Below are 72,089 nucleotides of genomic sequence, written 5' to 3'. Positions count from 1 at the left end.
GGATCTGACACCGTTTACGACCTTGCCGTTGGCCCTTAACGTTAGGATGTACAATTTCAAGTTAAAATGTTTTGAAGGATGTTAGTTTCGGCTAGGAGAACCTTTGTATTAGAAATATGTTAAGGTTAGCCAAACATCGTAATGTGGAAAAGAAATTGTACATAATATGAAACTGTTATTTTAATGTTTTCATTTTGTTTCATATTTTAATAAATACGGCCGGGAGGGTCACTCCCTCCCGCCTTCCAAAAGTTCAGAACTGTTTCCGGTTTCCCATCCTTGGGGATTGTGTCGAGAGGGGGTGGCGGGTATCTCAGCCATATGGAAAGGGGCGACCACTCGGTCCCCCCAAACGTATGGTGGAGTACCCCGATCCCCCCGGGAGGCCATCTTGGGCGGGAGGCGAGTCTCGGCTGGTATGCCCGAAGCGGCGTAGCCGGGGCGCGCTTTTTTCCCGCCCTGGAGTGGGTTGTCCTAGACACTGAAGCCGCCAGCCACGCCCCCGGAGGCGGGCGGAGGCGGGTTTACGCCCGCCCGAAGACGGATAAAAGGAGCAACAAGCCAAGGAAGCATCCTCTTGTTCCTGTGCTCTGAAGCTGCACCTCCCCGCTGCACGTGAGCTCGAGACGGAACGAAGAGCCAATTTTGACCCACCCACCAGCCCCTGAAGACAGCAAGTGGTTTTGAAATAAAGTTTTGATGTGGTAACTCTATTTCTTACAGGTTGTGATGATTAAAGTGTTATTTGAGTATGCAATAAAGCGAAGGATTCTTTACAGTATGTTTTTAATTTTGAATAAAGTATTATTGCACGAGTGTTGATCAGTAATCATACGTGAAGCAGTTATGGTTGTTTTTAATTTAGTGATCTCAGTTAATTGTCGTATTTATTTTGGTCGGGCGGTAAGGTCATGATCGGTGAGCAGTAATTGGAAGATCCCTATGGGGGGGGGCGTCACCCATTACGGATGGGAGCGCCCGGGGGAGGTGGCCATTGGCCCCTCAACGGGGAGGCGGTCCCTTCTAAGGATGGGCCGCCGGAAGGAAAGGGAAGGCGGTCAAGGCCCCTTCCTGGATAGGAGGGGCTACGGGCCCCTCCTGGGAATTTCCCGGGGCCAGGACACCTGCGACGGCAGATGTGGTAAGTTGTGTGGGGTGGGGAGGGGGGTTTACGCTACCTTCTAGACACCTCACACGAGTCCTCGGACGACCATTAAATGGCGTCGAGTTCATTGGGGCCCCCGTCAAGTCAAGGGAAATTGGTAGATGCACATGAGGTACAGCCTCTGTGCGGTCGCCCCTCGCAAGTGGGGGGGGTAATTCTGGTTTAGGGATCTGACACCGGTTACGACCTTGCCGTTGGCCCTTAACGTTAGGATGTACAATTTCAAGTTAAAATGTTTTGAAGGATGTTAGTTTCGGCTAGGAGAACCTTTGTATTAGAAATATGTTAAGGTTAGCCAAACATCGTAATGTGGAAAAGAAATTGTACATAATATGAAACTGTTATTTTAATGTTTTCATTTTGTTTCATATTTTAATAAATACGGCCGGGAGGGTCACTCCCTCCCGCCTTCCAAAAGTTCAGAACTGTTTCCGGTTTCCCATCCTTGGGGATTGTGTCGAGAGGGGGTGGCGGGTATCTCAGCCATAGAGGACTTTGTCAAGGTTTTTGTTTTTTGTATTTTTTCGCAGCAGTATCAAATTGAAGTCAAAGCGAAAAGGTGAATCAGTTCTCCCAGAAGCTTTTTGGGCACTCGTATTGCTCATATAGTATCGTAGGGAAATATCATAAGGCCAAAAATAAAAGATTGCTGCTTAATATCCACACCTGATTGGGTTCTGTGAGCCCAGACTGAACAATAAGACACAGCAAGTACCTTCTTCCAGGGTGACTTGACTTGTGTGTTTCACGTAAAGGTTTTCTTAACCAAGAGGCCTTGCAAATCTCAAAGGTTTTCTAAAAACATCAATTTTCCTCACATTTCTGTAAGAGTAAGCTCTGAAATATAATTGAAGCTATAGGGATTGATGAAATTCATACCACACAGAGTTCTAACGTATCTTACGATTGTAATGGTACTCCACTTGTGTTACTGTGCCTAGCATCGGCAACACAAAAAACTCCAAAACACGACGTGGAGACATCGAAAAATCTGAGACAAGAGTGACTCGACATAGAGGTGTGGTAAAATGGAGATTTTGGGCCCTAGCTCACTTTACACCCAGGGGAATTCAAGTTGGGGGACGTATGCGGATCTCACAACATTTTTCCTACCAAGAAGCCCTTGGAAATCTTAAACTTTGGCCGACCACATCAATTTTTTTCACATTTCAGTGAGGTCAAGTTCCAAAATCTGAGTGGATCCATCAAATTCCTACCATTGATTGTTTATGCACTTGTCCTGATAAAAGCAGTACCTCACTTTTCTTGGAAGTCCTTGTGCCCGTGATGGGAAAGGCCCCAAAACACAGCATGGACAGATCAAATTTGTAAGAGAAAAGCAAACAATTTTTTGCAATGTTGGTAGCTTGGGATTTTAGGCCTGGGCTCACCTGCAATTCAGGGACACCTACCAAACCGACATTTCTGAAACCTAGACACCCAGGGGAGTCCAGGAGAGTCTGGCTTGTGTGTATCACACTAACCTTTCTTACCCACAATCCCCTTCAAATCTCAAACTTTGACTTAGCAATACTTTTTCCCATATTTCTTTAAGGGAAGTTCCAGAATATTTGTAGATCCACAAACAGTCAGCCACACAGTCTTCACACACTACTCCTGATACCAGCAGCACCACACTTGTGTTGGTGAACACCCACAACACATTAAGCCCTAAAATGCAACGTGGAGAAATCAATATTACCTATCAGAAAAATTACCTGGTTTGTAATAGAAGTAGCTGCAGTATTTGGGCCTGAGCTCGGCTGCTACCCAAGGACACCAACCAAACACAGACAGCATTGAAAACTAAGGGGCTTATTTATGAGCCCTTGTGTCACTTTTGCACCGCTGGTGCGTCAATTTCTGTGATGCACCAGTGGCGTGAAAAATGTGCCATGTTGCGTCATATTTACACATCTGCGTACCCTTGTGTCACATTATACCTGTGCCAGGTATAATGTGTGCAGGGTGGGCGTTCTGACGCAAGAAAGCCTCATAGAAGTGATGCAGTGAAATCTATGAGATTTCACTGCGCCACTTCTAGGACCCAAATGCATCAATATCTTACTCCTCCCTCACAGCAGGAGTAAGACTGGCGGAGGCATATTTGAAATGGGACTTGCCCATTTGAAATAACCTGTTGCTGGAGTTGTGTCACTTTTGTGACACACTCCAGCAATGCGTCATTTTTGCACTTACTGATGCATCAGAAATACTGACGTTTTTGTAACTTCTTGCGACATGATCCGTCATACTGTAAATATGACGCATCCAGCATGTCACAAGGAGGGCGCAATGAAAAGTGACGTATCGCATTCACGTAGCAATGCATCACTTTTCATAAATGAGGCCTTCAGTCTATAGAGTTGTGCCTTGAGCGCATCCAACTGTGTTTTCCTACCCACAATGACCTGAAAACCTTAAAAAATGCTGACAATCATGCCCTTTTCTCACATTTCTGCATGAGAATGTTCAGGAATTTGTGCAGATCCATGAAATACCAACTACCAAGTATCCTCACATGTCTCCCAATAGAAAAGTTACCCTGCTTGTTTGACTGGGCCTAGCATCCACAATAGGAACAGAAGAAACCAGGGACTTTGTGAAGATCATAGAACTGCAGCGCTTAATCTTTTGATTTCTGTTGACGCCCACTTAATCACAACTGGAAGCTGGGTACCCCTGCCTAAACAATTTCCATGATGTGTACCTCACAATAATACGCCAAAATACATAAACAAGAATACATCAATCAAATTCACAAATAATATAATATTTTAGGTTCAATTCAATTCAATTCAAAATGACCTTTATTCAAATTTCATAAAATTCATAAAAGTACAGCAATAAAAACATTTACATATCATGACGAATTTAGTCACAGTAATCATGATCATTAAAATCTTTTACAGCTCTCATTAGTTAGATTCAAGGGTTTTCCTTAGTCTTACGTACACGCGTTATTAATCTCAAAAAAGTGCTAGTATGAAAGGTCAGTTCATCTGTATCCAGGGAGAGCAACATAGAATAAGACTCCCCAATGAGAGGGGTCTTCGTTTTCTAAAATACGGAGTTAAAAACCAGTTAATATACTTTAGATAAAATTTACAGAAGTGTAGATCGTTCTGTGTGCTTGAGTTATTGCACGGACATGGGTTATATTGTGTACTGTGATGATAGCCCAGGGGAAAGCCCAATAAAATTTTTACAGAGCCCGCTCTAAGGCGGAGTAACAATGATCTTTCCCAATTAGTCATGGGGAGAGTGAGGTCGGATGGAAGTGGTTGCCTACACAATTCGTTCCCCATATATATCACAACAGTAGATGTAAGTGTTTCCCTTTCCATTCTTTCTGAGTTATAAAGTGGATATAGTGCTTGTTTGACCTCAATATTATCTTTTGGCTCAATCATGGATGGGTTGGTGAAAAGATCTCCCCTGCCCACGGCGCAGTGTCTTTGAAACTCTTGCGAGCCAGGGAATTTCCCAGCCATGCTCCCATTTTAGACAATCTTTTATAATGTCTTGTGTTGAAGTGGCTGAGTTATTCCTCCAAATCCTAATCCACAATAGAGCTGGTCTAGTTCTAATAAAATCACATACATAGGGGAGGTTCAGTTCTTTGTGGCAGATGAACTCAGAGGATGAGATTGGGGCGCACAGTATTTTTCTACAAAAGCGGCTTTCTTCTCGCTGAATACTGGGATTTTTCCCCAAACCCCAAACCTCTGCCCCATATGTTGCTACTGGTATGCACTGTAATCTAAAAAAAATTAAAATGGCTCTAGTGGCACCTATTTTCTTTGGGCGGGACAAGCTCAAAATAGAGTTAGTGGTGTTCGAGAACTTGCCCATGGTGTGGGCCGAATGCCCACTCCGTGAGCCGTTTGCAGCAAACACCAACCCTAAATATGGAAATGTAGTCACAGATTCTAATTTATCTGTCCCTACATGTATAGTATTGAGCTTTCGTTTGCTAGGCCCACATGGCATAATAAAAGATTTTTTAAAATTTACACGCAGATCTAAACCCTCCATATGTTGGACAAAAGTTTTAACAAGTAAACGGAGGGTGTTAGGTGTGCGGCCCATAAGAACCGCATCGCCTGCGTATAATAGAACTGGTAGTGCTTGCCCCTGGATTATAGGCACGTCTCTGGTCACTTGTTTTAGGGCTTTGGCTAACCCATTAATATAAATGATAAACAGCAGGGGTGCTAAAATGCACCCCTCTCTTACCGCCCTACCAATTTTAATAGCTCCGGATACTTCACCACCCATCCCAATCCTGACTTGTGCCCTTAAATCAGTATGAAGATAAGCCAGAAAATTAACAAGGGCCTCATCTAGTCCATAATCCAAAAGAATGGACCAAAGTTTGGATCTGTCAACTAAATCAAAAGCGGATGAGAGATCCATGAACGCAAGGTAGATGGGGGACGATCTAGCAATGTTATACTTGTCAATTATCAGCGTTAAATTCAAACATTGCTCCACCGTACCCACCTTGCTCCTGAATCCCATCTGACACGGGTCCAATAGGTTTGTGTCTTCTGTCCATCTATGTGGAGTCCATCAGGACCAGAAGCCTTGTTGCCAAGGCTCTGTCAGATTGCTACTTCTACCTCATAGAGGTCAATCTGTAAACCACACAATTGTCCAGGAACAAAACTTGTTATTTCCTCAGGTGGTGCTGCATATATTTTAGAGAAATGGGCCTCCCAGGCACTGCTGGTAATATTACAGCTCATTGGGGTTAGTTGTTTGCCCATGTCTCGCCTTTTCCTCATGGCCGTCCAGAAGGGGCCGCGGCTCCTCAGATTTGCACTTCCAACCAGCGACTCCCACTGTTCCGTCAGTAATGCAGCCTTCCTTTCAGCTATTTTAAGTTTATAAGATCTTCTAGCCGCCTGTACCTCTGCTATGCACCTGGGCTTAGTAATTGATGCCCTACGCAATGCCCTATTTGCTAATGAACAGGCGGGGTCGAACCACCTAGGGTTTTTCCCTATCTTTGGCAATGGGACTGATAAGCAAGTTTTTATGGCAAGACACAGTTTGCCAAAGTCCACAATTATCCTGTGGCAATTCCCATCCAGGGATAGGCAGGAGTTGATTATATGGGGATGTTCCTTTTTCACGGTTTCTATTATTGCCCCACTGTCAACTCCCCTCCATTTTAGTCGCAGACCATCTCCCGAGGGTGTAATATCTCTCACACCATTTTAATTAGCATATACTGGGCTAGGCCCTAGGTGCAAAGTAACTATAAGAAGGTTATGATCTCCAAATATTGTTTCCATCACTGTGGATTTCATTACGCGATCTATTAAGTGGGGGGACATTAAGATAAAATCAATGGCCGAGAGGCAATCTCTGCCTCTAAACGTGTGAGCACAATGCGTGCTAGGGGTATGACCTACATCCATGACATTACTGAGAATGTGCTCAGTTAATATATTGTCTAATTCAATACCCCTGCATTCTGCTTGGTCTAAGTGGTTGTTATCTTTAGACTGTCGATTCTTTATGATTTTCACATTAAGATCACAAACAAAAAATATGCAAAATCCTAATTTTATTCTTAATAGGGAAGTTGGAGTTTTGCAAAATGTATTTAATTTTGAAAGATGAGGCAATATGCTAGACACTCACATATACATCTGTGTTTTTGCTGCTAATGCATAGTCTCTCTTTGTTGGCATATATAAGTACTTTGATTGAGGCCACAAATCACCCATTCTCGATTACTCTTGCAGTAACTGAGTTGCTACCACTAATTGACATAAGGTTACAAAATTCATTTTTAGCATCTACTTTCAAATTCCTTCTCCCATAAAGTGTTTTAAAAAAGTACATTTTATTTTTATGAATATATACTTTATTATTCTACACAGATTATGTAATTTCCTAAACAGTCATTGACCCTTTGAGTAGGATGTAATAGGTTAAGAACCACTGCCATATACACTCAGCATGGACGTTGTTTTGATTTGACCCTGTTGCAGGCACAAGGCCCAACTACAAATGTTTGGTACTTTGCTCAGAAGAATCAAAGTTTTCTCTTGTCTGCCATCAGGATAAGGGATGGCTTAGACCACAAGGGAGCAGAAGGACTGTTGAGGCTTTATGTGTGGGGTTGAGGCCTAATGTCATGATTGTCTAAACCCTCAACCCATTATTTCATTAACCACATCCGTGCAGGTAAGATTTACCGCCGTGCTGAGCCCTAACGAAAACGGGCGTGGTCATGACGGAACGGTTCCGTCATGAGCACAGCTCAACCGATGCTCATAACGGAACCGTTCCGTCATGAGCATCGAAGGGGTTAAAAACCATTTCTGGCATCCTATGTGCTTTCTGCACCCCACTCCCCCACGAGGCAAATTGGTGCAAACCTCCTTTCAGCTCCCCAGGAAGGCAGGAAGGCTAGATTGTTCCTTTAGGAGGTGAGGACATGACCGAATGGCAGGGTGTGATGGCCCCACCTCTTTTTTCCCCGCGGCTACATTTTCTTTCCCAAATATAAAATCCCTGGTGTCTGTTGGGACTTTCTACCCCCTTGAGGCAGAATATGGGTAAACACCCAACTAAGGTAAACCTTCTGTTTGCCCTCGAAGAACTCTTTTGCCCCTTTTGGGGTGAGGTATGGTTTCTAGTGACGTTTCAATCCCCAGAGGGCAAATTGAGGACAAACAACCCAATATACCTCTCATGGGTGTAAGAAAGGCTTTAATGCCCCTTCAGGGATGGTGGGCGTGGTCTGATGCTCGTGCCCCCCACCCTTTTTAAAAATGTGAATTCCCTTGTGTCTAGTGAGCTTTCTGCCTCCACAGTGGTGGAGATTTGAGGTAAACATCTTCACCTCATCCAGGGAGGGGGAGAAAGTTGCATCGTGGGGTGGGGCAAAGGTCCATGGACTGAAGAGGTACTCATCCCTTAAAAAATAACCCCTAGTGTCTAGTGGAAGCACCAGGTGATCACATCTCACTGCAATTGTCTTGCCCATTGCAGGCCAGGAGAGGCAATTCTGGAACGCTGAGTTTCTCAGCTTTTCAACAATACCTCCCTTTTGGTAGAGTCTCCTATAAGCACCACGGATGGAGCTATTTTTAGCCCCCTTCGCCCTGTTAGGGAAACCATTTCTTGGGTGCCGGTCCTGCAACTGATGTTGTTGTGTCAGTGACATGAGCACACCAGTTGCAGGACCATCACACTCTCCTCACCGGGAGCAGGAGAGTCTCCCACTCCAATGCAGAGGGTCAGAAAGAGGGGGCACATGAGCACATAACAGCTTTTACACTGGGGCCAGACGCCTTGACATAATCTCCCCATCAACAATGCCCAGCTGTGAGCGCTCTTGATGGGGAGGTCACAATAAAAGTGTCCGAGATATCAATCAATGCAAGAGCTTTTTGCCCTAGGTGTCAACCCTTTTTCAGGAATATTTCAAGCGCAATTCAGGATAGTAAAATTGACTCTCTAATTCAATTGGTTAAGATCTTTCACCTAAACTTGTTCTGAATTCTTGATTTGCTTATTTCTTTTGATTTATGTGTATCTCACTTAGAGTAAATATCTCTTTGGCTGAAAAACCTTTCATTTGAGCAGAATGTTTGACTTTTATCAAACAATCCCTCGCGCCAATTTTTAAAATGTATTTACTGATATTTTCCTCATCACACTACCTTTAACCGCAGACAAAACATTTATAGCATCAAACATCATTATGCTGCAACTTCAGAGCATGCTCCTATACATAAGTAATCATTAGAAGTTTTATAAGATATACAGAAAGAGCAGTTTACCAAAAGATACCATGGTTTGACCAGTGTTTTATTGTCTTTGTAGGTGCCTACATAGCAATGAGGGTAAATTATTGTGAGAGGAAAAGGGAGACTATATGGAATATTTCAAGCAATTAAATTCCAACTTGGATACTGTAGTTATGTCAATTTCACCTCAGTATCATCGATTAACTAGCATTCAAATGTTTGATTGAACAACTCCCTTTTGAACGGTTTGCAGGGGAGCAGAAAGTTTGAATGAGCTGGAAAGCCTAAGGCCCTGCACACCAATGGATCTGCTCCACTGCTCTCTTAGCCTGAAATGTAATGAAAGCATTTGCTGCATTTTGGAAAACTACAGTTGTTTATTAGTTAATAGGGGGTCAAATCCGGAAGTTTCCAATACCTTTCCTTTAAATTTTATTTGTTTAGGGTAATTTATTGAGTGCACGTTCACCGAAAGGTCTCTTGGCGCTGAGTTGGAAGCCGTCCTGAGATGCTATCTAACAATAGGCTTGGGTGAACAGCCAAGTTTTCAGTTTTTTCCTGAAACACATGTAATCCAGCATTTGTTTGATATCAATTGAAAGATAGTTCCAGAATTTGGGGCCTAACATAGAAAAGCGTGAACCACCCATTCTCTTGCGATTAAATCTTGGAATCGTTAGCAGATTCATTGTAGCTGATCTAAGGTTCCGTTTGGGGAGGTACGGTGAAATCTTTGTAGAAATAAATTTAGGGCATCTATCTAGGATTGCATTGAAAAGCATGCTGTCTGTCTTAAACATAGACCGCTGAACCACATGAAGCCAGTGAAGCTGCTTCATCAATGGCTTAGTATGCAGAGTCTTAGCTGCTGGAAGAATACTCTGGCCGCTTGGTTCTGTATCAGCTGAAGCCTGTGAGTTTGTTTAGCTGGGAGACCTAAGTAGATGGCATTGTCATAATCCAACCTGGCCATAATCATGGCCAACATGATCACCACACTTGCTTCCCAAGTAAAGAGTCTCCTGGTCATTTTGAAATTATGTTGTTGATATATGCACGATGACGTGACCAACCTAATCTGTGCGTGATAGGTGGCATGCCTAATGTAACCAGCCAGTTTCCTGGCGTCCAATGTTGTAGTCTGTTGTTTGATATGACTATCTCTGTTTTATCAGAGTTCAATTTGAGGTGGTTATGACTCTGGTGACCCTAGGGAAGATCAGACCTCCAAATAGTCTCCGCTGTTTTAACTTTACTTCCCACATTCATGCTCCAACTCATGTCCATGGCCATATTCTCGACCAAATATGGTCGGCTGGTTGAACGATATCCCTCACTGTCATTCTCCCCTGTCCTTGGTCGGATCACTCCATTATCTCCTTCTCCATAGATCTCTCAGTCGTTAATAGGCCCCCTCTGCCCAAGAACATCTTAGCACGAAATTGGAACAGAGTGGACTTTAACACCCTCCACTCCTCCCTTGCAATTTCTCTTCCCGAGCTATCCGACCTTCCCCTCGATTCTCAATTTGATGCGCTTAATTCCTGGCTGTCCTCTTCCTGTGACCTGGTCGCTCCCCTTAGGGTGGTCAAGGCTTGTCACCTCCACGAAGCCAATAAATGGTTTTCTAGTGACCTTAAAGCACTCAAACTGGCCCTTCGCCAGTCAGAGCGCCAGTGGAGGCACAATTATTGCCCCCTCCTGAGGGACCGATACAGGTCCCTTCTCAAAAACTATAAGAGAGCTATTCTCTCAGCCAAACTGGAATACTTCTCGGGTAAAATTCTGTCGACACCTGACAAATCTAAGGAGATTTTCTCCATTGTCCACAATCTGGCCGCATCCAACAGAATTAATCCCAATCCCATCCCAATCTCTCTGCCTTTCCCTGAACGATTTCTTTCTCGAGAAGATTACTAATATTAAACAGAACATCCACCCGCCATCTTCTCTTCTTCCCGCTGCCCCCCTTCCTCCCCTGCTTTCCTCCCTTGACCATTTCCCTCTCATTTCGCAGGAATCCTTCCTTGCCCTTCTTGGGAAGGTCAAGTCAGGCTCCCCTGCTGACTGTGGTCCGGCTTGTATCTTACAACAGTTATTTTCTGGCTGCCCTGACCCCCCCTTTATCCCTCCTCAACACATCTATTTCCCAAGGTAAAGTTCCCTCACAGTTTAAATCAGCTGCAGTCATTCCCATTCTGAAAAAAACAGGTTCTAACCCCACCCTTCCCGCTAACTTAAGACCCATTTCCTTGCTTCCCTACCTAAGCAAGATTCTGGAGAGCCACATCACTTCGTGCCTGTCGACCTACATAGAGGAAAATCATCGCTTAGCCTCCCACCAAGCTGACTTTCGCCCAGCCCATTCGAACGAATCTGTGGTCATTTTCATCCTTGATGAGTTGAAGAACAAGGCGGATTCCAATTCTCCCCAGGCACTGGTGCTACTCGATCTCTCCGCTGCCTTTGACACGGTCGACCATTCTATCCTTCTCGACCGTGTCAGGGCAGCGGGCATCCAGGGTACTGCCCTCTCCTGGCTCTCCTCATTCCTCCGGGGCAGAACGCAGGCCGTCCGTCTTTCCGGTTTCTCTGCTCCCTCCCGTCGGTGCCTTGCGGGGTCCCCCAAGGCTCGTCCCTGTCCCCTCTTCTTTTTAATGTTTATATCTATCCCCTTATTATTTCTCTACTCAACATGGAGGTCTCTGTGTATAATTACGCTGATGACCTCCAGCTTGTTTTTGACCTCGCCCCAGCCCCTGATTCTCTTCTTAAATTCCAATCTGTGCTTATTTTTATTTCTGATTGGATGAATAAAAACTCCCTTAAGCTCAACCCGGACAAAACGGAGAAGGTCCTGACTGGTGGCGCCAACAGTCCCTGGACGTCTGCTTTTTGGCCTTCCACCTTCGGCCCCTCACCAGCTCCTTCAGGGACAGTTAAAACTCTGGGCATTAAAATCAGTCAGCACCTCTCCATGCGTCCCCAGGTTAGCTCTGTCATTTCATCCTGCTTTCTTTCCCTTAGGATCATTCGCAAGATCTCCCGTTTCTTCTCCACTTATGCCCTTAAAATAATTGTCATGGCCATGATTCTCTCACGGTTGGACTATGGGAATTGCCTTTACGTGGGCATCCCTGCCTACGAGGTCCGGCGCCTTCAAACCATTCAGAACCAGGCCGCTCGCCTTATCCATCGGCTTCCCAAGTCCCACCATACCACCCCTCTCCTCAAATCCTTTCACTGGCTTCCCATCCTACAGAGAGCTCTCTTCAAGATGGGATGCCTAGTCTTCAAGGCCCGGGACCGCACTGCCCCTGCTTTCATCAACTACTTGATCACTCACTATCATCCTCGCCGTAACCTTCGCTCTTCCAGTCAGGCCCTCCTCTGCATTCCCTGCTTCCGCAAATGCAGAATCGGTGGCACCAGATTTTCCACTCTTGCCCCCTGCTTCTGGAACAGTCTTCCCCCCACCATTAGGTCCATTACTGACTATCTGCAATTCCATAAGCCGCTCAAAACTCATCTGTACGCCCAAGCCTTTACTAACCTCTAATTTCCTGGCCGCCTCCACCATCAGACACTATCATCCCTCCAGCGCCAGGAAACCGCTTGGTCACAGAGCGCTTTACAAATATTTTCAGCTTCAGCTTCATCCAGTCTTTAATAAATAGCATGGTGTTTGGGAAAATGCCTTAGAGTCCTCTGTCTTGTCTATTTGGAAAATAAACTGCATATTGTCTGCATAGTTGTAGACCTTAACCCTCCTACATTGGAGGGAATAGATCAAGGGGCAGATATAATGGTTGAACATGTGGGGGGACAGGGACGCGCCTTGTGGTACACCACAGGTGGTATTGCCCAGGGCAGAATTATAGGACGCCAGCCTAACAGTCTAGGTGGGATCCCTCAAAAAGGAATTCATCCAGTTTAAGGACGTTCGTCTCAGACCTGCCGCTGACATTCTATCCGCTAATATTGTGTGATCCACGGTATTGAATGCAGCCAACAGGTCGAGCAGGACAAGTGCCTGCGTACACCCCTTGTCTGCTCCCTCCTTCAGGAAACCCCCTACACTTAAGATGACTGATTCGGTTGAGTGCGATGGCTGAAAACCTGCTTGATGAGAGTCCAAATATGTGGTCTCTCCAATGAAGGCGCATAGGAGTTTTGCTACATGTGCCTCAAGTATTTTTGCAGGATGTGGGAGAAGCAAGATAGGTCTGTAGTTGCACAATTGTCTGGGATCTATTCCGACTCTCTTTTGAAGCGGGATTAACACTGCCTCTTTGAAAGCCTGTGGAACCACACCTTGCTCCAGAGATAGATTGAGCAAAGAGAGGAAGGTATCTGGAAAGCGGGCGGGAATGTCTTTTTGTATAGCAGAAGGACAAGGGTCTTTGGGTGAGTCAGATTTTACATTGTTACTTAATTCTGTAAGTCGATCTAGGGTCATGTTCTGAAAGGGAGAGAGTGTTACCGGATTTGTGAATTGCTAATGTGATTTCCAGTACTGTGAACTAGGAGAAATGGAATCTTGTATTGTCTTAATTTTGTTCACATAGAAGTCCTTCAAATCGTCACCTAAGGCCTGCGAGGGAATGATGGTAGGTGTTACACGGTCTGGGTTGGATAGTTCTTTAACTATATTAAAGATGTCTTTTGATTTATTTACAGAGCTCAGACCTCTGCTCATAAAGAAGGCTTTTTTGCCTCCAAAATGGCTGCTTCATAGTCTGTAAAAGCGTTTACATATGTTTTCCTTGTTGCAGGAGAATAGCTTTGCCGCCATTTGAGTTCAGCCTGGTGGGTTTTTAGCTTTGCTAATTTCAGCTCTATGGTGAACCACTTAGAGGCCTCATACCTCTTATGGCAACTCTATTTCCTCTTTAATGGTGCATGAATTTCATTCGCTTTTTATTGCCAGTTAGTAATTTCGGTCTCTAACTCAATAACATTGTCTATTCCAGAACGTAGTGTAGATTCCAGGGTATTATGGAACTCTGGCAAACTGATACAATTCCAGTACCTAGTTAGTAGTTTATACAAAACCTTGACATTTTAGAGTGTATTTACTGGAGTGAACAAAGGGTTTTTAAGGTGGGTTTCATTTGTTCTTGGGTAAGGTCAATACTGCTCAAGGGGGTTCCACCCATTGCACCTTTTTATTGAGTTTGTGGGAAGGCCAGAATTGTCTGTCTTTCAATATTCTAGTGATGCCCCCTTGGTACTTCGTACTTGGTCTGAGGTTTAAGGATCTGTGGTACGTGTGCCCCAGGACACAAAAGGCAAATGGCCCAATTGGCAAAATTAGATTGGTACCCACCAAATTGGATTTGTGACACACCACTAACTAAATAGAAGCAGGGCATTGAATAATGACTGGACTCAATAGGAGAAACTTGGGAATCCCTCTCAGATTACATCATAATAACAGGCAAACTCCTCAATGATCCCCTCTCACATCATTGCCTTTCAAAACCCACATTCTGTAATGTATGATGCCATTAAAGTTTCATTGCCTCTTCTTAAAATCCCACATGTGCAAAAACTTCGGAAACTTAATTTTATTTCCAACAGCAGAAGGTCCAGTGGATGGCAGCGAGGTGGGATCACATTGAAGCATAACATATGTCTTCTGACTTAGACATCTTAGGCCCTTGACAAACCTAACTGTAAGCACTGAAACTGCTAATTAGACAAAGACACATGCATCAGTCTGACCACCATTTTTAATGAGAGCGCATGTACAGCTTCCATTCGGAACAGAAACATGCGAAAATGACTTTGGTAAATTTTCTTGAGCTACAGTGTAGCTATAGACAGGTCCTTAATCATCGTAAAAGAGATGCATAGCCATCTCTTCATATTTACTCAACGCACTCCAAAATTAAGAGAATAAAAATAATGTTTTAATTGTCATTCTAAAAAAAAACCTGTAATAAAATAGAGAAAAACCTTACTAATAAATATTTTTTATGCTCAGCCCCACTAGATCTGTTTCAAAAGTCACTCTTTATCTCTTTATTTATTTATTTATTTTGAAAGTTTTAAAGAGCACAAACTATATCCTCGCAGATATCAGAGCGCTTTACACACATAGAGGTTATAAAGACAACAGAAATCATTTAACATAACATTTTGTGCAAAGGTGAGCAAAACGGTGTAAGACAATGCATACCCATAGAGTCAAGGCAAAGGCAACAGAAGTGCCTAGGTGGTTTTGCTGACCATTGTCATAAAAGGAATATTAGTGATTCTCGAGATTTCCTTAGCCTATATTCATGTGAATTTTGCCAAGAGAATCGATTTTACTTCTTTTTTAAAGGATGCCATGGATGAGATAAGTCTGTTTCTCAGGGGAGTGCATTCCAGATACTGGGCGCCATCCTTTAGAAGGACAGTTTATATGTTTTTTTCTTGTTGAATCTTTGTGGTTTCAGTAGTAGATTTTCTGCGCTTCTTGTGGATCTAGAGCCACCAGAGAAATTTCTGAGCGAGGTAACTGGGTGAGTTGTGATATATGGCCGTATGCGTCATGCACCCAATTTTCAGGTGTATTGTAGCTTCATATTGCAGCCAGTTCAAGTATTTTAAGTCTGGAAAGATGTGTAAGCTTCTTTTAGAGCCAGTGATGAGTTTCGCAGCAGCTTTAATAAAGGCTCTTAGGGGTGTGGTTGTCGATTTGGGGAGGCCACAGAGAACGGCACTTCCATAATCTACTTGAGGGATATCTAGAGCTTGGACTGCGGTCCTGAAGTCACTGGTGGGCAGGAAGGGTTTCAGCTTCCTCAATGTATTGATCTGGAAATTTGCTCCCTTAGTTGCATTACTGATATGATTCTGCATATTGAGATTGCAGTCGAGGGTTATACCTAATGATTTCACTGAGTCCACAATGGTTTGTTGAACGTTGACTGCAGTAAGATGTTCGAGCCAATCATGTATGATGGGGACTATGGCAGATGGTGCTATTAGGATGAATTCCGTTTTTAGAGCGTTCAGTTTGAGATGATTCTCTACCAACAATGTCTGTGTGTTCCTAAGCGTTGTGTTGAGTAGTTTGATGTCTCCAGGGGTGTGTATTTTAAGGCAGAGTGGGGGGATTGTCTGCATTTATGTGAAATTGCATGTTAGATGCTTGCAGTAGTGCAGTGAGTGGTTCCATGACTAAATTGAACAATGTCGGGGATAGGGAGGATCCTTGTGGGACACCTAATGTTACTGGAACGGGTGTGGCCATGGTATAGTTGATCTTGATCTTTTGCGTCCGGTAATGAAGAAAGGAGGTAAACCACTTAAGCACTGACCCTTATAGACCCATTCTGTTATTTCAACAGGATCTAATAGGTTCTCGTGTTTGACCGTATCAAAGGCTGAAGAGAGGTCAAGTAGGATGAGGAGGCAAGTACCGTTCTGATCAAGTATTTGAAGTGCATCATCAATTATGTGTGTCATAGCTGATTCCGTGCTGTGGCCTGCTCGGAAGCCTGATTGGTGTGAGTTGAGGAGGTCAAAGTGCTCGATGTGTTTTGTCATTTGGAGGTGTACACATTTTCTAACAGTTTGGCCAAGTTAGGACTATTGGAAATAGGGCAATAGTTGTTTAGGTCGGTAGGGACAGCTGTGGGTTTCTTTAGGATGGACGACACTTGTCCCACTTTTAGGGAGTCCGGGATGCATCCTTGCTGAAGTGAACTATTATTGATGTTGGTCCAGAGAGGGAGAAGCAATGGGGTAAAGTCCTTTACAGCGTTTGCGGGGAGAGGACTCCTAAATGCCTTCTGTGAACACAGAAAGTCTTAAAGTTAGGAATTTTCTCAGTTTAGGAGTAGTAAAGTTAGGACTCCTAACTTTGGGACTCCTAAATGCATACTGCGAATACCAAAACTTTTAAAGTTAGGATTTTTCTCAGTTTAGGAGTAGTAAGGTTAGGAGTCCTAACTGTACTACTGCATTCATTATTAAAGGAACAACTGACCAGCCGTAGCATAGTGCTGATCTTACGAATCTAAAATGTAAACTCAGGAAAACCCAGAAGTCCTGGCTCATATGTAGTAACCATTGCAGACAAACCAACTCTGGGTGCAGCCCTGAAATATCAAAATAGAATCAGCCACTCCGTTCTTTCCCCCTTTCTTTTTTATTAAATGAGGTGTCAATGACTAATATACAAAACAGGTTGACATATGAATTGAACTTCCAGTATGGTAATCCCTCGCTCTCATCTTTCATTAAAAATATTTTCTATTCCGTAGCTCAGTCACTAACCAATGTTTTTAGAAAAGTGATTTGTATTTGATACACATAAATATGTCAGAGTTATGCATCTTTTGAAGAAACTTAGATTACCCTCATCACCCAATGACGTTCCACTGCATTGGCAACTCTCTATTATAGTAATAAGCCTCAACAGGGTGATCATTTGAGAATTGCAAAGACACTATGAGACCAAAGCTTTCATTATCCAAGGACAATATCTTTTCTAGCCAGTTAGTGGTACCAAATAATCACTTTTAGAAGTTAGAGAATAATAAGACCATACAGCAAACAACTATACCTCTTCATCTTGCTTAGACAAATTGCCATCTCTAGCAGCATGTTCCACAATGGTGTTGAAGGGGGAGTGTTTGCCAATCTATGGGTTAGACAGCTCAGAGAAATGGTGTTAGTTATTACTGATTTTCTGTACCGCCTAAAAAAGGCATATACAAATCTCACAAAAGATATCATAGGCTTAATTTTGGTAGGTTTATTGGAGCAACAAGGCAATCCCAAAGATGATGTGAAAGACACTGCTTGTAATGTACCAAACATCAACACACTTACAAAAAAAGAAACAAACTTTCAATCTAAGTTAAAAAGATAAACATTTAAGAGAATAAGTTCCAAAAAGTAAGAAAAACTGATAAGAGGTCCAATGGTGTTTGCATTCAACAGACATTTCATATTAGTGTGTGGCAAATGCACGAATAGTGAAAAAAGACCTATTTTTGGAGGTCTATTTCGAATGTAGAACCCAAGATCAGAATGCACGTTCACATGGCTGGACTGAAACGTGGTAACTATCCCAATCAGTGTTTTGACATTTGCACTTTTTTGGAATAAGTATTTTTCCAGCTAGGTAAGCTTGGGAGCCCCATAAGAGATGATCTAAAGGGTCTCAGATTCAATATGGCAGTGCCTTTGGTGAGCACTGGGCATAACAAAGAGTTTACTAATGACCACTGTTGCTGCCAGGCGAATAAGCCAGGGCATAGAGCTGTCAAAACACCTTCTGCCTCTAATGGCCTGTAGGTGAATTGCAACTTGGAAGTCCCATCCCACACTGTGGTTAGTAGTCTAGTTTCCTGATTTTCCAGTGACCCATCTCCCATTACTTCTACTTCTTCCATGTTGGAGTTTAGTAACTCTGATGTTGTTATCAAGGGCGAGATTTACGACTCTAGGCCCTTCTGTCTCTACTCTCCAACTGATTTCCATGTCTGGGTCTTTTTCTTAATGGATGTACCAGCATAACATGGGGGTAGAATTTCGGGACCGACCAAACAGTCATGCACACTCTGGCCTTTCTCCATGTAGGCACCAATGCACCCTACATGGAGAAAATGTCCTCCCCATAGGCGCCTGGCTGGTCGGCGGCCCAACCAATCACAAAGCTGCCATTGCAGCATTGTGATTGGCTTAGGAGAGGGAGGCTGCCTGCTTCCTGTTCCTGTCAGAGGCAGCAAAGAAAGAGAGCAGGTCAGGAGCAGAGATGACGCGAGACCTGGGAAGGTAAGTTTATTTTATTTTTAAATTACCCTCCGCGCGAACCCCTGCAAGACCTCCCACCCGCGAGTCATGCTGGCCGCGACTGGATTTTACATGAAAATTAGAGGGGCCTCACATTTTCCCTTTCGCCCGGGGCCCCAGAAGTTCTAGGACCGGCCCTGATGTGGCTGCCAGGCGAAGAGACAAATAGGCCGGGGCAAGGAGCTGTCAACAACCTTCTGCCCCTACAGACTTGGAAGTGAATTGCAACCTGGAAGTCCCACCCCACGTTGTGGTTTGTAGTCTAGTTCCCCGACATATGACACGTCTTCCATGACTTCTACTCCTTCCATGTTTGAGTTTAGTCACTATGAAGTTGTTATTAAGGGCCAGATTTACAGACTCTGGGTCCTTCTGGTCTGCAGGAATCCTTTTCATTTGTCTTTTTTAATTCTGAGAGTAAAATATCAGGCAAAACAACCAAACGGATTTGTAAAACTTCCAACCTATAGTTCCTTGGCTCATGTGTTTGGGGGATTATTTGGTATATTTTGCATTTTCTTTACTTACTGCATCACATTGTTTTATTTCTTTCTGTCACTCATGGCATGTTCTCACAAATTCTATGTGCTTCGCCAGGTACCACTTTCAAGTCAGCCTGGGGTCTTCAAAAGGCAGTCATCTGCCAGCCTCAGGGGGATCTAAACCTGTCTTTGATTTGGGTGGTCTGGATGGAAAAGACACTAACATCTGTCGTGGGCAAGGAAACATTCCCCCATTATGTACACAAACACAGATATTTTTTTTTTTTTTTTTTTTTTTTGGTGTAAGAAGTTTATTCGCACTTAGCATATCTGAAAATACATTACAAGTGATTCGCCTACATCCAGTGGTGGCCGGCTACAGTTGCACGTGCCCAATCGGGCTCTCTCTGGTATGTACACAGCCCATCAGCCGACATCCGTAGGACCGGCGGCGTTTTACATCGTCATCATACTCACTATCAAATACAGTGCTTCAGCAATGTATATTCTTGCCAGTGTTCTCACTTTTTTGGTTACTTTTTCTCCCAACTGTAAACTTGATGGTAACACCCCTAATTTAACTCGGAGTGTCCATCAGAAACGTATACTCTGTGTCACAGCATCATCCCTCCCTGCCCATATCACATTATGCTCGTTCACCTGTTATTTACACTGCATGTAACATTCCTAATTGCTCACATTCATCCTCTCCTCATTACCTTGTTCCAATAAGTAGGTTCTGAGGTATTCCCAATAGTCTTTGGGCCTTGATCTAGCTGGCAGTTCCTCCTCATAGGTGTTCAGAGTGTCTCGACAGTACACCATATCTTCTAGCCACCTCTTAACCTCTGGGCCTTTTGTACTGTTCCAGTGCAGTGATACCCTTCTTTTCGCCAGCAACAACGCCACTGCACAGAACTTTCGCCTCGTCGCCCTTAATGTTGGTTCAATACCCAAGAGACACATTTTGGCATCGCACATTAAAGTAGTTTCTAGCATGACATTCAGTGTTTGCACCACCTGTACCCAGTAGCCCGCCACCTTGCGACAATGCCACGCCAGGTGCATGAAATCCGCCCCCTCCTGCTTACATCTTTTACACTTTGAATCCTCTTGTAACCCATATCTCTGTAGTCTCCGTGGTGTGTAGTAAACTTGATGGAGGTATTTGTAGTGTATGATTCGCAGGTTACCGTTTGGTGTCAGCATGTCTGTTAGCATGCATGCAGACGCCCATTCCTCCTCCGTTAGCGGTGTCACTAGTCCCTCGCTCCACCTGCTTCTAGCTTTATCTGTGCCACCTCCTATCGCTCCCTGTAAACTAGTATATAATTTAGACACCAGGTGTGATGCCGTGGGTGTCGTGAGAAGGAGTTGTAGGGGTGCTAGCTGGGTCGGCTCCTCCGGATACGTCGGATAATGCTCCTTTAGTGCTCTTTGGAGCCTATAATAGTTAAAGGTGAATAGTAGGGACGGGTTGCTGATGTACTGTAGTTTGTCTAGCGTTTGGAAGACCCCATTGAGATACAAGTCCCCCATTTTATCTATGCCCGCCCACCGTAGCAGATCCATGCCCACCTGTTCTTGTGTCACTGAGATATGTGGGTTGTGCGCCAAGGGCAGAGCTGGAGCATACAGTGGTAGTGTCTTAGCCGCTTTGCCCATCAATCGCCATGCTTCCGTGGTGGTATCTACCGTGTTTATGTCTCTGTCATGCAGCCTGGGGCGTGTATGTAGCAGTATGTTTACCAGCGGTATCGGGTCTGTGTCCCCCGCCTCTACCGCCACATGCGTCAAGAAGGGTACTTCGTGATGCCAATAATGTGCGAATTGCGCTTGGGCGCACAAATAATAGAGATAGAGGTCCGGCACCTTGAAACCCCCCTGGGCATATGGAAGTGTCATGGTGCGTAGTTCCAGTCGTGCTTGTTTCCCTGCCCATATCAGACTAAGTACTAAGGAGTTGATATTGCGAAACACCGCCGCCGGCGGCTTTATTGGGATGTTGTTGAACAAATACAAAAATTTGGGCAGTATCACCATCTTCACGATTGCAGTGCGGTCCGCCAGGGACAATGGGAGCTTATTCCACCTTTTTATTTTATCCCCCAGGTCTGCTATCGCTCGCCCATAGTTGGTGCGTATGACAAGTTCTGGGTCCCTGTGGAACCACACACCTAAATATTTCGTGGGTTCCTCCCGCCATTCGAGTGGGTAGTCCAAGGGTATAGGGCGTGTGCTATCTGTCAGGGCTAGAATGAGTGATTTATCCCAATTAATTTGTAATCCGGAGTGGCTCCCAAACCTTATGTACTCCCTCATCAGCGGATTTAGGTTTTGTGCCGGGTTTTTGACATAAAGCACCATGTCATCTGCGTATAACGATATGTGGATGGGGCGTGATGGCATCTGTATGGCTGAGTAGTGATGGTGCTGTCTTATTTTACATGCCAATGGCTCCAGGATCAATGCAAAGAGCATCGGCGAAAGCGGGCAGCCTTGCCTCGTCCCTCTGCATATCGGAATGGGTGCCGAGACATGTTTGTTTATTCTGATGCGTGCCGACAGATTGGTATACAGCATGGAAATCCAGCCCAGGAACATCAGGGGGAAACCCATGCGCACCAGGACTGCCTTTATGAAAGCCCACCCTATTGTGTCAAATGCTTTGGCAGCGTCTAGTAGCACTGCCACTGCTTTCGTGTCTGGTGATAGGTAATGGGCCAAAGCAAAGAGTGTGCGGGTGTTATGCGTGGTGGCCCTGTCAGGTATGAACCCAGATTGGTCTGGCCTGATTAGTAGTGGCATGAGCGGTTTCAGTCTGTCCGCCAGTAGACTGGCTATTATTTTTGTGTCCACGTTCAAAAGGGACAATGGGCGGTATGAGTCACATTTATCCTCCTCCTTACCCGGCTTTAGGAGCGCAATGAGTAAGGCTTCCCTCATGGTGCCTGGTAGGGTTTGAGCTGCGTGAGCCGCCCCATACAGCCTTACCAAGTGAGGTGCAAGCAGATCTGCATATTCTTTGTAAAATTCTGTCACGTACCCGTCCGGCCCCGGTGCTTTGTTGTTCGGCAGTCGCATGATTGTGTCCGTAACCTCCTCGACCGTGACAGGGCGTGCCAGGTATGCTCTGTGCCCGTCTGACAGCCAGGCCAATTCTACATCCTCCATGTATGCTAGCAAGTCTTCCTGCGAGGGCGTGGGGCGTGCTTGGTATAGGGCACCATAGTGTGTCATAAATTCTGTCATAATTCCCTTGATGTCGTTCACCTTTTCACCCGTGACCTTAGTGACGGCTGTTATATTCTGTGGGGCCCTCCCCGAGCATATTTTGTCTGCCAGTGCCCTACCCGGTCTACCTCCTTCCCCGTAGCGCCTGGCCGTCGCCCGTTTAGTGACGTATTTGAGTTCGTCCGAGGCAAACTGTCTGTGTTCTGTTAGAAGGTTTTGTATGTCTCCTAGCACCTTAGTATCCCCAGTGTGTGTGTACATGTGTTCCAGCTCCTGTATCGCTGTTTCGCGCGTGCGCAGTTGCCGCCTGATGTCCTTCAGTATACCTGAGGACGTGCTAATGCATACCCCCCTGATTGTGACCTTAAACGCCTCCCACAAGAGACAGGGGTCGTCCGTGGACGGGCCGTTCATTGCGAAGTAATCTATGATTGCCTCATGTATCGCGGTGGCATAAAGCGGGTCCTTCAGGGCAGTCGCGTTGAAGCGCCAAGTGAAGGGCGGCGGTTCATATTTAGGGACCTCTATCTGTAGCAAAACTGGATTATGATCTGACAGTGTCCTGGGCGGATGCGAGATGTGTCGAACCCATGTTAGGATCTCTCATGAACCAAGCCAATAATCTAGCCGCGCCCAACTGTTGTTTGCAGCATTAATGTGTGTTGCAGCGGTGATCCCGGCGTTACACTCCCTCCAAATGTCAGTCAGTTGGAGGTCCTCTATCGCGTCCCGCAACATATGTCTTGCATTGCTATGGTGCTCCGTGGTGTGTGCAGCCCGGTCCAACTGATCCTGTAGTGTGACATTGAAATCACCTCCCCACAGTATGTGGTCTATATGTGTATCTGCGAGTGTCTGCCAGATTTTCCTGTAAAACCCCGGGTCATCCACATTAGGGCCATACGTGTTCAGTAACAGGAGTCTCTGTCCCCTGACCTTCCCCTCTACCATCACACTTCTGCCCTCCGAGTCCCTGTTCACATTTGTAATGTCAAAGTGTGTGCCCTTACGTATGAGGATGCTAACCCCTCTGGAGTACGTTGAGTAGTTAGAGCTTGTGACTGATTCAGCCCACCGTGCCCCCAGTGTAGATGTGTGCGTGGCATCTTGGTGTGTCTCCTGTAAATACACTATATCCGCATGTAATCTGTCAAAATAGGCAAACATCTGCCTGATCTTTCTCGGGTTCCCTAGCCCCCGTACATTCCACGTGAGCAGGGTTAACGTGTCAACTCTCGACATTGGTATATGTGTTCATCTCGGCGTCTATTTCGAGGTGCGGCAGCCGTGTACGGCTCCAAACAGGCAGTAAACAGTGAAGTGCTGGATGCGTAATCCCCGCCGGGTCGGTGAAGCCGCTATTACATTGTGCATGTTCATGTATGGTCATGGAGGTCGCCATGCTTCTCAGACACAGAGTTAATAAATCAACCATACCCCGTTCCCCCTTTTCCCCCCCACCCACTTTAGCGCCCGAACTTTGCCAAAGCCATCCCTGAACTAACTGAATCTGAACTTGAAAACACATTGTGGGGCGCCCCCGCTCGGGGGTATCGCCAGGTTCACACATCTCCATCCACGTAGTGGACGTGGACGGACGCCCATGTCGACTTAGTATGACGTGTGTGAACATTTTCACCCTCCACCCACCAACCACCGACAATAAGTAGTCGTGCGCCATCGAGCAGTGCCTCCCACCGAAGATTTGATATACCCCAGGGACACTCAGGAGCTGTGGTTCATTACAGTGCTAGCAATGAGGGCTGGTCCTAGGGCTAGTGTCTGTACCACCCTTACTAAACGCTACTGTCATGGGAGCCATTCGGCCCCCTGTCCATGATGTCTCTTCGCGCAGCCATTGGTGGCCCCATGTTCCCCCCTTACTCACTGCGTGGACAGACATCTCAGGTCCGCTGCTTCAGTGTCCAAAAAGAAAAGTCTGTGGCGGTGCACCTCCAGGCCAAGTGTTCCGGGGTGAGCCAATGTGTGCCAACCATATGCCTCTGCGTGGTCCCTGGGTGGGTTCATGTTCATCAAGGCTTCCTTGCCACCCTACTTTTCATTCCACATCGCTGGTCGATTCTGCTCTGTTCTGCTCCCTCCGTCGCTTCCCCTGCTGCTTGATGAAATCGTACGCCGCCTGTACCGATTGCAAGATGACCGGTTTACCCAGGTTCGTGATTTTAAGTTTGGCCGGGTACAGCATGGCATAGTCAAGACCAAGGTCACGCAGTTTCTTCTTCACCGGCGCAAATTCCTTCCGTGCTTGCTGCACCGCCATGGTGTGATCAGGGTAGAATTCCAGCGTGTTACCCTGGTGTGTGATTTTCCCCATGTCTCTGGCGAGTCGGAGGACTGTGTCCCTGTCCCTATAGTTGAGTGTACGCGCTATGATCATTCGTGGAGTGGCCCCTGGCTTCGGAACTGGCGCCAGGGAGCGGTGCGCTCTCTCGATCAGGAACACTGAGGATAGTTTGTCGGCGCCAAAGATTTCTTTTAGGAGGGTCTCTATGTACGTTTCCATCCTCCCTGTGTTGGTGGATTCCGGCAGGCCGGAAATTCGGATGTTGTTCCGCCTGGACCTCGCTTCCTGATCCTCCACCTTCGCTCGAAGGGTCTCCACCGTTTTCTCCAGTCCTCCGCATACCTTCGACGTGGTTGCATGTTCGTCTTCTACCCGGGATATCCGTTGTTCTGCTTCCTCCAGGCGCTCGTCATGTTTCTCTATTTTAGCCGCCATACTGTCCACTCTCTGCACCACGCTGTCCAGTTTCCCATTCATTTCCTGCAGACTCTGCTGGATTGCGCGAAGCACCGCTTCCATGGCAGACCCCTCCGCCATTTCTACGTCACCTTCGGTTTCAGGGGTGGCTGACACTGTTTTGGGCTGCTTCTTTGTTTCAAAGGGGAGCTTGGACTGTTGTTTGTCCGGCTTCCCCATAGTCCGCAGTGGTAGTGGCGAGGTGTGTTCGGCCGCTTTTGGGCTGCCGGCCGGTAGCGTGCTTTTTCCCGCTGGTGCCTGGGCCCCCCACCTCTGGGTGCGTCTGCTCATTTACCCCCTGGGTGTGGCAGGAGGGGGACGTTGTAGAGGTTGATATTGGTCTGGTGGCAGAGTTTACCGTGGGCAGTATCCCGCGTCGCGCTCTGGCTCAGCACTCTCACGTTGTGGATGTGGGGGTTGGAGTCTACAGCTTCAAGGGAAGCCCCGCGCACCTCCGCTGAGCGCGCAACGCAGTGAGCCTGCCGATCTGGGGGGGTCAGCTGGTCTGGCCAGGCGGTGCTTAGCGCTGGGCTGGCTCACCTCGTTGTCCGCTATTTCCGCTCCCGCTGGGGCTCCATGCCGCCTGTCCTGGGGGCCGCCGATACCGCCGGTCTCGTGCGTTCCAGCGCCGCCGCCATCTTAGTTTCAGTGGAACGCACACCGGACTTCTCCGTTTCTCGCCACCGCTATCGGCCCCCGTTGTCTTGCCGCCACGCTGCCCTTACATCTGCTCCGACGTGTCTTGGGACCATGCTGCAGGAACCCTCAGCGCTCCGCTGGTCAGTTAGTCGCTTCAAAGCGGCAGCCGTCAGGCGCGGCCATCTTGATAGTGCCCCGGCGGCGTCTCGTGTGTCCGCTGTTTTCTCACCGTGCAGCTCGCTAAATGCCTTCAAAAGCAGAGCATCTCGTCGGCTTTACCTTCCGACACCCGGGGCTGGCCACAGTTTAGCCGGGTCGGCGGGTTAGAAGGGCGAAAGGGCCGTTATGGTGGCGTCCATCCGGCGGAGCCGACAGGTCAGCCAGCCATCCCGCAGTGCGCCCTCTAGCGCCCCCCCACAAACACAGATATTTAAAGTAAGAATAGCATTAAGAAAATACCTTTTTTGTGTACATTGCATCATGGTGAGTTTAGACGACTTTTAAGACCTGATAGAATAGATGCTAGAACCCTCAAACTAATTGCAAAGCTATTTATCGTGCCTTTTTTGTTTTTCTTCTGCACTATTTGAAATTCATGTATTTGCAACTTCCAAATCTTTCACCAAGAACTAACCTCTGAACAAAGGCAGCATTTTGACACAAGAGCATTTTGTTAATATGTCAGTGGAGTATGCTCTTTGCACACACTGTTGATCTCTGGAGGAAAAATGGATATGAACAAAATTACTCTATTTCTTTTCCAACCTGCTGTTTTAATGGCACAGCAAACAACAAGTGCATAGGAAATAACAGCGTCACACGGAGATCGAAATTATTTTAGTGTTGACTGGCAACTGAATTATCTTAGTGGTGGCTGGCAACTGTATCAGAAACATTGTGACAATCAAAGAAAAAAGAGAACAACTACTAGCTTAAATCCGCCAAATGTTATCTTTTAGACATAAACTCTCAATTCACTTCATGACAGAGTGAAAGCCTTATAAAATGATTCTGACATTTCGCAAATAATAATATACACTTATTTAAAACGTTCTAACACATAAACTGTGTATCTTACCTTCCCAAAATAAGACATTCTGAAGCCATAAAACACTACAGGGCATCAATGCTTCGGGGTAGCTACTAATTGTGATTATTTCAAAGGGTTAAGTAGTGCATTCAAAAACAAAATACTAATAAAGCACTAGAAAAATATATGAATTACTAAATATGCATTCAAATGGTTACATAAGAACATAACATTTAATGAATTATGACATGTTTCTGAACATTGTATGCTTAAGAAGATACAATCTTGAATGACTTGTGCAAGACGTCTGGCTAACTGACATCCGAGAGAAATGGAGTGCTCATAGAGTGGAAAATAATGGGGCATATTACCAAGCAATAGCGATAATTATCGCTATTGCTTGGTTAGAGACAAAAATTTACCGCTGAGCTGCGGCGATTTTTACCGCAAATAAACCTTGGTATTACCAAGGTTTATCGCAAAGGCGATAAAAATCGCCGCAATGCATGAATATCGCTGAAAAGTCAGCGATATTCATGCATTACCGAGTTAATGCTCCTAGCCATGTTATCCACCTCCCATTGGATAACATGGGTAAGAACTGCTCAGGGCAGGTGTTAGCTTTTGGAGATATTCGCGCTTAGCGCAAATATCTCCAAAAGTTGGTAATAGGAGATAGCGATGTTAGCGACTGTTTTCAGTCGCTAACATCTTGGCACGCCCACTTTGCATGTCATTAGTGATAAATATCACTGACATGCAAAGTGGGGCCCAAGATGGTCGCTATCTCCTACTAGCTGTCGCTAACTGGGGTTAGCGACAGCTAGGTAATAGGGAGATAATTTTATCTCCGCTTTCTTGGCTTTTAAAGCCCAAAAAGCGTAAATAAACCCCCTTGATAATATGCCCCAATGTTTTTGGAAATCATTTTATGTCATCATTGCAGGTCTTATATTTAATAGGTATTAAGTTACAGGAGGATGTTTTGTCGGGATTATGTAAGGTGAGAGGAGGCAGCCTTGGCAGTAGCAACTCTCTAATGATGCTTAAGTGGCTTTTCCTATTGGAAAAGCAATATTTGCATTGCTGCTGTTTGTGCCATCTGGCAAAACTGTGCAAAATCTTTTGGACATTTTTGCGGAGTCCCAAAGGTGAATTTCGCCACGATAATTACCTTATGAAAAATTCTGACCACAAACACCAACAAACACTGGATGGATTTTTACCAACTCGGGGTGAGCAAATTGGCTTGGTCCAAATTGCAAACCATTTTCATATTGTGGAAAACCATGAAGCGTTCTTTTTCCAACAACCAAACAGCAAGGGGCTAAGTAAGGTCAAAAGGTTGGAAATGTCAAATTTGTTAGCAGTTAGTTATTCACTCACTCATGCAAAATTCATCCAAAATTGAAATAGTCCACTTTCCTGCCACCCCCGCACTGGCCTCACTCCCCTTCTCGTCATTTCCCTCGGAGTCCAATTCCACAATTTCCTCAGGCACAAGCCATAGCCTTTACTTAATATTGTAATTTTTTTTTCCGTAATTCTATTGCCCAAAATTACATATCAGTTTTGGAGATAAAAAATTGCTAGGGATAGCTATTATATGAATCTTCCTTATCTGTACCATATGATGTTGGAATTAATTTATGTTAGTTATATAAATGCCTGTCAATTCAGTTTATTAAGTTTTAGAACTCCAATGAGGTCCACTTAAAAGAATACATGGCAATAAATACATAAAATACAATAAAACCATTTGAATATACAGAATGACAAGGCAGTCCAAATAAAAAAGATTTCAACAAATAGCAGTTTCAAAGGATTAAGTTTAAAATTTAGCAGCCAACAATGAGGAACCAGGGCTTATCCTGAGTTATGCAAGTAACAATTAGAAAGCAGCCGGGACAACCTAGAGCACCTTCATGGATCAAAGTTTGGAAATAGCAACCAGCAATAAGAGAACAGGGCATATCCTGAATTGGGCAAATAACAAGTAGAGGGTAACCGGATCTTGTGCAAATTTACAATTCAAGGTTAAAAATTAGAGAAACAAAAAACCTTTAGAATGGACGACAAAACAATACGAAATACATTCGTAATTAAGAAGGGAAAAATGACTACAAATAGGGTCAACATTTGAGAAATTATATCTCACTTGGAAAATATACAGTTAAAATATTTACATAAATTCTTTAAAAAAGTTGAACAATTTTACGCACACTGCTTCATGTTTGGGATTAAAAAGAAAGTTGCGAGCTGAGGCTACATCCTTAACACCATTTTTTAAAAACATCGGCCTAAGTCAGCAACGACGATGAAAAATGCCAGTGCCGGACAAACAAACAAAACATGATCCATGTTCTGGATGCTCAGTTCAATCTGGCCTTCTATCTTCTCTAAAAAGCTCCATTCCTTTACCGGGATTGATTCAATAGCATAGAGTAAGGTTGGTGGAATTTTTGCTGTCAACACCGTCAGTAAATGTAAAAAATGCCTTCTACCCATTGTATTGTGAAAAAATGCACAGACCAGTAGCTTGGGACATAGCTTTACTGAAGCTGTGGTCAATATGGAGTTTATTCTTCATATTGCTCGCGATTAAATTCTCTAGACATAAATTGGAATCAACCACCTGCAACTTTTCAAGACCAATCTGCCAATTAAATTTGCTTAATTTTCTACTTCCATCACTTTCATGATAAAAATGTTTGTTTTGGAAACATTGATCTTCAAAAAATTAGCCGTCATATAATTCTGTAATGATGACAAAAAGGGTGCATGGTATTTTTAAATACCATACACCCTGCCGTATGTTCATTTAGGGTTTACTGAAGGGGTGACTTATAGGTAGTAAAAAGAAAGGTTTAGCTTTGACAAAAGTTTGGCTTTGGTTTGCCAAAATGAAACCTAAACCTAGACTCCTAGGTAGTATTGGCAGCCCTGTAGACATGCTTTGCATTATTCGTTTTTTTGGGTCACATAATGAGTGCTGCAGCTCACTAGTAGCAGTACATTTATAGGCGGGGTACATAGAGTACCATAAACTAAGGACTTACAAGTGAATTAAATGTGCTAATTTGGTATATACTAATTTGGTATATACTAATTTTACTATGTTTAAAAGGGGGAGCACAAGCATTTTCTCATTGTTCGCTGGGGTAAAGTATGCAAAGTCCTATGGCCAAAATGTGGGGGAATGTCATGCAAAAGATGTTTTTTTCCAACAGCAGGCAGCTCCATTCCTCCAAACTTGGGTTCCACTATGCAGGACTGTTATGTAAACCTCCAAGAGAAACAATCCTGTTTCTAAGTTCCCGCATAGAAGCACCCACAGATAACCAATAGTTCCTTCACAGCGCAAAAGCTGAAATGAGACTAGGGGGTTCCTGATGTTGCTGCAGGAGGGGGCAGGAGAACTTCAGGCCGCAGAAACTCCTGTGGCAGGCTGCTGCCCACGTTGCTGCTCTCGCACCTGGTAGCGCACACTTTTGCTGACTGGGGCTCCCACTGCGCTAGATGCTTGTTGTTGCTGCAGGAGGGGGCAGGAGAATTAGAGGCCCCAGACACAACTGCAACAGGCCGCCACCCACAATGACATTTTTGCACCTGAGGCACCTATTTTTGCTAGCTGGGGCTCCCCTTGTTGTTGCAGGAGGGGGCAGGAAAACCACAAGCCCCAGACACACCTGAGACAGGCCACCATCCACGTTGCCGCTCTCCAGCCCGGACGCACCTATTTTTGATGGCTGGGGCTCTTGCTAAACAAGGAATGTGCCCAAGCAAAGACTAGGTCAAGAGCAATCCCATCTGCGCCCATCTGTGGCCAGACGAGGCTGGGCTGGGCCATCGCTCTTGGTTTTGCAATCCTGCTGGGCTATAGTTGACATAGACAACTCAAGGTACTGCTTCTTATTATTTACACTATTCCCTATTTACACTCTGTACTTTCCACCTACGGGCTATGTGTGGTCTGTTCTGGTGGTGTCTTGAAGGAGTACCGTGCAAAGTTATATCCCATAACCTAGCATTTGTGAAAGAAGAGACTTTGGTCATCAGGGTGCCCAGACGCAATAGTCCTAAGGAACTACATGAAGACCCAGAGCTTAGCTGGCATTCCTAAACGTTAACTGAACTATGTGTCCCATGAGCTTTATCTTGTTGTATATGATCCTGGGCAAGAGGAAGTTAAAATGCGGGTACCTCCAGAGGGAACAAAGTAACCACCTCAGACTCCTTTCTAGCAAGGGCAGCTAGCGTCATCTCTAAGGAAATAGCCCTAACCAAGAGGAGACATATTTGGGGCCTACCAATTACTCTCATGAGCCTTTTCCCCACATGAATCCATTGACAATGGAAAATCCCGTTGTTTTTTTACCCGAAGTAATTCTTATTGCTGATCTTTTAGGTAGTAATGACGCAGAGATAGCCCAAGCTGACATTACTATTTTGTTGGGACCTCCGATAATAAAAAAAGAGGGTGCAGGAAAAAAGGTTGCTCGGCCTCCTAAAAAAGGCTGCTAGCCCGGGAATTCTAGGCTATATTGTTCTGGACCAGGCTATAGATAAACTAATTCCTAAGTCACAATTTTCAGTAAAAAGCTTCCAAGCAGGATTCTCTAACTTAGCCCGAATGCCAGCTATTTTCCAGAATGTAATGGACCATTTTTTTCGAGAGATTTCATCTAATCCACCACTAACACATCGCTCTCTGTCTTTGGTTATTTCTGAAAGGCCCATCCCCAAGATTTCGTTACCTTTATCGGTTTCATGGTGATTTTCATTCACCCTAAGCTCCTCAAGTGTACTGGCAAGTTCGACTTGACCAGAATCATCACTATTACCATTGCTACACACTTTTGGGGCATCTTCTATTATCGTTTCAGCATTCATCAGGTACCCACCGGACAATTTCTCCCTCAAACCTGTTACATTGAGTCATTCATTCTCATCCAATCCAGAGAAGGGATGGAATAAATTTGATAGTGGTATATCCCAGTTTTCCCTGGGATTATTGGTATAAAAGTTTTCCCTGGGATTATTGGTGTAGAAGTTATTGTTATTAAACAATGGTTGGTTTGGATACATAGGTGAGAAGCAAGGGATGTTATTCCTACTGTGAAAACTATGGGCAGCCGGATTCATGATTAAATTCGATCTATGTGGTACATTAGGTCTATGCATCTTAGGGAGATGAGGAGTAGGCATGGGTTGGAAAAAAGGGGAGTCATTTCTGTTATAATGTCTATAGACCGGATTCGGGATTGGATTTGGTCTATATAGTACATCAAATCTCCGTTTTTTTGAGGGATGATTTGTGATCAGCGTTGGTGGATTATTATTTGGGGGCATCATTAGAGCTTCCGGATAGAAATAGCTCAAATTGCGCGTAGAGATGCCTCCCTCACATCTCCCTGGAAACCAGTCACTGATATATGTGACCAGTCTATGATCTTTAAAATTAACGATGATCACATCCCCTTCAATATCCTTTGGTCGTAATCCCACCCAATTACATCGCCTAACTGAAACTATATCTCCATTTAGGTGCAAAGGAAGTGGTCTATTTTTTCGCAGCAAGTGAATAACTTTATTTTTAAGATTGGAATTATGTTCTGTGTTTCCAACTGGCATGACCGGGACTCCTGTAAGAATAATAACATAATTTGATGATTCCGGGGGCAGATCTGCAACATTTCTAATTTTTGTTCTAGTTGTTTGGGTGGGCTTACTAGGGGGTTCGTTTATATTATGGCCTCTTTTTGATATGCCTATATGGGGTTTTTCTCTATTTATATTCTCAATAACTATAGGAGTTTTAACTATAGGACTTTTAATGCATGCCAATTCATTTGGTTTTACTACAACAGGCATATTATTTAGTATAGGAGTGGCAGTTTGTTGCCTAGGTGGATTACTAGTAGGCTGTTTTACTACCGGATGCATTTTACTTTGGTTACTAGGTTTATAACAGGCTGCTGACTTTTGGTCTAACAGAATCTGATCCATTTTCTCTCCTAACCTTTTAACTCTTTCGGTAAGTGGGAGTATTAGAGCTTTTATGAGGCAATCAATATCCTTTAATAGCCCTTGGTAATTAGGGGCAAATATCGAATTAGCAGTCAGATGCCCTATTGAGTCCACATTCCCTGCTTCTTTGGTTATCTTATGTGGAGAGTACATATTACTAATGAGAAGTCTATTCCCCTTTTTAATTCCTCCCTTCCTTCTCCTCTTTCTTGGTGGTGAGCGAGAAACGCTATTGAATCCCTTAGTAGAAGGTTTTTTAGACTTTTTATCAAGCTCTATGATCGGGTGAGGGTCAGGTCCTAAGGGTGTAAACACGGGGGAAGGTACATTTATATCATGAAGGGGTACCACATCATTAGGTAAAGGAGTACTTAAGTCAATTGGCTGATTATGTGTTTCAATTGACTCAAAAGTATTAAGATCAGGGATGACTATAATATCATCTAGGGCAGGATGGTTATTTTGAAATATAAGCGGAATATTATCTGTGCTAAATAACTCAGAATCAGATTCTTTGTGTATGGTTAGATCTGATGAGGTATATATGTCAACCCTCTGAGGAGCAAGAAGGGGTCTTTGTTTTAAGAGCTCAATAGAGAGACGGCGCCCAGCTCGCTTCTCTGCAAGCACGATCTCTCTATCGACCTCACTCTTCACTTTAGAAAAATATTTGCCCAGTGGACCAAGAATAGATACCCCTACCGTACTAGATAAGGGATTCGCTACTGGTGAAGACATTTTAGGCATAAGAAAAGAGTTTTGTAAAAGATGAAAAATGAGTTGGCCCTCTTCAATGAATACATTTAAATGAACCGTAGTTTATATTAATTTATGCCTGACATCTGCCTGTAAATGATATGAGCCACTCATAATGGAAGGTAGCTCCATGCTGCACAAATGGTTAAAATTAAGTTGTGTGAAATTCAGCTGAAACCAGAAAGAATGGCAAGTGAACGTGTACGTGCCCATTCTGCTGTAACTCCAACTTGTTTAATGATTCACTAGCTATCACCTGTGTATGGAGCCAGTTCAGCGAGCCAATTCCTAGAAAGGGTTCGCTGACCTAGGACGTGCCAAGTTTGCTCTGCCCTTGCCCGGTTAAGGGTAAAGTGTTTGCTCAGCACAGATAGCAAGTGCGTCATTTGTATGGGGAAAGCAGAAAACACAGGCCTCTGCTGATAAGAGCAAACAGTGCACATTGACATTTCAAAGATAACCGACCAAAGGCTGTGGGTCAAGAGGTAGTGGTGTAAAGATTAACCAGCATCTGCTTGGTCAGATCCGTCAGGAATAATGTAAAGTGTGAACGTAGACATATTTCTGAAATGCACCATGATGTTGTAATGTACAGGTGGCTGAGATGGTCACGCCACAATGTAGTAGTTAATGAATAATGTGTCAGGGGTCTGTGAAAACTTACATAAAGACTGATTTCCTCACTGTAAAACCAGATCACTTTGCAGTCCTGCAAATTGTCTCAGCAGCAGCTTATTGGCAATAACGCCATTTTCTTTTGAAACCTTGTATGTGCCCTTCTTATCCCTATTCACAAAATTTTGTGCTTTTACAGTTTAAAGGGAACGTGTACGAGAGAAAACCTAAAGGAGCATTTAGTAACAAACCCACTTAAACATAACAGGTCATATAAAACATAACATTCAATAGTAAAAGCAAAAAATGGGGCAATAATCAAAGTTCAGTAACTATACCACAGTCCCGCTTTCCAAATATCAGGGGGGTGGCCAAGCCCAGCCTCCTACAGCCCCTGACGGCCACAGACGGTCCCGCCCTTGTCCGGGCTTCGCCCGGGCGCTCCCGCACAGCGGGACCGGGCTGTTGGTTTTATCTATTCAGGATGAGGGGAGGAGCCTGCAGGGAGAGCATCCAGGTGCTGTCAATGGAGGCGGGCGGGCGCTCCTGGGACTTGTAGTCCTGCGCCCACACTCGCTCGCAGCCCTGCAGCCCTACTTCAACAACAACCCCACAATGTCAGTGACAAACGTGCTCTTCCAACAGTCTTCACCGATGATACTACAGCAGCCGCCCCACATGAAGCGGGACCCGCGCAGCGGGTTCCGCGAGGAGTTGACGGGAAGGGAAGAGTATCGTAGCTCGCAGTCCCAGACGTGGCAAACAGAGGAAGAAGAATTCCAGCGAGTGAGCAGTTCAAAGCACTTTTCTAATGGCAGTAAATGGGGAGGAGCCTGCAGGGAGAGCATCCAGGTGCGGTCAATGGAGGCGGGCGGGCGCTCCTGGGACTTGTAGTCCTGCTCCCACCCTCGCTCGCAGCCCTGCAGCCCTACTTCAACAACAACCCCACAATGTCAGTGACAAACGTGCTCTTCCAACAGTCTTCGCCGATGTTATTACAGCAGCCGCCCCACACGAAGCGGGACCCGCGCAGCGGGTTCCGCAAGGAGTTGACGGGAAGGGAAGAGTATCGTAGCTCGCAGTCCCAGACGTGGCAAACAGAGGAAGAAGAATTCCAGCGAGTGAGCCATGTTTACACACCTCACTCAGTGCAAGACCACTAATCTCCTGGTCAGGGTAACCACTCACCCCTTGTACAGCTCAATCCTTAAGGCACTGCCCTCAGTGCCTACTGGCCTCCAGGTAGGTGTTTGAGGCCCTCCTCCACCCGCAGGTTCATGCCTGCGCCTCATCCCTGGTGGTCCAGTGGGAGAACCTTGCTCTTCTGCTGGTCCGCTCAGTCTGCCTTTTCTGTCATTCTCGGTTTTTCTGTTGTTCTATTTTTTCATTTTTTTCTGCTGGTCTGTTTTTTGCATGTTTTTTGCTTCTGCTGTTCTGTTCTTTGTCTGTTTTTTGCTTATTTTCTGTGTTCGGTTTGTGCCCCTCTCTGGGCCAGGTTTTTCCCTTTTTTCCCGCCGCTGGTGCCTCTTGCCTCCCAGCTGCTCTCCCTCCCCTCGACCCCTACTTAATGGCGGTCGCTGTGCGACAGGGCACGCAAGACCTCTGACCTCCTGGTCAGGGTAACCGCTCTCCCCTCGGGCAGCTCCTTCCTGAAGGCTCTGACCCCGGCGCCTTCTAGTTTCCACGTAGGTGTTTGAGGCCTTTTTCACCTGCAGACTCCTGCCTGCGCCTAAGCCCTGGTGGTCCAGTGGGAGAGCCTTGCTCTTCAGCTCGTCCGCTGTGTCTGCAATTTCTCGGTTTTTCTGTTGTTGTTCTGTTTTTTTCTGTTGTTCTGTTTTTTCTGCTGTTCTATTTTTTGTCTGGTTTTTGCTTCTGCTTTTCTCTACCTTGTTTTTGATTATTTGTTTGTTTTTTGCTTATTTTCTGTGCCCGGTTTGTGTCCGTTTCTGTACCTGGTTTCAACCTGTTTTCCTGCCACTGCTGCCTCAACAGCCCCTCCCAGCTGTCTGTTCCTGCCTCCAAGCTGCTCTTCCTCCCCGACCCCTACTTAATGGTGGCCCCTGCGCAACAGGGCGAGCAAGACCTCTGACCTCACGGTCCAGGTAACCACTCTTCCCTTGCGCAGCTCGGTCCTTAAGGCACTGCCCCCAATGCTGTCTGGTCTCCAGCTAGGTGTTCGAGGCCCACCTCTACCCGTAGGCTCCTGTCTGCACCTCATACCTAGTGGTCCAGTGGGAGAGCCTTGCTCTTCTGCTGGTCCACGCCATCTGCCTTTTTTGTCTTTCTATGTTTTTCTGTTCTTTTTTTGTCTGTTTTTTGCTTCTGGTGTTCTGTTTGCTGTCTGTTTTTTCTTACTTTCTGTGCCTGGTTTGTGCCCCATTATGGGCCCAGTTTGGCTATTTTCATGCCAATGCTGCCCCTGTGGCCTGTCCCCTGCCTGTTCCCACTCCTGCCTCCCAGCTGCTCTCCATCCCCGACCCCTACTTGATAGAGGCTGCTGCAAGGCAGCGCTGCTGGCGTACCAGAGGTGCAGCAAAGGCAAGCCTGTCTGCACACATCCACGATCCCACTGTAACCGGTGCTAAGAGCCACAGACCTCCGACCCCCTGCCGCTACGACTCAGGAACCCTCCATGCACTCAACCCTGGCCACAAGAACAGCTGCCAGCTCTCAATGCTGAGCATCTCCCACAGCCCGTCCTCCTGCTGACACTGCTGCCGCTCCTTCCCCACTTCTGTAGCTTGACAGCCACTGCCAACCCAATCGACGCCAGCATACATAAACCCCGTAGCTGAATCCTCCTCAATGTACACTCCCTGCACAGACACACAGTAGAAATCTAGGACCTCTTCAACACCCTGCCGCCCGATGTTGTATTCCTCACAGAGACCTGGACCAACTCCAGGTCAGCATCAGCATCTCAACCGCCATCCATGAAGGGTACAAGATCTAGAGGAAAGACCAACTCAACCACCCTGGAAGAGGCCTCGCCAACATCCACAAACGTCCCTCCGATTGACAGCCTCCATCTAGAACGATTCCTTGCCCCCGATGGAACATATGCACTTCCAGATCCAGGCCAACCCCAGAACAACGCTACACCGAACTGTCACCTACAGACCTCCCAAACCCAGTGCCCCATTCCCTAACACCATTGCAGACCACATTGCACCACACGCCCTCGCATCCACAGACTACATACTGCTCGGAGACCTGAATTTCCACCTTGACAACCTCAGCAACCCCAACTCCACCACCCCCTGGACAACCTTGCCAACTTCAGACTGAACCAACTCATCACCACTAACCCTGGGCATAGTACTACATTATGCTCCCAGAGCGTACGTACTTTGTGATACTACACACTACGTGAATTGCACGTAGCAGAGTGCAAAAACACATAGCGTAGCAGGCATTTTTTGCTTGCTTGTGGTCCTCAATGTCAAGTTGGTGATGGTGAGTGATCAAAATCAACATCCTGGCGAGAATTTTTCCTTTTTCGCGATCAGCAACATCAAGTTGCTGATCGCAAGCTCAGAAAATAAACCTCCAGGCGAGATTCTCAAAACGGGTAGGTCAGGTTTCTCATTGCGAGTGGTTGCGAATGCTCGTGACCGCTCGTGATGAGAAACTACCACTCCGCGTTGAGAAAGCAGCGGCTCGAGGCAGAAAACGACGGCTTCCACTGTGCAAGATGCCATTTGCAATGATTGCACAGTGTGGACAAGCATCCAGCACTGTGCAATCAGTGCGAACAGCATTTTCCCTACTGCTCTACGTAGTTCATGTAGCTACGCGTAGCGTGTGTACGCAAACTACTCCCTGAGTTAATCACCACCCCCACCCACAAGGCAGGACACACCCTTGACCCCATCTTCGCAGGAGAAAATAACATTCATTTCAGTCACACCACGTAACCCCTCTGGAAGGACCACCACTGCGTCCACTTCTCCTTCTCCAAACCCACGCACACAAGCCAATGCAACGCCCCGTGCAGAAACTGGATCAAGATCACCAAAGAGAACCTCACCTCCCCCCAAAGCTGCACTCTTCCCCCCACCATCACTGGTACCAACTCTGCAGCCAACAAACCCCACATATGGATCACCAACTGCTCCAACATGCTCTCACCCCTAAAGAACTCTGACAGACAACACACCACTAAAGTCATCTGGTTCACAACGGACCTCCAAGTATCCAAGCGCTCATTCTGATGACTTGAGAAAGCATGGAGGAACAGCAAAACCTCAGAAGCACGCACCACCTACAAAACCCCCAGGATGGCACACCACCAACTCATCAGATCTACAAAAAGGGCAAAAACCTCTCCAACTCCCGCAACTCCAAGGAAACCTTCAATATCATGGAAGGATTCACCAAACCCCCTCATCGAAACCTCTGATGTCCCTCTCTCCGAGGACCTCTGCAACAAACTCAGCTCCTTCTTCGATCGCAAGATCGGGACACTCAACGACAACTATAATGAACATGACCAAGACACCGACCCAACATCCTCCACCAGCAACACCACTCAGCTGACAACACTCGTATTGGATCCTGTCACTACAGAAGACACCGCAAAGAACATGAGGAGCATCCACTCTGGAACACCCACTGCCCCCTGCCCACTGCACATCATCCACAGGGCCGCTTCCCTCATCACACCAGAACTACAACGGACAATCAAGTGCACCCTTGAAACAGGCACATTTTCTGATGACTGGAACCCCCTCCTCAAGAAGCCCTCCACAGACCAGATGGACCTCAAGAACTACAGTCCCTTCTCTCTCCTCCCCTTTGCTGCCAAAGTCACTGAGAAGATCATCAACATCCAGCTAATAAACTTCATTGAATCCAACAACATCCTCAGCACTTCTCAATCTGGTTTCTGAAGCAACCAATGCACCAAGACCGCCCTCTTAGCTGCCATGGATGAAATCCACACTCTCCTCGATCAAGGCCACACTGCAACCCTCATCCTACTAGACCTCTCAGCAGCCTTCAACACGATCTCCCACAGCACACTAGCTGCCAGACTCCACGACCCCAGCATACAGGGAACTGCCTTAGATTGGATCCGCTCCTTCCTCACCGGCCAAACTCAAAGAATAAGACTCCCTCCCTTTCTCTGCGAACCCACGGATATAAGATGCAGAGTGCCCCAGGGATCCTCCCGCAGCCCAATGCTCTTCTACATCTACATGGCCCCCTCAACCATCATCAGAAAACACGGACTCAGCATAGTATCATATGCTGATAACACCCAGCTCATTCTCTCCCTCACCAAGGAACCTAACATCACCAGGCAGAATTTCCAGGAAGAATTGAGAGAGATCGTCTCCTGGATGAGCAGCAGCTGCTTCAAGCTCAACTCATAAAAACAGAAGTCCTCATCCTCAGATCTACTAGTGAAGTAGTGTGGCTCACTGGTTAGAGGCGGCAGACCCGAGAGCAGAGGACGGCCCGGGACCAGGGTTCGATTCCCGGCGCAGCAGGTTTCTGGACCAGGGTCAGCGGACTCGATAATTCTCTCGCCTCGGTGCCCACTCTTATCAGCGATCACACTCGGCAACTCTGGGCATTAGCTTGCCTCATCTTCACTAACGGCCCCACCAGACCGCCGGGGATGCCTGGTCTCACCCTGGAGATACCGATTAAGGGACCATCTGTCAGGGAAGCCAGGAAGGGTTTTGCAGCGGTCGAAGCGCCTTGGGACCCTACGGGTAAGTAGTGCGCTATATAAATGCCTATACATTTACATTTACATTTACCCCCTCTGCGTGGGACGACACCTGGTGGCCCCCGCCTGCAGAAACCCTCCCACTGACCCTGCCCGCAACCTCAGCATGAACTGACAGAACAACGCCATATCCTCCACAGGCTTCAGTACCCACTGCATACTCTGCAAGACTTTCAAATGGATCTCCCCGAATCTAGTAAGATCTTCATCCACACACTCATGGGCAACAGGCTGAACTATGGGACCGCTCTCTAAGCCGGAATCAAGAAATCTCTACTTCACAAACTCCTGACCATCGAGAACACCACAGCCAGACTCACCCTCAGCATCCCACAACAAGACCACATCACTCAGCTCCTCTGAGACCTCCATTGGATTCCTGTCAAAAAAAGAGTGACCTTTAAGCTTCTAACATATGCCTACAAAGTCCTCCACAGCACCGGACCCCAATACCATAACAAAATAATCTCCTTTACACCCACAAGAGAAACCTCTGCTCCACTGACCTAGCCTTGGCCAAAATCCCCCGCATCCACATAACCAGAACGGGAGGCAGATACTACTCCTACATTGCGGCCAAGACCGGGAACAAACTCAGCATCAGGCGAAGCCTCACACTGCAAACATTCAGGAAGAGCCTCAAGACCTGGCTCTTCAGATGAATGGAGCTGCCCAAAACCACCTCCCCTGAGTAGCTTGAGACCCTTACGGGTGAATAGTGCGCTCTACCAATCCCTGATTGATTGATTGCTTAACTCAGTCTGAATTCAGTTCTTCAACTGAGAAAGGAGAGGTGGAGGCTGTGGGGACAAGTCATGCGGCTGGGTCCGCACCCACAGCCCCGTTAAGGAAGGGGAGTAACCCTAGTGAGCATAGTAACACAACACAGTCAAGACCGATGGCCAAATGGCCCACATGAATGGCTGCACAAGATCCTAGGTATGGCAGTGGGTACAGGTTCCCAGAGGCAATCTGCTGTCCCGAGGGATATCCGTAGAGTCGATCATTTGTCTGAAGGGCTGAAAGCGAACGGTTCTAATTTAACTAGACCTCACCAAACGTTACTTGGGCACTTTCCTTTAGTTAGCCCCCTTGGTGGTTATCCTGATGGGTGTCCCTCCTATTTATTTATTTATTTAAGTAGCTTATACAGCGCACGGCTACCCCCGAAGGGGTGTCCCGGGGCTAAAGACAGAAAGCTCAGGAGTAAGGAAGGATCAAGAAAAGTACAGCCCTAAGTACAAGACCTGGAGAACAGCCATGTTTTTAATTTACTACGGAAGAGGGGTTCAGACGGGCAGAATCTGAGGTCAGGTGGGAGGCTATTCCAGAGTTTGGCAGTCATAACGCCAAACCCTCTGCCGCCCATTCTGGATCGTCGGAAGCGTGGCACAATCAGAAGGCGTAGACTATTAGATCTCAGTGATCTGGCTGATTGAGATATTACCACTCGCTTTTTCAAGTATCCTGGACCGAGGCCAATAAGAGCACGATAGGCAAGGGTAAGGATCTTGAATTGAATGTGGCTTGCAATGGGAAGCCAGTGTAGTTTTTTGCAATAGGAAGCAACCGACTGCCTATAAGGGATGTTGCCAATCAGTCTTGCCGCCGCATTCTGCACAATCTGAAGATGATCAATCAGATATTGAGGGGCACCGGCGTACAAGCTGTTGGCGTAATCCAGGTGAGAGGTAATAAGGGCCTGGGTGATGGTTCTACGGGCATCTAGGGGGAGGTATGGAAAAATCTTTTTAATCATGCGAAGTTTCGCAAAACAAGCTGCAGTGACCTTATTAATTTGGGCTTTACAGGAAAGGGAGTCATCAAACTGAAAGCCAAGATTGCGTGCTGATTGAACAGGCGTGGGTGGAGGGTTAAGTACTGTAGGCCACCACAGACTAGGGGACAGCAGAGTTTTCTGGTTAAAAAATAAAACCTCTGTCTTATCGGTATTCAACCTAAGATGGTTGGTGGTCATCCAGGCACAAATATTGCCCAAACAATGACGGAAGCTGGTGAAAGTGGAGTCAGAGTGATCTCTAAAAGAAAACACCAACTGGGTATCATCAGCGTAAGAGATCACTCTGACCCCACAAGATTCCACCACTCCAGCCAGAGGTGCAAGATACACATTAAAGAACAGAGGGCTCAGGGCAGAGCCCTGCGGGACGCCACAGAGTAGGGGTTTACCCTCTGATCTAAAAGGCCTGAGGACCACCTTCTGAGATCTTCCCATAAGGAATGACTCAATCCAGGACAGTGCAGTGCCACCTATTCCAGCTAGCCTCAGACGATCTAAAAGAATCTTGTGTGAAACCGTGTCAAAAGCGGCGGATAGGTCGAGGAGGACCAACATGGCCTCCTCGCCCCTATCCACACACTCACGGATCGTCTCAGAGACCTCCAAGAGAGCAGTCTCATTACTGAAGCCTGCTCTAAAACCGGATTGGGAATCGTGGAATAGGAGATTGCTTTCTAAGTATTCTGTCAATTGCAACTGCACGGGCTTTTCCCAAATTTTTGCAGGTTTAGGGAGGAGGGAGATGGGGCGATAGTTGCTAAATTGGGCTGGGTCAGCGTCCGGCTTTTTCAGAATGGGAACTAGCAAAGCCTCCTTCCAGGCAGTCGGGAATTTGCCCTGATGAAGGGAGGCATTCCATATGGAAAGAAAGGGTTTGACCAATAAAGGGGCCAAGTCACCCATGACCTTGGAAGGGATAAGGTCAGAGGGGGAACCAGATTTGCACTGGGTGAACAGCCTTAAATCGGTCTCAGAAGTTAGCTCGTTAAAAGACTGAAAAGACACAGTTTCCGGGTCCCTAGCAATGAGAGTCGGAGGAGTCTCATCAGTAGGAAACGAGGTTCTGATCTTATCAATTTTCTCTTGGAAGTAGTCGGACAGGCCATTGCATAATGCCTGGCTCGAAGGGTTCTGAGAGGCCCTGGCGGGAGGGTTGACAAAGTCCTTAACAATGCTAAAGAGGGTTTTTGAAGAGTTCTTAGCATTAGTAATTTGTAGAGAGAAAAATTCTCTCATAGTAGCTCGTTTTAGTTTAAGGAACTTTTTTAGAGCGGACTTATAGATCGTTTTAGATTCAGGGTCATAATTCTGTCGCCATTTACGTTCTAGTATTTTGCAGCGGCTTTTTTCCTCACGGAGAGCCGGAGAGAACCAGGGGGCAGAGGGTCGAGTTCTAGCAGAAGTATTAGGCTGAAGAGGGGGATGGAGTCAATAGCACGAAGCAGCGCAGAATTAAGTTTGGCCACACTTTCATCAATGTCACTAGCCAGAGGATCTGACTGGTAACAGAGTAGGGGGTCCAAAGCCATGCAGGTGACTTTATGCCATTTTCTTCCCATCTCTTTACCAAGGACCACAGGTTTAGGTCCAGAAGATAGATCTAGGTCAAAAGGGACGAGATGGTGATCTGACCAGGTAAGCGGGAGAGGCGAATGGACCTTAATATTCAAGAAGTTAGAAAAAATTAGGTCAAGTGTATGCCCAGCTTTATGGGTTGGACCCTTAACTAATTGAAGCAGATTCAAGCCCTGCATAGATTCTAACAAGTGATTGGCCTGCGTACAGAGTAAGTTCTCCACGTGAAGGTTAAAATCTCCAAGCACTAAAAAGTGTTGGTGTTTAAGGGAGAGATCAGCCGTCTGGTGAATTAACGTAGTTAGTGAAAGGGGCGATGCAGTAGGCGGGTTATAAACCAGAATACCGGCAAGAATTACCGCCACCGCATCGGCAATAGTAAAATACATAGCTTCAATCATCCCCGTATCCATGAGTTTGCTAATGGTCAACTTGAGGTGGGATTTTAAGATAATAGCAAGGCCCCCTCCTTTTTTACCCCCTTCTCGATTAATACCCTTCAGAAGATAACCCGATGGAGTAGCCAAATGGATATCAGGGTTAGAAGTGTCCCTAATCCATGATTCTGTAAGAAACAGAATATACCAAGCGTCAGAGACAATTGATGTCCAAATCTCACAGGAATGGCGTGGCAGAGAGCGGCAATTGATCAAACCCGCTTTCAGCGCCGGAGGGTGAGTCGAATGCTTGGCCAAGCTGGGAACTAGAGAGGGGCGTTTACACCAGGGATGTAGATTAAAGTTACATTGAGGACAATTAAAGGGGGCGTACTCTAGGTAACTTGGGCAACAGCGCCCAGTAGACATGCATCTCACTGGTTTCAATTGAAGTAGCTGGTCCCTATTCCAGTGAGTACTACTGGTGTCCGGCCAACAAACAGGGGGACTAGCCCTAGGCACGGGCCAGGTGCGGACGGGCGCAGACGGGCTTGCCTTTGGCGCGCCATCGGCGCGCCCGCTGCACCCGCCTGCTGCGCGGACGGGAAGCCCATCTGTTTAAATGCATGGAGAGGAGGGTGGGAGGCGTCCAAGAGCTGGACCGCTCCCCTGCCTACCCCAAAGATGGCGGCTGTCACTCTGTGTACCGGCGTCAGCGCCTGACTCGGCTGCGCCGGTGTGCAGAGCCCTGCAAGCGACTTCAATCTCGCCTGCAAGATCGCCTCGCTGAGTGAGATAAAATCGCACTATTTAAAATATTTACAGTATTTAAAAACGCTAAAGCTCCCACGCGTATCAATGTAATTAGAGGGAAAGTAAGAGTGCCCCCGGCTTCCACCTCAGGGGAAAGAGAGTAATCTGTCTAACGGTTCTCAAAAGTTACCGCCTTAAGTAGCAGGGGAGGGCGGGAGGCGTCCAAGAGCTGGACCGCTCCCCTGCTACCCCAAAGATGGCGGCTGTCCCTCTGTGTACCGGCGTCAGCGCCTGACTCGGCTGCGCCGGTGTGCAGAGCCCTGCAAGAGACTTCAATCTCGCCTGCAGGATCGCCTCGCTGAGTGAGATAAAATCGCACTATTTAAAATATTTACAGCATTTAAAAACGCTAAAGCTCACACGTGTATCAATGTAATTAGAGGGAAAGTAAGAGTGCCCCCGGCTTCTGCCTCAGGGGAAAGAGAGTAATCTGTCTAACAGTTCTCAAAAGTTACCGCCTTAAGTAGCAGGGGAGGGCGGGAGGCGTCCAAGAGCTGGACCGCTCCCCTGCCTACCCCAAAGATGGCGGCTGTCCCTCTGTGTACCGGCGTCAGCGCCTGACTCGGCTGCGCCGGTGTGCAGAGCCCTGCAAGCGACTTCAATCTCGCCTGCAGGATCGCCTCGCTGAGTGAGATAAAATCGCACTAAAGCTCAAAGCTAAAGCTCACACGCCTATCAATGTAATTATTAAGTATTAAGCAGAGCTCAAGGCAGATCATGGTAGATCTGATACACAAGGTTAATGGACACTGCACATCACCTCACATTATTATGGCAAGAAGAGTAGGTTGGGTTGGCATTAGTGCAAGTGAGAATATTGAGGGATACTGTATTGTGGTTAACCTAAGACATCCCAATACATAAAAGCTTTGGTTGCTACATCCTGACAGCAGTAAATTGTGCACAAAGTAATCAGTCGATTACAAAGAAAGATAATACATACAGATCGGTTGCAAATTAACATGTCACTGAGGTCAAATAAAATATTGCGTACTGGTGACTGTGATACATTCCCTCCCGACTACAACAGAGCATCACGTTAGAAATGCAGGCTCAGGAATGGCTCGACACAATGGTCCGTTTCACTGTTTAGTGGTGTCACAAGTGGAATTAATTTGCTGGTGTAAGGGGTAGTGCGTCCCTGCGTCTTGTGACCAACCTCATTCATGTCAGTCTCTTTGGTAGACAGGTATGTTTAGGCTTTCCTGTTATCAGTTGTTACACATTTTCGCGCCACTAAAAACAACAGAAAAAGTGTTTTTCCGGTGTTTATGGAACTTTTTGCTTTTATTATTGCTTGCTTTCTGCACTGAAAGAACATGGTATATAGTAAGTGTACTTATTGTGTATATGAGGTCCAAATAGATTTTTACAAATCAATCTTATTGTAGTACACCATACAATATTTTTTCAGTGAGTCTTTGGGTCATGTGCGCTTGCTCTTTCCTGCCCATGTAAGCTTCTGTGAAAAGGCCCTCTCAGCATTCATAGCCCCTTGGGCTCAGAACCATCAGCTAAGGGACACAGTTGGGATGACTCTTTCTTTGATGCCACATAAAGCACAACATTATAAATTTTTGCATTTTAGTTCCTGTGCATAAAAAAACAGTGCACCAGAATGGTCTAAAAAGTCAATAGCATCCCTCATTAACTCTGAAGATTGTAAAGATGCTTTCAGCATACCACCTAACAAGTGGCAAGGATCTCCTACAGGGAATCATTTCAGCTCGGTTATCAATTTTGACAGTTCATCACACAACTTTTTTATATACATAGCGGAATCACTGCAAATACAAACAATGTCACTTCAATCTTTGTTGAACTTGGAAAGAACCTTTTTTGCAGAGCATTAAAAGTGAGACTGCGTTCCATGTTTTCCGAAAGTCTGGTGTCATGTTTTCACCACTATCCCAGATGTTTGGTGATATATATACTTGTCACTATACCTTGCATTGAATGTTTAAAGCCTGAGGTGTTGACAATTCACCTACTATCAATACTGACCCACTAGAAACTATGGGCTGATGTATTAAGGGTTTTTACCCATTCTCTGTGGGTAAATGTGAGGACACATATTAGGAAAGATTTTTATGACACCAGCCATTTTACCTATCAGTGAAAGAATCAAATGCGGCCAAAATATCAAATATGAATTTGATATTTCCTGATTCTCTATAATTTATAAAATAATTAAACTAGACCTAAAACTTAAAACTGAACCCTGTATCTTTAGACCAAAGGCCACAAATCTGAAAAAGTAAAGGGAAGAAGAAACAATATTTTAGTGACATCTCTAAAAACAAAACTCAAGCAGAATAATGTTACTGCTAGCTTGTATAACAAAGTTACATTGTATTGAGCCCTTCAGGAAGAAAAAATTACGCTTTCACTCTCTTTTTCCTTTCTTTGAATGGCATTTAGTTTGTGGTTGTCCAGGTGTTTTTTCAGTGTTTATATGTTTTCACCAGGGAGGGCTATTTTTCTTTCAGTGGGGTTTTATCAGTTATTGTAGGTTTAAACCTAAAACCCCACAGCCTAGGTATGTTGTATAAATCCCCCAGAAGTTCTTCGGGTGACTCCAGGGAGGGAGGAAGCCGCTGAAGTTTTCAGTCTGAGTGCTACAAAATATCATGTTGTGCGACCACTGCGCAGCGGAGCCAGTTAATCACCACCCTACGCTTCGCTAGGAAAAGTGCCATGTCTACCAGGCAATGCACCCCCCATGGATCCATTTGGAATATCCCAGCCAGCAGGGCTAATGCAGTGTCTGGGTGAAGTGTTAAATCAGTTATTTTCCCCAGTTCGCAGAAAACTGATTCCCAAAGTTTGTGATCCCTCGGGCAGGACCGGGCTAAATGTAAAAAGTCTGCAGTCTGTTCGTTACATCTTTCACAAGTTGGATTATCCCTCAACCCATATCTGTGTAGCCTCTATGGAGTATAATATACTCCGTTTAAATATTTAAAATGGATCAGCCTGCGCCTTTCCATTTAGGGAGATACAACGTATACTAGTGCAACAATAATTGTACATTGAGTCATCTAGTGGCTGCTGTAAGTCTCGCTGCCAGTCCAGCCTGGCTTTGGAGTACTGGTTTGCCCTGTGGGACATAGACAGCTTGTAAATAGTAGAAGTATAGTCTTCCAAGGGTGGCTATCACTAGCAGAAGGGGGGAATGATCAGTCAAAGTACCTGGGAGAACCTTAAACTCTCTGAAGTTATTGTAAAGAATCTGAGACCTTAACCAATAGTCGATCCTGGTATGTAAGTTATAATAATCTGAGTAGTGTTTGTAGCCACCTTTGTACTGATATCGCGTGCGCCATACTTCACACAGATCCATTCGAATCATAGCACTCTTGTGGTATTCTGCCTTCTTCTCTCATGTGATGCTTTATTATAGAATTCTGATATGTCATATACAAAATGTGCAGTAGGTCACTGATTGAGGTCATGACATTCTATGAGAGGGTTGATGGATGGGATTTCTTGATGGAATAAACTTAAGAAGAAACTGTATATCTGAGTCCAGTTCCATGTTTAAACCTGCTTCACTGGCGTAGTCGGCATCTTCATCAAGAATCTCAACACAACTCAACACAGAAGATTGGTGAGAAAGAAAGTTTTGTTTTCTCCTTTCTTCATTCAAAGACAACTTAATTCCAAAGTAAATTCTAAGTGATAATTACCTTTTGGGATAATAAACTAAAGACTATTTATGGAAGACATTATTTAATTGTGAATACAATTAAGGATTGGGAGCATTGCCGCATTAAAATCTTGACTGATCTCAAAATTCTTCATAATCTTCTAGCTTGGTGTTTTTTTTTATCGGTGCGGACTCATCCTAAATATGAAATTTTATTGAAAACATGGAGAAATTCTTGGAAAACGTTATATAGACTTCTGAATCTTGGTTTCATTTCTCAACATACAAGTTGTGAAACCAGCAGGATGTGCAAGTAAATTATAACAAAGTAAAGAAGTGCACACGTTAATTAATAACCAAGTAAAGGTGAAGAAAGACATTTTATCATCATCTAAAATCGGATGATTTCAATCTTTCAAGCTTATCTTTAAGTTTCTAATGTGAACAGTACTGTATTCATCAAAGAATTATCTGCAATTGGAAATTTCAATTACTTTGTTAAGGGTGAATACTGAGGAGAACAACGTTTTATTCAAATTTTTCGGCATGAACATTTTCTTGAATATTAACTTTTTCGTTACCTGATGTGTACGTTTAATCTTTAAACTTTAAGCACGGGGCCCCGAGTCTCGAATTGTTCATTCTCCTGGTATTTATTTTCGAACTCGGAGCGTGGAGAAGACTCAAGCCATTCTTCGCTTGCAGAATCAAAACGCACGGTAACCAGCCTCACGTCAAGACGCACACCAACGTGTCAGCCATTTTGGATTGGGAAGTGCTTAAATTTATAACGCTCATTGTGCACTATCTGATTAAGCTGATGCGGGCAGCACGTATGAATTCGAACGTCTTGAACGATTTTCAATAGTTTTATTATTTTATATTAAGCTTTCTTTGAGCATCTGTTTGTACTTTATTGCGTACGGCATATATTGTCTCACAAGTCATCTGGTTTGTATGCTAATGCGTTCAGCATTATTTATAGCATCTATCAGTGCAGCAATTTCACCTTTGTGCATTATCTTTCCACCCTGATGATTCAAGTGAAAAAGGGTTAGGTGCAGTCTTACAACTAGGTCCCAATGAAATGCATATAATGTTTTTTATCACGTACTCTCAAAGATCCTGAGTCCAGATATTCAGTGGTGGAGAAAGAATCTCTTGCTGTGTTTTGGGCCATTACACTTTTTTTTAATTTCTTTGGGGTGTTGAATTTGAGGTACGTACTGACCATAAACCTTTGATTGAGCTATTTAGCAAAAAGGGTCTGGACTCAATCTCCAGCAGAATTACTAAATGGGTGATTGGCTTGCAGGAATACAACTTGTAATAAAAATATATTCCTGGCTGGGTTAACAAAGTAGCAGATGTATTATCTTGTCTTACTCCTAAGTCAGAACTTGTAGAGGAAGATATTGAAGATGTGAGGAATGGGTCTGTGCAATTGACCAAGAGGTCATTTCTGAGAAAAAGTGATGTGAGGAAATGCACTTGGATGAGACTTTGAACCAAGTCATGAAGCTTATTAGGAAAGGTTAAATCAGAAGTAAGGAAGGATCGGATGCCAGTAAGAAATTTTGACCATTGCGGAATGAACTATCTAATAATAAATAAATGGTATTTCATGGCACAAGAATAATTCTACCTAATAGTCTTAGGAAAGAGCTCATTAATTTGGTGCATTCTTCTCATGGAGGTTTAACCAAATGTAAAGAGAGATTACGTATGACATATTGGTGGCGGGGGATGGATATAGAAATTGAGCGGATGCCAGGCCTGCTTGTTGATTGATAGGATTTCTTGATGGAATAAACTTAAGAAGAAACTGTATATCTGAGTCCAGTTTCATGTTTGAACCTGCTTCAACTCTCCAACACCCTGGCTGCAGCTGAGGGGCTCTCTCAGGGCCTTCCGCCCGCCCTGCATTCGGACTTCTGACCAGATTAGGATCACCTCCCCAAAGGAATTGTCCCTCCCTGTATTTGTTGGCAGCTAACGCTAGTGCGTCAAAGAATTCAGGGCAATCGTAATTTGGGCCGTAAACGTTCACTATTACTAGGTCCATGCCCTTCCCCTGGCACCTGGATATCACATATCTTTCGTCTTTGTCTGTGTCAAGTGATACTAAAGAATAGGCAGATCTGTGGTTAACCCATGTAATCAACCCTCTGGGATGTGTGGTAAAACCTGAGGCGTGTATGTTCTCCTATAGACCACTGCTGTGTAGTACGGGGCTATTAAGTGGAAGATGCGTCTCCTGCAATAAGGCAACATCAATATCATGGTTTAGCAGGCAATTTAATTGTTTGCAGAGTTTCCTATGATCATTAAGTCCCCTAACATTTTCCCAAGCGTAATTCACACGTGGGCGGATGTTGCTCGTCGGACAAGGAGTATTATCAGGCCTAAGTAAAGCAGCGCTCCAGGCAGCATTGTAGACATATTATGCAACTACAAATCATGTTGAATCCCCAAACCCCCTCAGTAATGCAAAACTCAGTTCGGCACTGTGGCCACAGTTCTGGGATATGATGTTACAGAAGGTCTATCAGGCAGGACGCGCTAGTCCAGGAGCAGACTCCACAAGTTTAAACCACTGTTCTGGTACTGAGCGCAAACTCCACCTCCCCCCCCCGGCTACACCCCCCTGAACAATTCCCACTTTATCATGTGAGGGTAGTAGTGATAACTGGGATGGGGCCCCATCCATTGTGATATACAAGAAGTATGTCTGTGCAACCATAACCAACCCCTAAGGACCCCACCTGCTAGCACCCCCACACATACCACAGTCCCCAAGCAATACTTATCACACAGAGGTGCAGCCCAATGCTCAGTTCTGTTCCTAGAGCCGCCCTCCTGTCACCTCATCAAGCAGCTGCCGCTCCGGACTGTGACTCTGTTCTTTTGACCAGTCTTTCAATCAATCATGCCATTTATAAAGCACACTACACACCCGTGAGGGTATCAAGGCGCTGGGGGGGGGGTGCTGCTAGTGATCTAAGAGCCAGGTCTTGAGGAGTCTTCTGAAGGTAGGTAGGTCTTGGGTCTGCCATAGGTTGGTGGGGAGGGTGTTGCAGGTCTTGGCGGCAAGGTGGGAGAAGGATCTGCCGCTGGCTGTCAGGAAGTGTGGTGAGGGTGAGGCTGGCGGAGGGAAGCTGGCGGGTGGGGGAGTAGAAGTTGAGTCATCTGTTGGGGTATGCTGGGCCGGTCTTGTGGAGAGCTTTGTGTGCATGGATGAGGCATTTGAAGGTTATCCTCTTGTTGACGGGGAGCCAGTGTAGGTCTCTCAGGTGGGGTGTGATGTTGCTGTGGCAGGGAATGTCGAGGATCAGACGTGCCGAGGTGTTCTGGATGCGTTGCAATCGTATTAGGAGCTCGGCTGACGTTCCTGCGAAGAGGGCATTACTGTAGTCCAGCCTGCTGGTGACGAGGGCCTGGGTGACTGTTCTTCTCGTCTTGGTTGAGATCCACTTGAAGATACTGCGGAGCATTCAGAGGGTGTTGAAGCAAGATGAGGAGATGGCATTGACCTGTTTAGGCATGGAGAGGGTGGAGTCGAGGATGATCCCCAGGCTGCGTGCGTGGTAGGTGGGTGTCGCGGCTGTTCCTAGGGTTGCCGGCCACAAGGAGTCATCCCAGGCTGAGGGGGTGGAGCCGAGGATGAGGACCTCTGTTTTGTTTGAGTTCAGCTTCAGCCGGCTGTTCCTCATCTATTCGGCGACGGCCTTCATTCCTTCATGGAGGTTGGTTTTGGCGGTGTGAGTGTCTTTGGTAAGGGAAATGATCGGGCGACGTGGGCGAGCGGTGCCATGTAGATGTTGAACAGCGTCGGTCTGAGGGAGGAGCCCTGGGGTACGCCGCAGATGATTTCAGTGGCAGTGGAGTGGATGGGGGAGGCGGACGCTCTGAGTTCTGCCAGAGAGGAAGGATAAGGTCCAGTCTAGGTCCTTCTCATGGATCCCGGGGTCATGGAGAGGTGTTTGTAGTGTGCTGTGGCAGACCGTGTCGAAGGTGGCTGACAGGTCCAGGAGGATGAGGGCTGCGGTTTCTCCATGTTCAAGCAGGGTCCTGATGTCATCTGTGGCGGCAAAGAGGGCAGTTTTGGTGCTGTGGTTGCTGTGGAACCCAGACTGGGACGGGTCCATGATTCTGTTCTCCTCGAGGAAGCGGGTCAGCTGTTTGCTAATGATTTTCTCAGTGAGCAGGGAGATTGGACGGAAGTTCTTGAGGTCCTTGGGGTCCACCTTGGATTTCTTGAGTAAGGCTTTGATCTGGGCATGCTTCCAGCTTTCCGGGAAGATTGCTGTCTTGAAGGAGATGTTGATTATATTCAGGAGATGGGGGGCGATGGCTGTGCTAGCTTTGTTGAAGATGTGGTGAGGGCATGGATCTAGCGGTGATCCAGAGTGGATAGTGTTCATGATCTCGCTGATGTCCTCGTCATTGATGCTGGTCTATGAGAGCAGGCGATTGGTGCAGGTGGTGGTCGTGGGGGCGATGGCTGTAGGGGCAGTTGTGGTGTTGAAGCTGTTGTGGATGTCGGCGATCTTTCAGTGGAAGAAGGTGGCCAGCGCGTTGCACAGGTTTTGCGAAGATGGAATGTCGTTGGTGTTGGAGCTGGGATTGGAGAGTTCTTTCTTGATGTTGAAAGCTCTTTGCTGTTGTGTGCAATGTTTTCCAGGTGATCTTTGAATGAGGCCCTCTTGGCGTTTCTGATGAGTTGATGGTGTCTGCGGGTGGCGTTCTTGTGGGCTGTGTAGCTGTCCAGTGTTCGTTCGCTGAGCCAGTTCTTCTCCAGTTTTCGGCATGTTCGTTTGGGGGCCTGAAGGTCTTCGGTGAACCAGGTGGCTTTCTTGTTGATGTGGCTGTTGGAGGGATTCTTGAGTGGGTGAGGGCATTGGTGAAGTTGTTGATCCATTCTGTGAGGTTACAGGCGGTGGTGTCGGGTTCTGAGGGGTCAGTGGGTGGGCTCTGGGCAAGGGTGGTGGTTAGCTGGTCTTATGTGATCTTGTGCCAACAGCGTCGAGGCATCTGTTGGGTGGGTTGGTGCGTAATGGGCTTCCTGAAGGTGAATTGGATGCAGTGGCGGTCGGTCCAGTGGGGTTCGGGGGTGTGGTTGAAGGAGACGTGGGGGCTTGTGGTGAAGATGGGGTCCAGTGTGTGTCCGGCGGCATGGGTTGGTGTTGTCACGAGCTGTCTGAGTCCGTAGTTGGCGATCAGGGTGGTGGAATTGGGGTTGTTGTTGTTCTCGAGGTGGAAGTTCAGGTCCCCGAGGAGGATCTAGTCGATGGAGGCAAGGGCGTGTGTGCTGATGAACTCGGCAATGGAGTCGCTGAACTGTGTTTGGAGTCCGGGGGGTCTGTAGACGAGGGTTTCTCTGAGGGTGGTGTTGAGGTCAGTGTGAATCTGGAAGTGCATGTGTTCGGCGGTGCTGAGGGTATCATCGGTGTTGGTCGAGACTCTGAAGGTGTTCCAGTGGACTATAGCGATTCCTCCTCCTACGCTGTGGGTGAGGTCCCTGCGGGTGATCTTGTAGCCTTCCGGAATGGCTATGGCGATGTCGGGAGCTGACGTGGGGCTCAGCCAGGTCAGTAAGGCGATGTCTGGGGAGGTGGAATCGAGGAAGTCCCATAGTTCTATGGTGTGTTTGCGGGCGGAGCGGGTGTTGAGGAGTATGCATCTGAGGTAGCTGGGTCCTTCGGTTGGTGGTTTTGCAGGCCGAGTGCTGGTGAATCTGCAGTTCCTGCAGGTGAAGGGTCCTTGGGTGCGCTTCGGGATGGACTGGTAGCAGGTGTGTTCTCATCCAGGGTTGAGTGTGTGGAGGGTGCTGGCATCGCAGTGCTGTCAGTCGTTGTGGTGTTTGCGGGGTCAGGGGTTCTGGTGCTGGGCACGGTACAGGCGAAACCTCCATATAAGGGTAGGTGGGAGGGAGGAGCAGCTGGGAGGCAAGAGCGGGGTGGCCTATGGGCGAGTGAGGGGGCAGGGCCCCAGGGAAGCGGGAACAGGGGCAGAGCGGGGTGCTGATAACAAAAGGGGGGTCAGGGACACACAGTGACAAAGGCAGTAAGGAAAAAAAACTAATTCACATGAAGGATAGAACCAAAATCACAATACCAGGAGTGGCACAGAAAAGTGGGCAACAGTGAAAAAATACAACAGGCACTGAACAGAGGGGAGGAACAGCGAACTTACGGCGGCAGCAGAGGAGAGGCACTGACACAGCGGAGGTTCTGTGCGGCGTGGGGAGTGGCCTGACCTGCAAGCAGGGTCAAGAGTCACTCTCACTGCAGCGCAGCGGCCTTTATATAAGGGCAGGTGGGAGGTAGGAGATGCTGGGAGGCAGGAGCGAGAGAGCCTATGGGCGAGCGAGGGGGCAGGGGAGCGGGTGCTGGTGGCAAAAGGGGGGTCAGGGACACACAGTGAAAAGGCAGTAAGGAAAAAAAATAATTCACAGTAAGGATAGAACCAAAATCACAATACCAGGAGGGGCACAGAAAAGTGGGTAACAGTGAAAAATACAACAGGCACTGAATGGAGGGGCGGAGCGGTGAACTTACGGCAGCAGCGGGGGAGAGGCACTGACACAGCGGAGGTGCTGTGCGGCGTGGGCAATGGCCTGACCTGCAAGCAGGATCAGGGCCTTCTGTAGGGCCTTCCGATCAGTGAATATGTGGGATCGACCTTGTCTGTTGATGCGCAGTTTCGCTGGGTATAACATGGCATAATCTTCACCAAGGTCACGGAGCTGCTTTTCCATTGGAGCAAACTGTCGGAATGCTTCCTGGACCCAGAGCGTAAAGTCCAGGAACAGAGAGACCGTGGAGCCTTTAAATCTCAACAGCTGTTTTTGCCTAGTGTCAGGGATGAACCAAAGAACAGAGGACTCTTACCGTGTACTTGCACAAGAACAGAAGATGCTGGTACCGGACTCCCACTTCAGGTTTCCACGGAGACCGACTTTAATCACGCATCCAAACAACCCCAAATGGGGAAGGGGAGTGGATAAAATAACAAACAACAGAAGAGGCTGTTGGGACCTCCGGGCTTCCTTCTCGGCACCTTTTCTTATTTGTCAGCTCAGTAGACACTTTCTCAAAAAGACACCTGGGAAACTAACACAGGATTATTACTTAGGAACTAGTTTCACCTGTGTCTACCTAATTCTACATGTATTTAACATGTGTTCTTTTTAACGTACCCCTAGTCCTTTAGAACTAGCCTATCTTCTTGGTTGTGGTTGGTATCTCACTGTCTGAAGATTTCTCTCTCTGTTGTATCTGCAGTGCAGATAAGCTATGAATTACATAAAGGTTTCAGTGAACTTGTCCAGTTTTGCATTTACCTATTTATTTATTTTGTCTTTAGTAAAGTCACCTACCAGCCTTATTTAAATGTAGAGCTTTCTATTCTTCTGGTAAATAAATGATATTTTATTATATTGACTTGTCTTCTTATTTCTCAGTATTTAGTATTTAATTCTAATGCAGACTTACTCTTTTCTTTTTTAGCAGATGAGTAAACTGGATCCTAACTGTATTCAGGAAAGTCTAAATATTCTTAATACATCTTGCTTTCTGCGTTAACTGTAACCTTCTTCAAGTTTTCACAATAATAACAAATATTGTCACTTAGCTTGCAAGAACTGAATTTGTTTTCTCCTTCTTGTCTTTTAAGGGTTAAATCATGTCAGGAAACTCTAGGTGGAGGTGTTGCGCACTGAAGAGTCACTCGAACTGCACCTCAGGATCTCCGGACTCAGAAATAGATTGTCGGGCAAGAAACAGAAGAAAAACAACCTGACTTCAGTTCAAGGTAACTCGTAAATTAAACTAGGATAATAAACTGGGGTTTTTCAAAATTACTTCAGGCAGCAAAGGTTTGTGAGTCCGAATGCCGGGAACGCTTCGGAGAAGGGCGCACTCATTAGGGAGAGCGCACTTCACCCAAGGCTCCACACAGGTGTGGAGGCAACAACTAGACCGCTACGGCATTTGTCCCGCGACGGCCATCTTGGAATTCCGCTTTTGCAGTAAGGCACTCCAAATGCGATCTCCTGGGGCTCTTTCTCTCTTCTTGTTCCAGCTTGGCTTCAGACAGGTATATACAGCATTTACCACACGCATAGAAGGTTTAGCAGCTCTGACACCTAGCCTACTTCAACACAACATCCCGGTCCCAATAGTTGATTCATTTTGCAATGATCGGTCGAGGAGCCACTCCCGGGGGTGGTCATGGCCCCAGAGAGTGGTGTGCCCTTTCCAACACGAACATAGAGGACAATGTGTCTTCTGAAAAAACAAAGAAGAGCTGCCTGGTCCACAAGACTGTTTGTGTGTTGCGTTGCGCAAAAGACCGTGAGACCATCAGGTCACAACTATGATAACACTGGGTTGGATAAATTCCCATCAGCCCACCCTTATGGTGGAATGTCGTCATGTGGGGTACATATCATAAATCCAGATCTCACCCAACGCACCTGGTGATGAGGCAGAGATGGATTTTGAAGATATTCTTCCAGACCACAGTGTTTCACAAGTAGTACTGATGGAGTTCAGTGCTAGGAAAAAAGTGAAGTGTGAATAAAATTGGCTATTGGGACAAAAAATGAGTTTAATAGGTATTGTCCCAGGGTCAAAGTTTAAAACAACGCCTAATAGTTTTGAAAAAATAACTATATAACGGCGCAGTGCATTAAGGTCGACATGTTTCAGCTTGAGTAGACTATGTGTCCAAGCTTTCTTCAGGACCAGATGATAGTGGCGACTGCAATTCGTGAAAATTTAACTAGAAAAAGTGCATTGATATAATGGATTATTCCTACCAGATACTTTGAGCCCAAATGTTTTCTGGTGATTATCCAATTATTCATTTTCTCCTGAAGGAAAAAGAAAAGAGCACAATAGTGAACAGTAAAAGAAGTGCATGATGGTGTTTCGGAAATTAGAACACAACACAACTACACAAACAAGGTGAAAGAAAAGTGTCCACGCCATTCAGAAGCTATAAAATTCTCCTGATAATAACCATTCAAATTTAGGAACTTAAATCTGTACAGTGTGACTCACCCAGCATTCTGTGGGAGGTCGCCTCACCTCACCCACTCGGGGAGAAGGAGGCCCCGCTCTGTTAGAATGGAAAAGTAGAGAGTACCTCGAAATTTTTTAAAAAGGTACAAGAGTACATATGATCAGTCATTTCCAATGATATACTAACAAGAACCAGTTGTTTTTTAAAAAGAGACTCAACCCCTATAAACACATAGTAATGGCCATGCATGGAGAGGAAGTGAATGTAATTTATATGACAAGCTATTATGTTATCAGTCATAAGATTTTTCAGTCAAAAGATTTTTAAGAAGTCACAAGGCAAAAACAGAGAAAAACTTCAAAGGCTTTCTTGTGGAGCATGTTGGTTAAAGGTAAAAAGGCTCTGTTTAGAGTTTAGCAAACTTTGAAGGACTGGGCAATTCTAAGGCCCAGCGGTGCCAGGGGACAACACCTGAAACCTTTGTGGGTTACCTGTTCCGGCGTACAAATCACAGAGACACGGGACACTTCCTTCGGCGTCAAAGATCAAGGTTTATTTACTGCAGGGATACAGAAATCGCAAGAAGTACACTACGTGTATATTCTGAGAGACTGCTTCGAATTGCAACAGTGGATCGCTCCTTTTATACATATTTTAGTCATAGCACAACATGGCAAACAAAAGCTTACAACTCAGTTCCCACAGTAAACTTCAAAAGGGTTGCTTTCATGTAGCATCGCCGGTTCCCAACTGTAAAAGTACGTTATCCCACCATTAAATACATTCCATTCTGGCTGTAAACGAGTTAAGAAAAGAGGCAGAAACAGGTGCAAGGAAGACAAAGATAGACAACAGATTGAAAAAGAGTGTAGGGGGCAATATCGGAAGCATGATTGCAGGATCAAAGTATTCGTGCCTAATGCATGCACGGCTGAAACAATAGACCGGCACGGCAAGAGGAGCCTTGAGCGGAGCCATCTGCCTTTGCAGTGTCATCCCCCTCGTCATAAAGACATCCTCAAAGGAACACGGTCTTCCACAAAAGTTTGGGAATCCCAGGGTCACGAAGCGCACAGTGTCCGTTCGCTGACTACTTGAGGGCAAGAGACAAAAATGGATGCCGTATCTAAAATGGAACCCGTGGGTTCAGATGGAGAAACCTACAAATAAGATGAACGGTTCAAGACAGCGTAGCGAAAACACGTACACATACTAAACTCGTCATTTGCGGTTCATAGATACCAAACTCGTCCATATTCGAACGAGTCAAAAACACCATTATGATTGTCACTGAACCTCAGATGCTCCTTTTGCCCTCATGTAGGCAAGCACTAGTCGATATCAGAATCGATCTCGATATTCATCAGGTCATTCAGATGTTGCTGCAACATTATTTTATCCAGCAATGCTTCCTTGGTAACAGAAGGCCGTCTTATACACGACGTAGCACAGAGGCCACATAAGGCAGGACCACACTGTACACAAAGATAACACGTGAACAGGAACGTCACAACAACTCCGATGATCATCAGAATCTTCCAACCCCACGTCGACATTAGGCCCCAAAACCATCCGAGTAGCGTCCAATCACCTACGTCCACGTGTATGGACTCGGACATCTTATGCAACTTCGAGATAGCTTGATATACAGTTGGAGCGTTATCAGGGATGAAAATACAGCAACTCGAATGGATCACCTTGCACACACCACCTCTATCTGCAAGTACGACGTCTAAAACCATACGGTTCTGCAACGTCATAAGTCTATCCGCCTGAAGCTCTGCTGTCAAATTACCAAGGGCACTTGCAGTTCTATTAGCAGTCGATTCCACCACACGAGTCAGCTGTCTCAGGTTTCTACTATTAACCATAGGTCCCCAAGACGGCAGGAAACCCTTAAAGAAGTCTCCTGCTTCTTGACCGGCAGTGTCCTCTTTGCTAATAACGCCTCTCACAACTCTAGTCTTGTGATAGTCCGAGGCAACTGTGAAAGTTGGTGGCAACAAATTTGCAATATAACAGGTGCCCGAGAAGTCACGGGGCAACCATGTATATGCGTGATCGTAACATACAAAGTATGTACCCTTGGCAGTCAGAAAAACAGGGGAAGAGAGCATTGGGAAAACATACGTTTCAGTGCAAGCACTCTTCCCAAGCTGGACTCGCGGATTTTGACCAAGGCCTTGCAAGCAGAAATTACCAAGATGGGGTACGATCTAGATCAGGGACGAGCTTTTAAGCTGTCTATCACCCACTGACATGCTATACTCAGCCTCACTCAGATCCTTATATGCTCGCACCTCTTCCTCTGGAATAAGCGATGAATCAAAAATATCTCTATCTAAGTCAACAATCGCTCTTGCCAAAGGCTTGTGATATGGGCCGGGACCAGGATCTGCAGAGCGTGGCTCTCGATGGGGGTAGGAATCTAGTGCGCTACGGAACATAGTTTGGAATGCTCGAGCTGACCCCTGGGAGCTGTAAGGAAGAACCAAATACGGAATACCCCTATCCATGGTATGTGGCATTAACCCACACACCCAACAGTTAGTAGTATTCATCACCAACTGATGCTGATGTAGGAGCTGGACAAAGGAGTTGTTCATGAATTCCGCACGTCTAACCTGTTCGTGTTGTGGGAGAGGATGAAAGGAATGTGGAGAAACAGTGGGAATAGATTTCGGTTCAGAAGAAGAAGTAGGTGAAGCAGAAGGCAATAACGACTGTATTCCAAAATACACTCCACCCACCAATAGCATGGAAACAGTCAGAAACAGCAGGAATACCTGAAACAGAAAGCATTTTGTTCGTACAACCCTATGCAATTTTGATCTTTGAGCTGACATCCTCTCTACTTCCGACAGCTTAGAGAACTCCATCCTCTAGAAACCGTCCGTAACGTTCTTGACGCACTTCGTTCTGAGTAGCTATTATCAATTCCCAGGAGTTCCCAGGAATCGACAAAAGTAATCGACCTAGTGTCAGGAACCTGCTAACCAGAAGGAAGCACCCGCACGGCCCTACGGTCAACCCAAATGTAAGGTTTTCTTTAATCAAACATTCAATTTTAATGCAAATCTCCTAGCTGTGGAAAAAACATACGTAGAAAAGAGCTCAAGAATTAATAGAGGATGCAATAGTCATAATGTTCATGGCAACAGTAAGGGGGTAATATGAATTCAAAAAAAGGGAAAAAAACAAAAAGGAATTTCTTTTATTAGTCTTTGTTATGAGAACGAAGAAAATATCGACTTTTCCCAGGTCGAGCCTGTTCTTCAAACAATTGTTCAGATTGCGAAACAGCGTCCAATCGATCAGACGACAGTTCAAGCCTCGAATTCTCCAATGCTGATGGTTCAACAGATGTATCTGGCTGCAATGAAGTGTATCCTACAGGTTGAGCATCACTAAACGGCACAAAACTTGTTGGGGTCTCTGTTTCTGTTGCGGCAATCCCAGTCCTCACCCAAGAATCTGCTGGCAAAGGGATCGGAACTTTTTTGGTGTGGGTGGCGTGCACCCAATTCTGTCTGCCTTCCAACCGAACTGCAGTCCTTGTAGCCAGCAGGACTTGGAATGGACCCACAAATCTCGGCTCCAACTTACGCTTTCTGCCAAAGTTGCGGGTGACGACCCAGTCACCCGGTTGGAGCCGATGTCCAGGACCCTCTGTCTGTGCCGGTAGAGCTTCAAAGACCTGTTGATGAATTAACCTCAGTTTAGCAGTCAGATCATGAAGATAATCAATTAACATTGGATACTCGAGACTATCAAAGGCCTTAGGCCTTGGGACTCCCCAAATGTTCGCAGGACGGCCGAACACAATCTCATATGGGCTAAGCCCTACTCGAGAGTGTACAGTCGCCCTGGTCGACAAGAGAGCCAGAGGCAAGGCATCAGGCCATGACAGACCAGTCGTAGCTTGAATCTTAGCAAGTTTCAGTTTCAGAGTGCCATTGTACCCTTCCACTAAACCTGCTGACTGGGGATGATTGGCGCTATGGAATTTTTGTCGAATTCCAAGGCCCTTACACACACTCTTCATCACACTCCCCACAAACTCACTTCCGTTATCCGACCATACAATCCGTGGCATTCCATACCGAGGAAAGTATTCCTTCAGTAGGACTTTCGCGGTGAAGAGGGAAGTATTATCTTTAAGAGGATAGGCCTCAATCCATCTAGAGAACGCGTAAACCACAACTAAAACATACTTCAGGTTATTGCATCTCTCCATATGGATGAAGTCCAGTTGGATAACCTCAAAGGGACACGTAGGAGGATCAAAATGGCCAGGTGGAGTGGGGGTGCCCTTGCCGGGATTGTACATCATACATACCATACAATTCTTAACCACTCTCTCAGCACACTTAGTAATACCATCATTCTTCCATACAGGGGACAGCAACTTACATATACCTTTCGCGCTAATATGTGACAAGCCGTGAGCCATAGTCACAACGGCTAGCACATATGCATCCGGTAACATCCACCTCTGACACTCCGACAAATCAATCCAACATCCATGCGCATCTAACTTTCCCGTGCTTTCTTTCCACTTAGTCTTTTCGGTTTCAGTGGCCTCATTCTGAATCGCTTTCACACTCTCAACAGTGTCCTCACACATACCAGTCTCCGCAGGCCACCTTACTGAACTCATAACGTACATTCGGGTTGCAAGATTCTTAGCTGTTTCCTTAGCAATCTCATCCACAAGCGCATTACCACGACCAACATCATCCGTAACCTTTCGGTGCGCGCTGCATTTAATGATTGCCACCTGCTTAGGCAATGTAAGTGCGTCCAAAATATCGTTCACGAGCTGTCCGTGTTGGATCTTCGTGCCATGCGATGTCATAAATCCTCTTTCTCTCCACAGACTAACAAAGCTATGTGCAACGCCAAATGCATATTGACTATCCGTAAACACATTCACTCGCTTTCCCTTAGACAAAACACACGCTCTTGTCAACGCAATCAACTCTGCCGCTTGCGCGGAATTCTGACTCAATCTCGCAATTTCCACAACCGTACTCAACGTCACTACAGCATACGCAGTCGTCACATCACCATTCGGCAACTTGAAACATGAACCATCAACATACAAAGTACCATCGGGATCTGCCAATGGAGTGTTTTTTAGGTCAACACGACCCTTCGTTTCTTCCTCAGTTCGTAAATAGCAATCATGTGGCCCTGAGGAGCGCGTTTAAATCTAAAGCTGCGACCTCCTAATGAGAAACCGAATAGATCTCTGCTTTCCTCAGCAATCGGAATGCTAAAGAAAGCATTCTTCAGATCGATCACCGAGAACCAAGAGGCAGAGGCTGGAATCAGAGTCAGTAAAGCCGTAATATCAGGCACCACAGGAAATAATGGAATCACAATTTTATTTACCTCTCTTAAATCAATGACAAAACGGTACACAGGAGGCTTGGATGGATCAGTTCGTTTTAGAATAGGTAACACAGGACTATTACACACATTTCCCCGAGTTTCCTCGATGACATCCTTCTTGATCAAGTCATATATGATCGCTAATAGCGCTCGTTCACCATCAAGAGAGATACGATACTGGGGAATACGTGGTAATCGCACATTCGATTTCAATTGGACAACATAAGGTGATATGTCCAGCAGGCCCACTTCATTGGGACCTGTTGCCCACAAAGACTCAGGAAGAGAACTCAATTCCGGTGGGAGCTTATCAGTTGACAAGTACATAGGAGAGATCACTCTCTGACCCAATGTAAGCTCCACTCCCGCAGGAGAACAGTACAGAGTCGCATATAACCGTTTCAACAAATCCAGGCCCAAAAGATTCTCACCACAACCAGTAGTTTAAATCAAAGGAGCCTCTAGCTCATGAGGCCCAATTGTAAGGGGCAAAGGGCTAGAAACTGGATTGCTAACGGAGGTGCCAGAAAATCCAACGGAAACATTCGTTAAGCCAGACAAAGGTGCGCCAGGGAGTTTCGAATGCATGATGGAACTTTTCGCTGCACCAGTGTCCAACAGAAAAGGCTCAACTACGCCCGATGTGGCAACTGCGACGTAAGGCCCTCTCTGATCAACCAGAACTTGATACTACTCCCTCTCTTTGTCTGCGGCTGTCCTAGTAATTACCGTCAGCATCGATATCATGCTCGACGTAATAGTCGTCCACATGATACTGTGCAGATCTACCAGATGATGAATCGCGCTGATCAAAGCAATTGTTCGAATCTGATGAAGTGGTAGAACGCTCATTCTGATTTTGAGTGGCACCACGGCCTCTACCACGCGATGCCTGTTGAGGACCACTACGACCTCCTCGAGCCGAAACACCATTATTTCGGTCACGTAAAACCGGACAATTAAACTTCAAATGGCCCTCACCTCTACAGTATGCGCATTGATTATAACCAAGCATTGATCTCGGTGTAGAGGAGTCAGTACGCGACTGAGTCCTAGAAGACTGTGATTGCGATCTATTTTGCTGCTGTGCATCGTTTTGATTCGAGCGCGGAGGATACGCTTGCTGCAACAGAACTATAGTTTTAAGATCCTTTGTTTTCTTATCCACACGATCATTTTCCTCCTTCTCCCTATTTTCGTAATATTGAGCCGTGGCCAATATTTGAGCAGAAGTAGAAACAGCCCACAAACTTTCAGAATTTTTCAACTTGTTGCAGAGTTCAGGCAACAAATTCGATACAAATGTATCTACAAATAATCGCTGACCTCCCTCAGTGCTCATATCCTGACCACTATGATCGATGAACGCCTCCTCAAATCTCGTAAAGAAATCGGAGACACTCTCGTCCTTCTTTTGCTTGCACGCGGACAGTTTATCCCAATTAACTCTCATTGCTGGCATAAGTGTCTTCATAAGTGTAATTATCCTCTGGGGCAGATTCTCAATGATCTGTTCAGGCTTAGCCCCACCAACTTGTCGTCCATCGGCTGCCGCAAGAGCAGCCCAATCACCGCCTAACTCGGCTACGTGATTCTCTTGACGGATTTTAGCCCAAATTGGTTGAGGTACTACATTACCGAACAGCATGTCGATATCAGCAAGGTTCATAACAGTAGCATCCACTAATTGGGATAACTCCTTATAATAACCTGCCGGATTTTTGCGGGGGTCAGGCAAAGTTTGCTTCACCTGCAAAACTTCCGACCGCTTCCATGGGAGGTGTATCCAAACTCTCTGGAAGTGTGGCGGAATAGCAGGATTAGCAGCAGGATCACCTGGCATCCACACTGGGGGGACTTCTCGCATGGGATACTGACCAGGTTGTGCCATCCACTCCTCAGTTTCGTCCTTAAACAATGCTCGAGGTTGTACTATAGATCAAAAGGATAGGAGACGCTCTAAAGCACGTCGAACATTACTACCCACAATCATACCGTTCGAAAATTGATTCTGGAGTTCAGTCATTTCGGGTGGCACATTGTCTACCTCATCATTATCCCACTCCTCTCGTAAGGATTTACACATTTCCTCAAACACAAATCTCTGCGTGGGCTCATTAAATTGAGAGAACGTCTCAAAAACCATGCACAGGGTGTATTTAACAGGATACCTAATCCATTTACGCGTCATTTTCACTAACGTATCACTCTCCCTACCACCAGGAATTTAACTTCGTCTTTGAGGGACATCAGAAACATCGGACCCGAGGATCGGTCCAAATGGAGGGTAAAGATTAGCAACAGCATTAGGTATGCGACTACGGACAGACGGAGAAGAGGAGAAAAGTACAGGGGCAACAACATGAGGGCTAAACATAGGAGCAGTAGGAGTAGCAAAAAGAGCAGAAGTAGCGGGAACAGCAGACTGAGAAGGTATAGACAGTGGAGCAGTAGGAAGAAGGGCAGGTAAGGGAGCAGGGACAACTTGAGGAACAAGAGGATTCGGAAGGACAGGACCAACGGCAGGCTGACCAGCAGCTGCCGGAACAACAGGTTGAGGGACAGGAGGAACCACAGTGGCTATAGTATCCTGTGCATATGGAGGAGGTGATTTCAGTAGATAGGACAACAAAGGGTCCTCTACCGCTTCTTCTCCCTTCTTTTCAGAACTTGACGGTAAAACCGGATAACACTTATCCACCGCCATATGTTGCAGTCTAGCAAAAACTTCCTTTTCCTTCTCTTCTTTGTCTCGCTGAAACTGCTCTGCATTTCTCATCACCGTAACGATACCTTCTCTCTTATTTGTCTTAATCTGCTTGATTTCTTTCTGCTTGGCCTCTTTGCGCCATAACCGAAAGGAATCAAACATGGCCGGCCTAGAATTCTTTTTAAACAATTTTGCTTCGAGATTGTCCAAAATTGCAGTTTTGAAACTACCATGGGGTGGCCAACTAAGGACACCATCGTCTTTAGTGTAGCGGATCCAATAATCATTATACACGATGGGACCCATTCCATGGCGACTATAGAGCTCATAGATCGGAGTTCCAACTGGAGGTATCGGACATGAGTCCTCCAATCGGGAATCCGTACCACAACATTTAAAAAAACCAAACAAAGTACTACGGCCAGGCATCGTGCACACTAACCGAGTTTACAAACTTCAAGGGTTATCGAATTACGATGTCCTCGCAAAAATGCAAACCCTCGGTTTTTGGCAATTGCAATCGTCACATAAAACCCAACAACTAAGAACCAACAACTAAGAACCACAAATGCAATGGAACCATGCAAACAACCAAGTTTCAACAACAACAACCAAGGCTTCTGGGAGCGACCCACAAATACTTAACTGAAAGAACGATGGCGTCACCAGGAAGGCCCGTCTATCGTCTCGCTGTACAAAGGACTACACCAGGCGCCAAAACAGGTCAACAGTCAGGGCATCAGTCCGTCGCAGCCGTCAGGAGGCGGGAATCTTCGCGGGAAAAGTCTTTGGACCACTTATTTCGACAACAGGATCAATGAAGCGGGGTGCACCTTTCCTCTGAGATTTCACACGAAGTTCCTCACGATCGTCGGGCTTTGGACCGGTACCGCTGATGTCGCCCCACATTGGGCGCCAACTGAAGGACTGGGCTATTCTAAGGCCCAGCGGTGCCAGGGGACAAAACCTGAAACCTTCGTGGGTTACCTGTTCCGGCGTACAAATCACAGAGACACGGGACACTTCCTTCGGCGTCAAAGATCAAGGTTTATTTACTGCAGGGATACAGAAATCGCAAGAAGTACACTACGTGCAGGTTCTGAGAGACTGCTTCGAATTGCAACAGTGGATCGCTCCTTTTATACATATTTTAGTCATAGCACAACATGGCGAACAAAAGGTTACAACTCAGTTCCCACAGTAAACTTCAAAAGGGTTGCTTTCATGTATTCAGGAGCCGGAACATATTTACAGTAGCATCGCCGGTTCCCAACTGTAAAAGTACGTTATCCCACCATTAAATACATTCCATTCTGGCTGTAAACGAGTTAAGAAAAGAGGCAGAAACAGGTGCAAGGAAGACAAAGATAGACAACAGATTGAAAAAGAGTGTAGGGGGCAATATCGGAAGCATGATTGCAGGATCAAAGGATTCGTGCCTAATGCATGCACGGCTGAAACAATAGACCGGCACGGCAAGATGAGCCTTGAGCGGAGCCATCTGCCTTTGCAGTGTCATCCCCCTCATCATAAAAACATCCTCAAAGGAACAAGTGTCTTCCACAAAAGTTTGGGAATCCCAGGGTCACGAAGCGGACAGTGTCCGTTCGCTGACTACTTGAGGGCAAGGGACAAAAATAAAATGGATGCCGTATCTAAAATGGAACCCGTGGGTTCAGATGGAGAAAGCCACAAATAAGATGAACGGTTCAAGACAGCGTAGCGAAAATGCGTACACCCACTAAACTCGTCATTTGCGGTTCATAGATACCAAACTCGTCCATATTCGAACGAGTCAAAAACACCATCATGATTGTCACAGAACCTCAACTTGTGCAAAAAAACACAGTGCAGGGTTTTCTTTTAGAGTAGATTAGTAGAAAAAAAGCTCTATTAAAGTGAGGCCAAAATATGCGCAGAACCCATAGTATAAGGTCCTAAATACATTAGGAGCCCTACCTGTCCGTCGGTACCTCTTATACCAGCGTCCGAGCAGGAGTGGAGGTAACTAAACACTGCGCTCGCATTCCTATTTATACCCGATCTGATTGATTGATCGGGTACAGCTGGCCAAGTGCGTGTCCTATTGGATGCTGCTAAGCGCTTAATCAGGTGCAGGGCTCTGACATTCTAGCACGCGTGTGCTGGTGATACAAGGCTGCGCAAGCGCGCTTCGTTGATGTAACTCAAAAGGCGCATGGGCGAACGGGAGAAGCTTTACCGGCCGCGCATGCATTGCAGTGCTAAGAGCAAAACCGCGGCTCGCGTCTGCATAGTAAAAGACCCGGGGAGATTGGATTTGTCCCAGACGTAGGGCAAAGTGCGATGTTGTTGTGACATTGTGGTTATAGCAGCGGCTCATAAACAGTGTTGTCTGAGTCAGAAATTAATAATGTCAGTGAATTATAAGGGAGATTTTCAACTGTCGGGCTTGCAGAATGAGAGGCTACCAACACAGCATCTGTGTATACACTAAGAAATCGTAGTGTTCAATTTATATTAGAACAAAGGTATACAGAAAAGCTCATGTTTTCTATATGGCTAAATGGTGCAGCAGAAATGTAGGTCCTAGCTGCACTGTGGCCATAATGGACAGTATGTACTACTAATTCTGTAAAGAATTACAGCGTAGTGTTCCCTGAATGTTGAAGCATGAATTGCAGAAATGCTAATATTTTACATATATGGCCAAAAGGACATGGATGAGGGTCTTAGCTGCACAGTAACCCTTATGTACAAATAGGAAGTGTTGACATAGAAGTGGTCATAACGATGCCCATGGTATGTCGTCATTAAGCCCTTTAATGTCGCTTTTGAGCTGAAAAACCCATTTTTGTTCTTTTGTGAATAGAAATTTTGACACATCACTTATATGAGGGGGAACATAAGGATGTTCTAGGACAACGCATTTCATTTTGTCCGCTGTACATTTAAAGGTTAGGAAATGGCTCGTTAGTTTTGTAGCCTGTTTGTGGCACCTAATGGTGCTCTTATGTTCCCCAATTCTCAGTTTGATTTTGCGGGTGGTGTATCCGATGTATCTGAGAGAGCAGGGACAAGTGATCATGTATATAACATTATCAGAATTACAGTTGGTATGTTTTTTAAGGACCCAAGTCCTCCCTGTCCCTAGGTCGATCGAGTTGGTTTTGCTAGTCTGAGGGCAAGCACTGCATGACCCACATGGGTGATGACCCGTAACTGGAGGGAGATCCCATAAGGTCATGGATCTTTCAGTGTTCTGTGTCCTTGGTCTAGTATGGACAAGGGTATCACGCAAGCTAGGTGCTCTTTTAAATGAGAAGAGGGGTAAGGGAATATTAGCATCAGTGGTGTTTAAGATCCCCCAGTGTTTGCGCACATACTTCTGAATTCTGTTAGACTGTGCATTGAATGTGCTGACAAATGTTAGCCTTTCCAGAGGTGGTTTGGGTGGACGTCTATCCAGCAATGCCTCGCGATTGTTATTCGATGCACGCTTCCATGCTCTCTTCACGAGGTGTGTGGGATATTTACGTTCCTGCAGTTGGGTAGAAAGTATGGTAGCATGTTTGTTAAACAGTGCCTGAGATGAACAATTCCTCCTCACTCTGAGGAATTGGCCAACAGGAAGTTTTTCTTTCAGGGAACGTGGATGGTGGCTAATAAAAAGCAAAAGGGAATTCCTTGCCATAGGTTTGGTAAACAGTTTGCTCTGTAAGCCTCCAGCTTCTGGGAAAATGGACAAATCCAAAAAGGAAAGTCTATCGTGGCTGTACTCCAAGGTGAAGTTAAGGTATTGGTTATGTTCATTCAGCCATTGATGGAAGGACTCTATCTCTGTTTCAGAGCCTCGCCACACCATCAGGATATCATCTATATATATCTCTTCCATCGCACCACTTGGTGGAGAAATGGGTTGCTATGGTTGAGAATATAGTCCTGTTCAAATTGATGTACATAAAGGTTGGCAAGGCTAGGGGCAAAAACACTCCCCATAGATGTCCCGGAGATCTGGAGAAAAAATTGTTCTTCGAATTTGAAGAAATTTTTCTTCATGGCTATTTCAGCGCATGCTAGAATAAAATTCACAGGAGTGATACTGTCAAAATCCTCTGACGACAAGAGATGTCTTATGGTATCCAGGGTGTCTTTTTGAGGTTTACAGGTGTAAAGGGACTCAACATCAAAGCTGACCAGTAGGTCGGTCTCTGCATTGTACTCTACACTAGGTAACAGTCTGAGAACATCAGCTGTGTCTTCTAAATACGTTGGCATTTTCTTGACGAGGGGTCTAAGAAAGAAATCTACAAAGGTAGAAAGAGGTTCCAGGAGAGAGCTAATCCCCGAAATAATGGGACGGCCTGGTGGTGGTCTGGTAGCTTTGTGGATCTTCGGTAGGCAGTAGAACCCCGGTGTAACAGGGTTCTCTGTCACCAAGAATCTGACCTCCTGAGGTGTAATCCAACCTTCGGTGTTCCCTTCATCTACCAAATTTTTTTTATCTCAGCAAGTAGATGTGGAGTAGGGTCTTCAGATAGGCGTCGATAAAATTGGTGATTATCCAATTGTCTCAGGCATTCTTGTCGGTATTGGACTATGTCTAGAACTACTGTTGCTCCCCCTTTATCCGCTGGTTTTATTATAATAGTTGGATCTTTTGTGAGACTAGCCAAGGCCTGCCTTTCCAGTTTAGAGAAGTTCTGGAACGTCTGAAAATCAACATCTTGTAGTTGGGAGATGTCATGTCTGACTGATTGTTCAAAGGTGGTTACAAGTGATGGAACTTGGTGGCTCAGGGGGGTAAAAGTAGATTTCGGACGCAGCCCTGTATTGGTAAGTTCGTCTTTGCCACTATCAGAGGGTACAGTTTTGTCTTTAAAAAAGAAGTGCAAACGCACCTTCCGAAAGAATTTTACGAGTTCAGTTCTGATCTGAAATGGATCTCCCCTGTTTGTGGGGACAAAGCCTAAACCCTTTTCCAAGACTGTCTGTTCAATGGGTGTCAGGGTGCGGAAGCTTAAATTAACTGTTAGGTCCCGGTCGTTTCTGTACTGTTGCTTTGTTGAGCCGCTCTCCTGCTCCGTGCGTTGGGAAATGAGGGGTCTGTGTCCCATTGGACAGTTTGTTGTCCTCTTTTTCTTCCCCGGCTTTGTCCCCGACCAAGTCCTAAAAAAGACTGGTTAGGAAAAAACTGAGGGTGTTGTCCATATGGATTCATTTGTTGTGCAAACGGCGGTGGAGGTTGAAATCCCCACGGGCCTGGATGCCACCAGGATCCAGGGTTCTGGTAGTTCCCTGGGTACTGGTTGTACATGCCTCCTCTTTGACGACCACCCCTTTTGAATGGTCGCTGTTGTTGACCATCTCCCCCAGAGTATGCTCCAGCGCGGTTGGGTGTGTCTGAGTCACTAGAGTCAGACCCTGAGGTTGAATAGTTGGACCCATAGCCTTTCCCTTTGCTGTTGAATCCAGGGGCTTCATAATTGTCGCTGGTATAAGGATAGACTTTGACTAAAGAAAAACATTCCAGATCCTTTTTAAATTTATCCATCTTACTTGCTAGTATGTTGTCTTTATAGTCCTTATTTGCCTTGTTGGTATCGTCCAGGCGTTTTTTGAACAGAGTGCTGCAGGTTGCCTTGATCTGGCCTTCCAACACCTGAATCTCTATAAGAATAGGATTCGCTATCCTTTTAGCTGTGTTGATGATAAGTATCAACCAGTCTCGGGTGCAGCGCCACGCTATTAGAGACCAGTAACGCATAAAAACTTTATCGGTCAAGAAGAGCCTGGGTGCATTTGTGACAATTAGGCCCGTTGGGGCACACTTGCCCCTAAGGTATTGTGCCATGATGGTTCCATGTGCTGAAGTGCGTGTATATGTTTTCATTAAATTAAGCAGAGTAGGCCAGTCATCCTTAGCTGTGTTGGTAGTCTCAGGCAATGAGTCCAAAAGACATGGATTCTCATCTAGGACTGATTTAAGCATGTCGTCATCAAACGCCAGACCAGCAAAGTCAGCCATAGTTCACAGAGGGAGTCTCAATAGATATCAACTGGTTGAGCGCTAAACAGGGAAATGACCCTGTACAAACATTTTTTTATGTAAACAAGACCCGCAACAGAAGTTGCACTAAATACTGAAAAAATGAAGTGAGGAGGGTCAAAAGGGAATTTTTAACGACTAAGGCAGCTCAAGCCCCTACAACTACTGAAAAAACAAAGAAGAGTTGCCTGGTCCACAAGACTGTTTGTGTGTTGCGTCGCGCAAAAGACCGTGAGACCATCAGGCCACAACTATGATAACACTGGGTTGGATAAATTCCCATCAGCCCACCCTTATGGTGGAATGTCGTCATGTGGGGTACATATCATAAATCCAGATCTCACCCAACGCACCTGGTGATGATGCAGAGATGGATTTTGAAGATATTCTTCCAGACCACAGTGTTTCACAAGTAGTACTGATGGAGTGCAGTGCTAGTGAAAAAAGTGAAGTGTGAATAAAATTGGCTACTGGGACAAAAAATGAGTTTAATAGGTATTGTCCCAGGGTCAAAGTTTAAAACAACGCCTAATAGTTTTGAAAAAATAACTATATAACGGCGCAGTGCATTAAGGTCGACATGTTTCAGCTTGAGTGGACTATGTGTCCAAGCTTTCTTCAGGACCAGATGATAGTAGCAACTGCAATTCGTGAAAATTAAACTAGAAAAAGTGCATTGATATA

The sequence above is a fragment of the Lissotriton vulgaris genome, chromosome 3_1 (assembly GCF_964263255.1).
Source record: "Lissotriton vulgaris chromosome 3_1, aLisVul1.2, whole genome shotgun sequence".
In the NCBI taxonomy this organism is placed as follows: Eukaryota; Metazoa; Chordata; class Amphibia; order Caudata; family Salamandridae; genus Lissotriton; species Lissotriton vulgaris.
The sequence above is the reverse complement of the archived record's forward strand: the minus strand, read 5'-3'. Positions refer to the sequence as shown.